This window comes from Rhipicephalus microplus, chromosome X (genome assembly GCF_043290135.1).
Source record: "Rhipicephalus microplus isolate Deutch F79 chromosome X, USDA_Rmic, whole genome shotgun sequence".
Classification (NCBI taxonomy): Eukaryota; Metazoa; Arthropoda; class Arachnida; order Ixodida; family Ixodidae; genus Rhipicephalus; species Rhipicephalus microplus.
The window spans coordinates 72118352-72190440 of NC_134710.1; the positions used below are offsets into that span (position 1 = coordinate 72118352).

The following is a 72089-nucleotide window of genomic DNA, read 5'->3' on the forward strand; positions in this document are numbered from 1 at the left end:
GCAAGTTTAACACTAAGAAGAAAACAATTTTTTGTTAGAAGTTAATTACCCTTAAAAAATTTCAAAACTGCCACAGTAACCGAGAAAACACGCTCGGGAAAAAAGGGATCGCGCAAAGGAATTTGTGGATGGTGACGCAAACCTATCTTCTTGCTCCAAATGCTCTATTTCTGAAAAAAAATTAAGAACTGAAAAACACATCAAGCTCCTCCGGAATATGAACCCGGGACCCCTCGCACCCAAGCAAGTATCATACCCTTAGTCCAACAACCAACACATGCAAATAAACACTAATGAGGAAAACAATGTTTTTTCAAGAAGTAAAATACCCATTAAATATTTCAAAACCGACATTTTCACCGGGAAAGACGCTCGGAAAAAGAAGAATCGCGCAAAAAGAAAATGCGAATGGCGACACCAACCTTACTTCATGCTCCAAACCCACTACTTTTTTAAAAAAATAAATAAACTGAAAAAGATATCGGGCTCGACTGGGATTAGAACCCGAGACCTCTTACACCCTAAGCTATAACCGTACCCCTAGACCAACGAGCCAACACATGCAAAAAACATTATTGAGGAGAACAATATTTTAGCTAGAAGTGAATTACCCCTACTAAATTTCAAAACTGCCAACATCACCTGTAAAAGACGCCTGGAAAACGAGGAATCGCTCAAAAAGAAAATGCGGATCGCGACGCCAACCTATCTTCAACCTCCAAACGCCAAACTTTGAAAAAAAATTACAAAACTGAAAAAAATGCACTCGTCTGGGAGTTGAGCTCGGGACCTTTCGCACCCTAAGCGAGAATCATTCCCCTATACCAACGAGCCAACAACACATGCAAACTCACACTAATGAGCAAAACAATGTTTTTGTTAGAAGTTTATTACCCCTAAAAAATTTCCAAACTGCCACAGTCACCAACAAAAGACGCTCGGGAAAAAAGGAATCGCGCAAAAGGAAAATGTGGATGGTGACGCCAACCTATCTTCTTGCTCCAAGCGCTCTACTTTTGAAAAAAAAAACATTAAGAACTGAAAAAAAACATCAAGCTACTCCGGGATATGAACCCGGGACCTCTCGCACCCTAAGCGATTATCATACCTTTAGACCAACAGCCAACACATGCAAATTAACACTAATGAGAAAAACAATGTTTTTCCAAGAAGTAAATTACTCATAAAATGTTACAAAACCGACATATCCACCGGGAAAAGACGCTCGGAAAAAAATTACGCCATATCCACGAAGTGAATGATGCTGAGTGGGCGAAGCTCCGGTGGTAATCCTGGTAAACCATGAATCCTCTGTACATTTTGCCCACTCGATTTTATTACATCGCTCCCCCTAGCGTACGTCGCCGCACTAAATCGAACGATTGCCTTCAACCAATGACACGCGCCATATGTGACATCATTCCTATTTTATAAGATCTCGCGTCTTTCATCAACTACAACTACCGCTTTCTAGTTTATAACATCTTGCATCTTTCATCATCAGCTACAAGTACCACCATCTAGTAAACACTACAAGAACTAAACGAGAGGTGGCTACATACAGGAGACGGTACCGCCATCTAGTGAACACTGCAAGAACTAAACTAGAGGTGGCTAACTACAGGGGACGGTACCGCCATCTAGTGAACACTGCAAGAACTAAACTAGAGGTGGCTACATACAGGCTACAGGGGACGCACAGCCCACGCCCTAAGGAGCTTCGCCCCTAAAAGAAGAAATGCGCAAAAGGAAAATGCGAATGGCGACGCCAACCTAACTTCATGCTCCAAACCCACTACTTTTTAAAAAAAATTAAAGAAATTGAAAAAGACATCAGGCTCGTCCGCGATTCGAATCCGAGACCTCTCACACCCTAAGCCATATTCGTCCCCTAGACCAACGAGCAAACACATGAAAAAACACAAATGAGGAAAACAATAATTTAGGTAGAAGTAAATTACCCATACAAAATTTCAAAACCACTCTCCTCACCGGTGAAAGACGATCGTGAAACAAGGAATTGCGCGAAAGGAAAATGTGGATGGCGACGCCAAGCTACCTTCATGCTCCAAACGCCCTACTTCCTTGAAAAAATATGTAAAACTAAAGAAGAAAGCGGGCTCGTCCGGGATTTGAACCCGGGACTTCTCGCACCCAAAGCGAGAATCATACCCCTAGACCAATGAGCCGACACATGCAAATGAACATTAATGAGGAGAACAATATTTTAGCTGGAACTGAATTACCCCTAATAAATTTCAAATCTACCACCATCACCAGTAAAAGACGCTTGGGAAACGAGGAATCACGCAAAAAGTAAATGCGGATCGCGACGCCAACATGGCTCCATGCAACAAACGCCCTACTTTTTTGAAAAAAAAAATTATAAAACTAAAACAAAATTGCGATCGTCTGGGATTTGAGCTCGGGACCTTTCGCACCCTAAGCGAGAATCATTCCCCTAGACGAACGAGCTAACACATGCAAAGTAACACTAATGAGAAAAACAATGTTTTGTTAGAAGTTAATTACCCCTAAAAATATCAAAACTGGCACAGTAACCTAAAAAAGACGCTCGGGAAAAAAAGGATCGCGCAAAAAGAAAATGTGGATGGTGACGCCAACCTATCTTCTTGCTCCAAACGCTCTTCTTTTGAAAAAAAAACATTAAATACTGAAAAACACATCGGGCTCCTCCGGGATATGAAAGTGGGACCTCTCGCACCCTAAGCGACTATCATACCGTTACACCAACAGCCAACACCTGCAAATTAACACTAATGAAGAGAACAATGTATTTGCAAGAAGTAAATTACTCATAAGATATTTCAAAACCGACATCTCCACCGGGAAAAGACACTCGGAAAAAGAAGAATCGCGCAAAAGGAAATTGCGAATGGCGACGCCAACCTAACTTCATGCTCCAAACCCACTACTTTAAAAAAAGTAAATAAACTGAAAAAGACATCGGGCTCGTCCTGGATTCGAACCCGAGACCTCCCACACCCTAGGCCATATTCGAGCAAACACATGAAAAAACACTAATGAGGGAAACAATATTTTAGCTAGAAGTAAATTACTCATACAAAATTTCAAAACCGCCACCCTCACCGGTGAAAGACGCTCGGGAAACAAGGAATTGCGCAAAAAGAAAATGTGGATGGCGACGCCAAGCTACCGTCATGCTCCAAACGACCTACTTCCTAAAAAAATATATAAAACTAAAAAAGAAATTTGGCTAGTCCGGGATTTGAACCCGGGACCTCTCGCACCCAAAGCGAGAATCATAACCCTAGACCAACGAGCCAACACATGCAAATTTAACACTAAGAAGAAAACAATTTTTTGTTAGAAGTTAATTACCCTTAAAAAATTTCAAAACTGCCACAGTAACCGGGAAAAGATGCTCGGGAAAAAAGGGATCGCGCAAAAGGAATTTGTGGATGGTGACGCAAACCTATCTTCTTGCTCCAAATGCTCTACTTTTGAAAAGAAATTAAGAACTGAAAAACACATCAAGCTCCTCCGGGATATGAACCCGGGACCTCTCGCACCCTAAGCAAGTATCATACCCTTAGTCCAACAACCAACACATGCAAATAAACACTAATGAGAAAAACAATGTTTTTTCAAGAAGTAAAATACCCATAAAATATTTCAAAACCGACATTTGCACCGGGAAAGACGCTCGGAAAAAGAAGAATCACGCAAAAAGAAAATGCGAATGGCGACGCCAACCTTACTTCATGCTCAAAACCCACTACTTTTTTAAAAAAATAAATAAACTGAAAAAGATATCGGGCTCGTCTGGGATTAGAACCCGAGACCTCTCACACCCTAAGCTATAACCGTACCCCTACACCAACGAGCCAACACATGCGAAAAACATTATTGAGGAGAACAATATTTTAGCTAGAAGTGAATTACCCCTACTAAATTTCAAAACTGCCATCATCACCAGTAAAAGACGCTTGGAAAACGAGGAATCGCTCAAAAAGAAAATGCGGATCGCGAAGCCAACCTATCTTCAACCTCCAAACGCCAAACTTCTTTGAAAAAAAATTACAAAACTGAAAAAAATGCGCTCGTCTGGGAGTTGAGCTCGGGACCTTTCGCACGCAAAGCGAGAATCATTCCCCTATACCAATGAGCCAACAACACATGCAAACTCACACTAATGAGCAAAACAATATTTTTGTTAGAAGTTTATTACCCCTGAAAAATTTCCAAACTGCCACAGTCACCAACAAAAGACGCTCGGAAAAAAAGGAATCGCGCAAAAGGAAAATGTGGATGGTGACGCCAACCTATCTTCTTGCTCCAAAACGCTCTACTTTTGAAAAAAAAACATTCAAAACTGAAAAACACATCCGCCTCCTTCGAAATATGAATCCAGGATCTCTCGCACTCTAAGCGATTATCATACCCTTAGACCAACAGCAAACACATGCAAATTAACACTAATGAGGGAAACAATGTTTTTCCGAGAAGTAAATTACTCATAAAATATTTCAAAACCGACATCTCCACCGGGAAAAGACGCTCGGAAAAAGAAGAATCGCTTAAAAGAAAAATGCTAAAGCGACGCCAACCTAACTTCATGCTCTAAACCCACTTTTTTTAAAAAAATAAATAAACTGAAAAAGACCTCGGGCTCGTCCTGGATTCGAACCCGAGACCTCTCACACTCTGAGCCATATTCGTACCCTTAGACCAACGAGCAAACACATGAAAAAACACTGATGAGGAAAACAATTATTTAGCTAGAAGTAAATTACCCATACAAAATTTCAAAACCGCCACCCTCACCGGTGAAAGACGCTCGTGAAACAGGAAATTACGCCAAAGAAAAATGTGGATGGCGACGCCAAGCTACATTCATGCTCAAAATTCCCTACTTTCTAGAAAAATTATATAACACTAAAAAATAAATCGGGCTCGTCCGCGATATGAACCCAGGACCTCTCGCACCCAAAGCGAGAATCATACCCCTAGACCAACAAGCCAAGACATGCAAATAAACATTGATAAGGAGAACAATATTTTAGTTAGAAGTGAATTACCCCTACTAAATTTCAAAACTGCCACCGTCACCTGTAAAAGACGCTCGGGAAACGAGGAATCGCGCAAAAAGAAAATGCTGGTCGCGACGCCAACCTAGCTTCATGCTCCAAACGCCCTACTTTTTTGAAAAAAAAATTATAAAACTGAAAAAATTGCGCTTGTCCGGGATTTGAGCCCGGGACCTTCCGCACCCTAAGCGAAAATCATTTTCCTAGACCAACAAGCCAACACATGCAAAGAAACACTAATGAGAAAAACAATGTTTTTGTTAGAAGTTAATTACCCCAAAAAATTTCAAAACTACTACAGTAACCGAGAAAAGACGCTCGGGAAAAAAGGGATCGCGCAAAAGGAATTTGTGGATGGTGACGCCAACCTATCTTCTTGCTCCAAACGCTCTATTTTTGAAAAAAAAATTAAGAACTGAAAAACACATCAACCTCCTCCGGGATATGAACCCGGGACTTCTCGCACCCTAAGCAAGTATCATACTCTTAGTCCAACAACCAACACATGCAAATAAACACTAATGAGGAAAACAATGTTTTTCAACAAGTAAAATAGCCATAAACTATTTCGAAACCGACATCTCCACCGGGAAAGACGCTCGGAAAAAGAAGAATCGCGCAAAAGGAAAATGCGAATGGCGACGCCAACCTAACTTCATGCTCCAAACCCACTACTTTTAAAAACAATTACGGCATATTCACGGGGTGAATGATGATGAATGGGCGAAGCTCCGGAGGGATTCATCGGTAAACTGTGAATCTTCCGTGTAATTCGCCCAGTCGATCATCATGTAAAGACGTGAGAAACGCTGTGTGTGTATATACACAAATCAACTTTTATTTGTTCTTAGACGATGGATGGCTTGCGATGTCTCTTGCCTCGCGCGCTCGCACATCGGGATTCTGTCTGCGAGCGCGTGCTGCTGCCGCCTTGCGCTCTCTCCGCTGTGCAGCCTTATCCATACGGCGACTCCAAGCGCGCGCCAACAGCGAACGGATTTTATTACAACGCTCCCCCTAGCGTACGTCGCCGCACTAAATCGAACGATTGCCTTCAACTAATGACACGCGCCATATGTGACATCATTCCTATTTTATAAGATCTCGCGTCTTTCATCAATTACAAGTACCGCTTTCTAGTTTATAACATCTTGCATCTTTTCATCATCAGCTACAAGTACCACAATCTAGTAAACACTACAAGAACTAAACGAGAGGTGGCTACATACAGGAGACGGTACCGCCATCTAGTGAACACTGCAAGAACTAAACTAGAGGTGGCTACATACAGGGGACGGTACCGCCATCTAGTGAACACTGCAAGAACTAAACTAGAGGTGGCTACATACAGGCTACAGGGGACGCACAGCCCACGCCCTAAGGAGCTTCGCCCCTAAAAAAATAAATAAACTGAAGAAGACTTCGAGCTCGTGCGGGATCAGAACCCGAGACCTCTCACACCCTAAGCCATAATCGCACCCCTAGACCAACGAGCCAACACATGTAAAAAACATTAATGAGGAGAACAATATTTTAGCTAGAAGTGAATTACCCCTACTAAATTTCAAAACTGCGACGGTCACCAGTAAAAGACGCTTGGGAAACGAGGTATCGCGCAAAAAGAAAATGCGGATCGCGAGGCCAACCTAGCTTCATGCTCCAAACGCCCTAATTTTAGAAAAAAAAAATTATAAAACTAAAAAAAATTGCGCTCGTCTAAGATTTGAGCCCGGGACCTTTCGCACCCTAAGTGAGAATCATTCCCCTAGACCAACGAGCCAAAACCAGCAAAGTAACACTAATGAGGAAAACAATGTTTTTGTTAGAAGGAAATTACCCCTAAAAATTTCAGAACTGCCACATTCACCGACAAAAGACGCTCAGAAAAAAATGAATCGCGCAAAAGTAAAATGTGGATGGTGACGCCAACCTATCTTGTTGCTCCAACCGCTCTACTTTTGAAAAAAAAACATTAAAAACTGAAAAACGCATCGGGCTCCTCCGGGATATGAACCCGGGACCTCTCGCAACCTAAGCGAATATCATGCCTTTAGACCAACAGCCAACACATGCAAATTAACACTCATGAGGAAAACAATGTTTTCCAAGAAGTAAATTACTCATAAAATATTTCAAAACCGACATCTCCACCGGGTAAAGACGCTCGGAAAAACAAGAATTGCGCAAAAGGATAATGCTAATGGCGACGCCAACCCAACTTCACACTCTAAACCCACTACTTTTAAAAAAATAAATAAACTGAAAAAGACTTCGAGCTCGTCCTGGATCAGAACCCGAGACTTCTCACACCCTAAGCCATAATCGTACTCCTAGACCAACGAGCAAACACGTGAAAAAACACTAATGAGGAAAGTAATATTTAGCTCGAAGTAAATTACCCATACAAAATTTCAAAACCGCCACCCTCACCGGTGAAAGACGCTCGGGAAACAAGGAATTGCGCCAAAGGATAGTGTGGATGGCGACGCTAAGCTACATTCATGCTCCAAACGCCCTACTTCCTAGAAAAAATATATAAAACTAAAAAAATAAATTGGGCTCGTCCAGGATATGAACCCGGGACCTCTCGCACCCATAGCGATAATCCTACCCCTAGACAGACCAACGAGCCAACACATGCAAATAAACAATAATGAGGAGAACAATATTTTAGTTAGAAGTGATATACCCCTACTAAATTTCAAAAATGCCACCGTCACAAGGAAAAGACGCTCGGGAAACGAGGAATCGCGACAAAAGAAAATGCGGATCGTGACGCCAACCTAGCTTCATGCTCCAAACGCCCTGCTTTTTTGAAAAAAAAATTATAAAACTGAAAAAAAATTGCGTTCGTCCGGGATTTCAGCCCGGGACCTTCCGCACCCTAAGCGAAAATTATTCCCCTAGACCAACGAGCAACACATGCAAAGTAACACTAATGAGGAAAACAATGTTTTTGTTAGAAGTTAATTACCCCTAAAGAATTTCAAAACTGCCACAGTCACCGAAAAAAGATGCTCGGGAAAAAAGGAATCGCGCAAAAGGAAAATGTGGATGGCGACGCCAACTTATCTTCTTGCTTCAAAGGCTCGACTTTTGAAAAAAAAAAAACATAAAAAACTGAAAAACGTATCGGGCTCCTCCGGGATATGAACCCAGGATCTCTCGCACCCTAAGCGATTATCATACCCTTAGACCAACAGCCAACGCATGCAAATTACACCAATGAGGAAAACAGTGTTTTTTCAAGAAGTAAAATAGCCATAAACTATTTCTTAACCGACATGTCCACCGGGAAAGACGCTGGGAAAAAGAAGAATCGCGCAAAAGGAAAATGCGAATGGCAACGCCAACCTAACTTCATGCTCCAAACCCACTACTTTAAAAAAAATAAATAAACTGAAAAAGACTTAGAGCTCGTCCGGGATCAGAACCCGAGACTTCTCACACCCTAAGCCATAATCGTATCCCTAGACCAACGAGCCAACACATGCAAATGAACATTAATGAGGAGAACAATATTTTAGTTAGAAGTGATATACCCCTACAAAATTTCAAAAGTGCCACCGTCACCAGGAAAAGACGCTCGGGAAACGAGGAATCGCGCAAAAAAATGCGGATCGCGACGCCAACGTAGCTTCATGCTCCAAACGCCCTGCTTTTTTGAAAAAAAAATTATAAAACTGAAAAAAATTGCGTGCGTCCGGGATTTAAGCCCGGGACCTTCCGCACCCTAAGCAAAAATTATTCCCCTAGACCAACGAGCAACACATGCAAAGTAACACTAATGAGGAAAACAATGTTTTTGTTAGAAGTTATTTACCCCTAAAAAATTTCAAAACTGCCACAGTCACCGAAAAAAGATGCTCGGGAAAAAGGAAATGGCGCAAAAGGAAAAAGTGGATGGCGACGCCAACTTATCTTTTTGCTTCAAAGGCTCGACTTTAAAAAAAAACATTAATACCTGAAAAACGTATCGGGCTTTTCTGGGATATGAACCAAAGATCTCTCGCACCCTAAGCGATTATCATACCCTTAGACCAACAGCCAACACATGCAAATTAACACTAATGAGCAAAACAATCTTTTTCCAAGAAGTAAATTACTCATAAAATATTTTAAAACCGACATCTCCACCGGGAAAAGACGCTCGGAAAAAGAAGAATCGCGCAAAAGGAAAATTCGAATGGCGACGCCAACCTAACTTCATGCTCCACACCCACTACTTTAAAAAAAAATAATTAAACTGAAAAAGACGTCGGGCTCGTCGTGGATTCGAACGCGAGACCTCTCACACCCTAAGCCATATTTGAGCAAACACATGAAAAAACACTAACAAGGGAAACAATATTTTAGCTAAAATAAATTACCCATACAAAATTTCAAAACCGCCACCCTCACCGGTGAAAGACGCTCGGGAAACAAGAAATTGCGCGAAAGGAAAGTGTGGATGGCGACGCCAAGGTACTTTCATGCTCCAAACGCCTTGCTTCCTTGAAAAAATATATAAAACTAAAAAAAGAAAGCGGGCTCGTCCTGGATTTCAACCCGGGACTTCTCGCACCCAAAGCGAGAATCATACCCCTAGACCAACGAGCCGACACACGCAAAGGAACGTTAATGAGGAGAACAATATTTTAGATGGAACTGAATTACCCCTATTAAAGTTCAAAACTACCACCATACCAAGTAAAAGACGCTTGGGAAACGAGGAGTCGCGCAAAAAGAAAATGCGGATCACGACGCCAACCTAGCTTCATGCTACAAACGCCCTACTTTTTTGAAAAAAAGTTATAGACCTTAAAAAAAATTGGGCTCGTCCGGGATTTGAACCCGGGACCTTTCGCACCCAAAGCGAGAATCATACCCCTAGACCAACGAGCCAACACATGCAAATAAACATTAATGAGGAGAACAATATTTTAGTTAGAAGTGATATACCCCTACTAAATTTCGAAAGCGCCACCGTCACCAGGAAAAGACGCTCGGGAAACGAGCAATCGCGCAAAAAGAAAATGCGGTTTGCGACGCCAACCTAGCTTCATGCTCCAAACGCCCTGCTTTTTTGAAAAAAAATTATAAAACTGAAAAAAATTGCGTTCGTCCGGGATTTCAGCCCGGGACCTTCCGCACCATAAGCGAAAATTATTCCCCTAGACCAACGAGCAACACATGCAAAGTAACACTAATGAGGAAAACAATGTTTTTGTTAAAAGTTAATTACCCCTAAAATTTTCCAAACTGCCACAGTCACCGACAAAAGATGCTCGGGAAAAAAGGAATGGCGCAAAAGGAAAAAGTGGATGGCGACGCCAACTTAACTTCTTGCTTCAAAGGCTCGACTTTTGAAAAAAAAAACATTAAAAACTGAAAAACGTATCGGGCTCCTCTGGGATATGAACCCAGGATCTCTCGCACCCTAAGCGATTATCATACCCTTAGACCAACAGCCAACACATGCAAATTAACACTAATGAGAAAAACAATGTTTTTCCAAGAAGTAAATTACTCATAAAATAATTTAAAACCGACATCTCCACCGGGAAAAGACGTTCGGAAAAAGAAGAATCGCGCAAAAAAGAAATGCGAATGGCGACGCCAACCTAACTTCATGCTCGAAACCCACTACTTTAAAAAAATAAACTGAAAAGACACCGGGCTTGTCCTGGATTGTAACCCGGGACCTCTCACACCCTAAGCCATATTCGTACCCCTAGACCAATGAGCAAACACATGAAAAAACACTAATGAGGAAAACAATATATTAGCTAGAAGTAAATTACCCGTACAAAATTTCAAAACCGCCACCCTCACCGGTGAAAGACGCTCGGGAAACAAGGAATGGCGCGAAAGGAAAATGTGGATGGCGACGCCAAGGTACTTTCATGCTCCAAACGCCTTGCTTCCTTGAAAAAATATATAAAACTAAAAAAAGAAAGCGGGCTCGTCCTGGATTTCAACCCGGGACTTCTCGCACCCAAAGCGAGAATCATACCCCTAGACCAACGAGCCGACACACGCAAAGGAACGTTAATGAGGAGAACAATATTTTAGATGGAACTGAATTACCCCTATTAAAGTTCAAAACTACCACCATACCAAGTAAAAGACGCTTGGGAAACGAGGATTCGCGCAAAAAGAAAATGCGGATCACGACGCCAACCTAGCTTCATGCTACAAACGCCCTACTTTTTTGAAAAAAAGTTATAGACCTTAAAAAAAATTGGGCTCGTCCGGGATTTGAACCCGGGACCTTTCGCACCCAAAGCGAGAATCATACCCCTAGACCAACGAGCCAACACATGCAAATAAACATTAATGAGGAGAACAATATTTTAGTTAGAAGTGATATACCCCTACTAAATTTCGAAAGTGCCACCGTCACCAGGAAAAGACGCTCGGGAAACGAGCAATCGCGCAAAAAGAAAATGCGGTTTGCGACGCCAACCTAGCTTCATGCTCCAAACGCCCTGCTTTTTTGAAAAAAAATTATAAAACTGAAAAAAATTGCGTTCGTCCGGGATTTCAGCCCGGGACCTTCCGCACCATAAGCGAAAATTATTCCCCTAGACCAACGAGCAACACATGCAAAGTAACACTAATGAGGAAAACAATGTTTTTGTTAAAAGTTAATTACCCCTAAAATTTTCCAAACTGCCACAGTCACCGACAAAAGATGCTCGGGAAAAAAGGAATGGCGCAAAAGGAAAAAGTGGATGGCGACGCCAACTTAACTTCTTGCTTCAAAGGCTCGACTTTTGAAAAAAAAAAACATTAAAAACTGAAAAACGTATCGGGCTCCTCTGGGATATGAACCCAGGATCTCTCGCACCCTAAGCGATTATCATACCCTTAGACCAACAGCCAACACATGCAAATTAACACTAATGAGAAAAACAATGTTTTTCCAAGAAGTAAATTACTCATAAAATAATTTAAAACCGACATCTCCACCGGGAAAAGACGTTCGGAAAAAGAAGAATCGCGCAAAAAAGAAATGCGAATGGCGACGCCAACCTAACTTCATGCTCGAAACCCACTACTTTAAAAAAATAAACTGAAAAGACACCGGGCTTGTCCTGGATTGTAACCCGGGACCTCTCACACCCTAAGCCATATTCGTACCCCTAGACCAATGAGCAAACACATGAAAAAACACTAATGAGGAAAACAATATATTAGCTAGAAGTAAATTACCCGTACAAAATTTCAAAACCGCCACCCTCACCGGTGAAAGACGCTCGGGAAACAAGGAATGGCGCGAAAGGAAAATGTGGATGGCGACGCCAAGGTACTTTCATGCTCCAAACGCCTTGCTTCCTTGAAAAAATATATAAAACTAAAAAAAGAAAGCGGGCTCGTCCTGGATTTCAACCCGGGACTTCTCGCACCCAAAGCGAGAATCATACCCCTAGACCAACGAGCCGACACACGCAAAGGAACGTTAATGAGGAGAACAATATTTTAGATGGAACTGAATTACCCCTATTAAAGTTCAAAACTACCACCATACCAAGTAAAAGACGCTTGGGAAACGAGGATTCGCGCAAAAAGAAAATGCGGATCACGACGCCAACCTAGCTTCATGCTACAAACGCCCTACTTTTTTGAAAAAAAGTTATAGACCTTAAAAAAAATTGGGCTCGTTCGGGATTTGAACCCGGGACCTTTCGCATCATACCCGAAAATCATAACCTTAGACCAACGAGCCAACACACGCAAAGAAACACTAAGAAGAAAACAATGTTTTTGTTAGAAGCTAATTACCCCTAAAAATTTCAAAGCTGCCACAGTAACCGAGAAAAGACGCTCAGGAAAAAAGGTATCGCGCAAAAGGAAAATGTGGATGGTGACGCCAACCTATCTTCTTGCTCCAAACGCTCTACTTTTCAAAAATAAACATTAAAACCTGAAAAACACATCGGGCTCCTCCAGGATATGAACCCGGGAACTCTCGCACCCTAAGCGATTATCACACCCTTAGACCAACAGCGAACACCTGCAAATTAACACTAATGAAGAAAAAATGTTTTTCTAAGAAGTAAATTACTCATAAAATATTTCAAAACCGACACCTTCACCGGGAAAAGACGCTCGGAAAAAGAAGAATCGCGCAAAAGGAAAATGCTAATGGCGACGCGAACCTAACTTGATGCTCCACACCCACTACTTTAAAAAAAATAAACTGATAAAGACATCGGGCTCGTCATGGATTCGAACGCGAGACCTCTCACACCCTAAGCCATATTCGAGCAAACACGTGAGAAAACACTAACGAGAGAAACAATATTTTAGGTAAAAGTAAATTACCGATAGAAAATTTCAAAACCGCCACCCTCACCGGTGAAAGACGCTCGGGAAACAAGGAATTGCGCGAAAGGAAAATGTGGATGGTGACGCCAAGCTACCTTCATTCTCCAAACGCCCTACTTCCTTGAAAAATTTTATAAAACTAAAAAAGAAAGCAGGTTCGTCCGGGATTTGAACCCGGGACCTCTCTCTCCCAAAGCGAGAATCATACCCCGAGACCAACGAGCTGACACACGCAAATGAACATTAATGAGGAGAAGAATATTTTAGCTGGAACTGAATTACCCCTATTAAATTTCAAAACTACCACCGTCACCAGTAAAAGACGCCTGGGAAACGAGGAATCGCGCAAAAAGAATATGCGGATCGCGACACCAACCTAGCTTCATGCTACAAACGCCCTACTTTTTTGAAAAAAAAATTATAAGCCTTAAAAAAAATTGGGCTCGTCCGGGATTTGAACCCGGGACCTCTCGCACCCTAAGCGAGAAAAATACCCCTAGACCAACGAGCGAACACATGCAAAGAAGCACCAAGAAAACAATGTTTTTGTTAGAATTTAGTCACCACTAAAAAATTTCAAAACTGCCACAGTAACCAAGAAAAGACGCTCGGGAAAAAAGGGATCGCGCAAAAGGAAAATGTGGATGGTGACGCCAACCTATCTTTCCTCTCCAAACGTTCTACTTTTGAAAAAAAAAACATTAAAAACTGAAAAACACATCGGGCTCCTCCGGGATAAAAACCCGGGTCCTCTCGCACCCTAAGCGATTATCATACCCTTAGGCCAACAGCCAACACATGCAAATTAACACTAATGAAGAAAACATTGTTTTTTCAAGAAGTAAATTACCCATAAAATATTTCAAACCGACATCTCCACAGGGAAAGATGCTCGGAAAAAGAAGAATCGCGCAAAAGGAAAATGCGAATGGCGACGTCAACCTAACTTCATGCTCCAAACCCACTACTTTAAAAAAAATAAACTGAAAAAGACTTCGGGCTCGTCCGGGATCAGAACCCGGGACCTCTCGCACCCAAAGCGATAATCATACCCCTGGACCAACGAGCCTACACATGCAAATGAACATTATTGAGGAGAACAATATTTTAGCTGGAACTGATTTACACCAATAAATTTCAAAACCATAGTGCTTCATAAAGAAAGCAACAGAATACCAATCAAGAAGGGTGTAAGGCAGGGGGACACAATTTCCCCAATGCAATTTACCGCGTGCTTACAGGAGGTTTTCAGAAGCCTAGAATGGGAACAGTTAGGGATAAGAGTCAATGGAGAATACCTTAGTAACCTGCGCTTCGCCGATGACATTGCATTGCTGAGTAACTCAAGGGACGAATTGCAACTCATGATTACGGAGTTAGACAAGGAGAGCAGAAAGGTGGGTCTTAAAATTAATCTGCAGAAAACGAAAGTAATGTATAACAACTCGGCAAGGAGCAGCGCTTCGAGATAGGTAATAGTGCACTTGAAGTTGTAAAAGACTATGTCTACTTAGGGCAGGTAATAACCGCAGAGCCGAACCATGAGATTGAAGTAACTAGAAGAATAAGGATGGGGTGGAGCACATTCGGCAAGCACTCTCAAATTATGACAGGTAGATTGCCACTATCCCTCAAGAGGAAGGTATATAACAGCTGTATCTTGCCGGTACTTAGCTACGGAGCAGAAACTGGAGACTTACAAAGAGGGTTCAGCTTAAATTGAGGACGACGCAGCGAGCAATGGAAAGAAAAATGGTAGGTGTAACCTTAAGAGACAAGAAGAGAGCAGAATGGATTAGGGAACAAACGGGGGTTAAGGATATCATAGCTTAAATCAAGAAGAAGAAAAGGACATGGGCAGGGCATGTAGCGCGTAGACAGGATAACCGCTGGTCATTAAGGGTAACTGACTGGATTCCCAGAGAAGGGAAGCGGGTTAGGGGGAGACAGAAGATTAGGTGGGCAGATGAGATTAAGAAGTTTGCGGGTATAAATTGGCAGCAGCAAGCACAGGACCGGGTTAACTGGCGGAACATGGGAGAGGCCTCTTTGTCCTGCAGAGGACGCAGTCAGGCTCATGATGATGATGAAATTTCAAAACTACCACCGTCACCATTAAAAGACGCTTGGGAAACGAGGAATCGCGCAAAAAGAAAATGCAGATCGCGACATCAACCAAGCTTCATGCTACAAACGCCCTAATTTTTTGAAAAAAAGTTATAAACCTTTTAAAAAAAATTGGGCTCGTCCGGGATTTGAACCCGGGACCTCTCGCACCCTAAGCGAGAATCATACCCCTAGACCAACGAGCCAACACATGCAAAGAAACACTAAGAAGATAACAATGTTTTTGTTAGAAGTTAATTACCCCTAAAAATTTCAAAACTGCCACAGCAACGGAGAAAAGACGCTCGGGAAAAAAGGGATCGAGCAAAAGGAAAATTTGGATGGTGACGCCAACCTATCTTCTTGCTCCAAAACGCTCTACTTTTGAAAAAAATACATTAAAAACTGAAAAACACATCGGGCTCCTCCGGGATATGAACCCGGGACCTCTCGCACCCTATGTGATTATCATACCCTTAGACCAACAGTCAACACCTGCAAATTAACAATAATGATGAAAACAGTGTTTTTCCAAGAAGTAAATTACTCATAAGATATTTCAAAACCATTATCTCCACCGGGAAAAGACGCTCGGAAAAAGAAGAATCGCGCAAAAGGAAAATGCTAATGGCGATGCCAACCTAACTTCATGCTCTAAACCCACAACCTAAAAAAACAAACAAACTTAAAAAGACATCGGGCTCGTCCTGGATTCGAACCCGAGACCTCTCACACTCTAAGCCATATTCGTACCCCTAGACCAACGAGCAAACACATGAAAAAACACTAATGAGGAAAACAATATTTTAGCTAGAAGTAAATTACCCATACAGAATTTTAAAACCGCCAACGTCACTGGTGAAAGACGCTCGGGAAAGAAGAAATTGCGCCAAAGGAAAATGTGGATGGCGACGCCAAGCTAGTCATGTTCCAAACGACCTACTTCCTAGAAAAAATATATAAAACTAAAAAATAAATCAGGCTCGTCCGGGATATATACCCGGGACCTCTCGCACCCAAAGCGAGAATCATATCCTTAGACCAACAAGCCAACACATTCAAATAAACATTAATGAGGAGAACAATATTTTAGTTAGAAGTGAATTACCCCTACTAAATTTCAGAACTGACACCGTCACCAGTAAAAGACGCGCGGGAAACGAGGAATCGCGAAAAAGAAAATGCGGATCGCGACGCCAACCTAGCTTCATGTTCGAAACGCCCTACTTTTTTGAAAAAAATTTATAAAACTGAAAAAAATTGCGCTTGTTCGGGATTTGAGCCCTGGACCTTCCGCACCCTAAGCGAAATTTATTCCTCTAGACCAACGAGCCAACACATGCAAAGTAACACTAAAGAGAAAAACAATGTTTTTGTTAGAAGTTAATTACCCCTAAAAAATTTCAAAATTGCCACTGTAACCGAGAAAAGATGCTCGGGAAAAAAGAAATCGCGCAAAAGGAAAATGTGGATTGTGACGCCAACCTATCTTCTTGCTCCAAAACGCTCTACTTTTGAAAAAAAACATTAGAAACTTAAAAACACATCGGGCTCCTCCGGGATATGAACCCAGGATCTCTCGCACCCTAAGCGATTATCATACCCTTAGACCAACAGCCAACACATGCAAATTAACACTAATGAGGAAAACAATGTTTTTACAAGAAGTAAATTACTGATAAGATATGTCAAAACCGACATCTCCACCGGGACAACACGCTCGGAAAAAGAAGAATCGCGAAAAAGGAAAATTCGAATGGCAACGCCAACCTAACTTCATGCTCCACACACACTACTTTTCAAAAAAATAAATAAACTGAAAAAGACATCGTGCTCGTCATGGATTCGATCGAGACCTCTCACACCCTAAGCCATATTCGAGCAAACACATGAAAAAACACTAACGAGGGAAACAATATTTTAGCTAAAAGTAAATTACCCATACAAAATTTCAAAACCGCCACCCTCACCGGTGAAAGAGGCTCGGGAAACAAGAAATTGCGCGAAAGGAAAATGTGGATGGTGACGCCAAGCTACCTTCATGCTCCAAACGCCCTACTTCCTTGAAAAATTATATAAAACTAAAAAAGAAAGTGGACTCGTCCGGGATATCAACCCGGGTCCTCTCGTACCAAAAGCGAGAATCACACCCCTACACCAACGAGCTGACACACGCAAATGAACATTAAAGAGGAGAAGAATATTTTAGTTAGAAGTGAATTACCCCCACTAAATTTCAGAACTGACACCGTCACCAGTAAAAGACGCGCGGGAAACTAGGAATCGCGAAAAAGAAAATGCGGATCGCGACGCCAACCTACCTTCATGCTACAAACGCCCTACTTTTTTGAAAAAAAGTTATAAGCCTTAAAAAAATTGGGCTCGTTCGGGATTTGAATCCGGGACCTCTCGCACCCTAAGCGAGAATCATACCCCTAGACCAACGAGCCAACACATGCAAAGAAACACCAAGAAAACAATGGTTTTGTTAGAAGTTAGTTACCACTAATAAATTTCAAAACTGCCACAGTAACCAAGAAAAGACGCTCGGGAAAAAAAAGATCGCGCAAAAGAAAAATGTGGATGGTGACGCCAACCTATCTTCTTGCTCCAAACGCTTTACTTTTGAAAAAAAAAAACATTAGATACTGAAAAACACATTGGGCTCCTCCGGGATATGAACCCGGGACCTCTCGCTCCATAAGCAATTATTCTACCTTTAGATTAACAGCCAACACCTGCAAATTAACAATAATAAAGAAAACAATGTTTTTCCAAGAAGTAAATTACTCATCAGATATTTCAAAACCGATATCTCCAGAGTGAAAAGACCCTTGGGAAACGAGGAATCGCGCAAAAAGAAAATGCAGATCGCGACATCAACCTAGCTTCATGCTACAAACGCCCTAATTTTTTGAAAAAAAGTTATAAACCTTTTAAAAAAAATTGGGCTCGTCCGGGATTTGATCCCGGGACCTCTCGCACCCTAAGCGAGAATCATACCCCTAGACCAACGAGCCAACACATGCAAAGAAACACTAAGAAGATAACAATGTTTTTGTTAGAGGTTAATTACCCCTAAAAATTTCAAAACTGCCACAGCAACGGAGAAAAGACGCTCAGGAAAAAGGGATCGAGCAAAAGGAAAATTTGGATGGTGACGCCAACCTATCTTCTTGCTCCAAAACGCTCTACTTTTGAAAAAAAAAAAACATTAAAAACTGAAAAACGCATCGGGCTCCTCCGGGATATGAACCCGGGACCTCTCGCAACCTAAGCGAATATCATGCCTTTAGACCAACAGCCAACACATGCAAATTAACACTCATGAGGAAAACAATGTTTTCCAAGAAGTAAATTACTCATAAAATATTTCAAAACCGACATCTCCACCGGGTAAAGACGCTCGGAAAAACAAGAATTGCGCAAAAGGATAATGCTAATGGCGACGCCAACCCAACTTCACACTCTAAACCCACTACTTTTAAAAAAATAAATAAACTGAAAAAGACTTCGAGCTCGTCCTGGATCAGAACCCGAGACTTCTCACACCCTAAGCCATAATCGTACTCCTAGACCAACGAGCAAACACGTGAAAAAACACTAATGAGGAAAGTAATATTTAGCTCGAAGTAAATTACCCATACAAAATTTCAAAACCGCCACCCTCACCGGTGAAAGACGCTCGGGAAACAAGGAATTGCGCCAAAGGATAGTGTGGATGGCGACGCTAAGCTACATTCATGCTCCAAACGCCCTACTTCCTAGAAAAATATATAAAACTAAAAAAATAAATTGGGCTCGTCCAGGATATGAACCCTTGACCTCTCGCACCCATAGCGATAATCATACCCCAAGACAGACCAACGAGCCAACACATGCAAATAAACAATAATGAGGAGAACAATATTTTAGTTAGAAGTGATATACCCCTACTAAATTTCAAAAGTGCCACCGTCACAAGGAAAAGACGCTCGGGAAACGAGGAATCGCGACAAAAGAAAATGCGGATCGTGACGCCAACCTAGCTTCATGCTCCAAACGCCCTGCTTTTTTGAAAAAAAAAAATTATAAAACTGAAAAAAAATTGCGTTCGTCCGGGATTTCAGCCCGGGACCTTCCGCACCCTAAGCGAAAATTATTCCCCTAGACCAACGAGCAACACATGCAAAGTAACACTAATGAGGAAAACAATGTTTTTGTTAGAAGTTAATTACCCCTAAAGAATTTCAAAACTGCCACAGTCACCGAAAAAAGATGCTCGGGAAAAAAGGAATCGCGCAAAAGGAAAATGTGGATGGCGACGCCAACTTATCTTCTTGCTTCAAAGGCTCGACTTTTGAAAAAAAAACATAAAAAACTGAAAAACGTATCGGGCTCCTCCGGGATATGAACCCAGGATCTCTCGCACCCTAAGCGATTATCATACCCTTAGACCAACAGCCAACGCATGCAAATTACACCAATGAGGAAAACAGTGTTTTTTCAAGAAGTAAAATAGCCATAAACTATTTCTTAACCGACATGTCCACCGGGAAAGACGCTGGGAAAAAGAAGAATCGCGCAAAAGGAAAATGCGAATGGCAACGCCAACCTAACTTCATGCTCCAAACCCACTACTTTAAAAAAAAATAAATAAACTGAAAAAGACTTAGAGCTCGTCCGGGATCAGAACCCGAGACTTCTCACACCCTAAGCCATAATCGTATCCCTAGACCAACGAGCCAACACATGCAAATGAACATTAATGAGGAGAACAATATTTTAGTTAGAAGTGATATACCCCTACAAAATTTCAAAAGTGCCACCGTCACCAGGAAAAGACGCTCGGGAAACGAGGAATCGCGCAAAAAAATGCGGATCGCGACGCCAACGTAGCTTCATGCTCCAAACGCCCTGCTTTTTTGAAAAAAAAATTATAAAACTGAAAAAAATTGCGTGCGTCCGGGATTTAAGCCCGGGACCTTCCGCACCCTAAGCAAAAATTATTCCCCTAGACCAACGAGCAACACATGCAAAGTAACACTAATGAGGAAAACAATGTTTTTGTTAGAAGTTATTTACCCCTAAAAAATTTCAAAACTGCCACAGTCACCGAAAAAAGATGCTCGGGAAAAAGGAAATGGCGCAAAAGGAAAAAGTGGATGGCGACGCCAACTTATCTTTTTGCTTCAAAGGCTCGACTTTAAAAAACAACATTAATAACTGAAAAACGTATCGGGCTTTTCTGGGATATGAACCAAAGATCTCTCGCACCCTAAGCGATTATCATACCCTTAGACCAACAGCCAACACATGCAAATTAACACTAATGAGCAAAACAATCTTTTTCCAAGAAGTAAATTACTCATAAAATATTTTAAAACCGACATCTCCACCGGGAAAAGACGCTCGGAAAAAGAAGAATCGCGCAAAAGGAAAATTCGAATGGCGACGCCAACCTAACTTCATGCTCCACACCCACTACTTTAAAAAAATAATTAAACTGAAAAAGACGTCGGGCTCGTCGTGGATTCGAACGCGAGACCTCTCACACCCTAAGCCATATTTGAGCAAACACATGAAAAAACACTAACAAGGGAAACAATATTTTAGCTAAAATAAATTACCCATACAAAATTTCAAAACCGCCACCCTCACCGGTGAAAGACGCTCGGGAAACAAGAAATTGCGCGAAAGGAAAGTGTGGATGGCGACGCCAAGGTACTTTCATGCTCCAAACGCCTTGCTTCCTTGAAAAAATATATAAAACTAAAAAAGAAAGCGGGCTCGTCCTGGATTTCAACCCGGGACTTCTCGCACCCAAAGCGAGAATCATACCCCTAGACCAACGAGCCGACACACGCAAAGGAACGTTAATGAGGAGAACAATATTTTAGATGGAACTGAATTACCCCTATTAAAGTTCAAAACTACCACCATACCAAGTAAAAGACGCTTGGGAAACGAGGAGTCGCGCAAAAAGAAAATGCGGATCACGACGCCAACCTAGCTTCATGCTACAAACGCCCTACTTTTTTGAAAAAAAGTTATAGACCTTAAAAAAAATTGGGCTCGTCCGGGATTTGAACCCGGGACCTTTCGCACCCAAAGCGAGAATCATACCCCTAGACCAACGAGCCAACACATGCAAATAAACATTAATGAGGAGAACAATATTTTAGTTAGAAGTGATATACCCCTACTAAATTTCGAAAGCGCCACCGTCACCAGGAAAAGACGCTCGGGAAACGAGCAATCGCGCAAAAAGAAAATGCGGTTTGCGACGCCAACCTAGCTTCATGCTCCAAACGCCCTGCTTTTTTGAAAAAAAATTATAAAACTGAAAAAAATTGCGTTCGTCCGGGATTTCAGCCCGGGACCTTCCGCACCATAAGCGAAAATTATTCCCCTAGACCAACGAGCAACACATGCAAAGTAACACTAATGAGGAAAACAATGTTTTTGTTAAAAGTTAATTACCCCTAAAATTTTCCAAACTGCCACAGTCACCGACAAAAGATGCTCGGGAAAAAAGGAATGGCGCAAAAGGAAAAAGTGGATGGCGACGCCAACCTAACTTCTTGCTTCAAAGGCTCGACTTTTGAAAAAAAAAAACATTAAAAACTGAAAAACGTATCGGGCTCCTCTGGGATATGAACCCAGGATCTCTCGCACCCTAAGCGATTATCATACCCTTAGACCAACAGCCAACACATGCAAATTAACACTAATGAGAAAAACAATGTTTTTCCAAGAAGTAAATTACTCATAAAATAATTTAAAACCGACATCTCCACCGGGAAAAGACGTTCGGAAAAAGAAGAATCGCGCAAAAAAGAAATGCGAATGGCGACGCCAACCTAACTTCATGCTCGAAACCCACTACTTTAAAAAAATAAACTGAAAAGACACCGGGCTCGTCCTGGATTGTAACCCGGGACCTCTCACACCCTAAGCCATATTCGTACCCCTAGACCAATGAGCAAACACATGAAAAAACACTAATGAGGAAAACAATATATTAGCTAGAAGTAAATTACCCGTACAAAATTTCAAAACCGCCACCCTCACCGGTGAAAGACGCTCGGGAAACAAGGAATGGCGCGAAAGGAAAATGTGGATGGCGACGCCAAGGTACTTTCATGCTCCAAACGCCTTGCTTCCTTGAAAAAATATATAAAACTAAAAAAAGAAAGCGGGCTCGTCCTGGATTTCAACCCGGGACTTCTCGCACCCAAAGCGAGAATCATACCCCTAGACCAACGAGCCGACACACGCAAAGGAACGTTAATGAGGAGAACAATATTTTAGATGGAACTGAATTACCCCTATTAAAGTTCAAAACTACCACCATACCAAGTAAAAGACGCTTGGGAAACGAGGATTCGCGCAAAAAGAAAATGCGGATCACGACGCCAACCTAGCTTCATGCTACAAACGCCCTACTTTTTTGAAAAAAAGTTATAGACCTTAAAAAAAATTGGGCTCGTTCGGGATTTGAACCCGGGACCTTTCGCATCATACCCGAAAATCATAACCTTAGACCAACGAGCCAACACACGCAAAGAAACACTAAGAAGAAAACAATGTTTTTGTTAGAAGCTAATTACCCCTAAAAATTTCAAAGCTGCCACAGTAACCGAGAAAAGACGCTCAGGAAAAAAGGTATCGCGCAAAAGGAAAATGTGGATGGTGACGCCAACCTATCTTCTTGCTCCAAACGCTCTACTTTTCAAAAATAAACATTAAAACCTGAAAAACACATCGGGCTCCTCCAGGATATGAACCCGGGAACTCTCGCACCCTAAGCGATTATCACACCCTTAGACCAACAGCGAACACCTGCAAATTAACACTAATGAAGAAAAAATGTTTTTCTAAGAAGTAAATTACTCATAAAATATTTCAAAACCGACACCTTCACCGGGAAAAGACGCTCGGAAAAAGAAGAATCGCGCAAAAGGAAAATGCTAATGGCGACGCGAACCTAACTTGATGCTCCACACCCACTACTTTAAAAAAAATAAACTGATAAAGACATCGGGCTCGTCATGGATTCGAACGCGAGACCTCTCACACCCTAAGCCATATTCGAGCAAACACGTGAGAAAACACTAACGAGAGAAACAATATTTTAGGTAAAAGTAAATTACCGATAGAAAATTTCAAAACCGCCACCCTCACCGGTGAAAGACGCTCGGGAAACAAGGAATTGCGCGAAAGGAAAATGTGGATGGTGACGCCAAGCTACCTTCATTCTCCAAACGCCCTACTTCCTTGAAAAATTTTATAAAACTAAAAAAGAAAGCAGGTTCGTCCGGGATTTGAACCCGGGACCTCTCTCTCCCAAAGCGAGAATCATACCCCGAGACCAACGAGCTGACACACGCAAATGAACATTAATGAGGAGAAGAATATTTTAGCTGGAACTGAATTACCCCTATTAAATTTCAAAACTACCACCGTCACCAGTAAAAGACGCCTGGGAAACGAGGAATCGCGCAAAAAGAATATGCGGATCGCGACACCAACCTAGCTTCATGCTACAAACGCCCTACTTTTTTGAAAAAAAAATTATAAGCCTTAAAAAAAATTGGGCTCGTCCGGGATTTGAACCCGGGACCTCTCGCACCCTAAGCGAGAAAAATACCCCTAGACCAACGAGCGAACACATGCAAAGAAGCACCAAGAAAACAATGTTTTTGTTAGAAGTTAGTCACCACTAAAAAATTTCAAAACTGCCACAGTAACCAAGAAAAGACGCTCGGGAAAAAAGGGATCGCGCAAAAGGAAAATGTGGATGGTGACGCCAACCTATCTTTCCTCTCCAAACGTTCTACTTTTGAAAAAAAAAACATTAAAAACTGAAAAACACATCGGGCTCCTCCGGGATAAAAACCCGGGTCCTCTCGCACCCTAAGCGATTATCATACCCTTAGGCCAACAGCCAACACATGCAAATTAACACTAATGAAGAAAACATTGTTTTTTCAAGAAGTAAATTACCCATAAAATATTTCAAAACCGACATCTCCACCGGGAAAGATGCTCGGAAAAAGAAGAATCGCGCAAAAGGAAAATGCGAATGGCGACGTCAACCTAACTTCATGCTCCAAACCCACTACTTTAAAAAAAATAAACTGAAAAAGACTTCGGGCTCGTGCGGGATCAGAACCCGGGACCTCTCGCACCCAAAGCGATAATCATACCCCTGGACCAACGAGCCTACACATGCAAATGAACATTATTGAGGAGAACAATATTTTAGCTGGAACTGATTTACACCAATAAATTTCAAAACCATAGTGCTTCATAAAGAAAGCAACAGAATACCAATCAAGAAGGGTGTAAGGCAGGGGGACACAATTTCCCCAATGCAATTTACCGCGTGCTTACAGGAGGTTTTCAGAAGCCTAGAATGGGAACAGTTAGGGATAAGAGTCAATGGAGAATACCTTAGTAACCTGCGCTTCGCCGATGACATTGCATTGCTGAGTAACTCAAGGGACGAATTGCAACTCATGATTACGGAGTTAGACAAGGAGAGCAGAAAGGTGGGTCTTAAAATTAATCTGCAGAAAACGAAAGTAATGTATAACAACTCGGCAAGGAGCAGCGCTTCGAGATAGGTAATAGTGCACTTGAAGTTGTAAAAGACTATGTCTACTTAGGGCAGGTAATAACCGCAGAGCCGAACCATGAGATTGAAGTAACTAGAAGAATAAGGATGGGGTGGAGCACATTCGGCAAGCACTCTCAAATTATGACAGGTAGATTGCCACTATCCCTCAAGAGGAAGGTATATAACAGCTGTATCTTGCCGGTACTTAGCTACGGAGCAGAAACTGGAGACTTACAAAGAGGGTTCAGCTTAAATTGAGGACGACGCAGCGAGCAATGGAAAGAAAAATGGTAGGTGTAACCTTAAGAGACAAGAAGAGAGCAGAATGGATTAGGGAACAAACGGGGGTTAAGGATATCATAGCTTAAATCAAGAAGAAGAAAAGGACATGGGCAGGGCATGTAGCGCGTAGACAGGATAACCGCTGGTCATTAAGGGTAACTGACTGGATTCCCAGAGAAGGGAAGCGGGTTAGGGGGAGACAGAAGATTAGGTGGGCAGATGAGATTAAGAAGTTTGCGGGTATAAATTGGCAGCAGCAAGCACAGGACCGGGTTAACTGGCGGAACATGGGAGAGGCCTCTTTGTCCTGCAGAGGACGCAGTCAGGCTGATGATGATGATGAAATTTCAAAACTACCACCGTCACCATTAAAAGACGCTTGGGAAACGAGGAATCGCGCAAAAAGAAAATGCAGATCGCGACATCAACCAAGCTTCATGCTACAAACGCCCTAATTTTTTGAAAAAAAGTTATAAACCTTTTAAAAAAAAATTGGGCTCGTCCGGGATTTGAACCCGGGACCTCTCGCACCCTAAGCGAGAATCATACCCCTAGACCAACGAGCCAACACATGCAAAGAAACACTAAGAAGATAACAATGTTTTTGTTAGAAGTTAATTACCCCTAAAAATTTCAAAACTGCCACAGCAACGGAGAAAAGACGCTCGGGAAAAAAGGGATCGAGCAAAAGGAAAATTTGGATGGTGACGCCAACCTATCTTCTTGCTCCAAAACGCTCTACTTTTGAAAAAAATACATTAAAAACTGAAAAACACATCGGGCTCCTCCGGGATATGAACCCGGGACCTCTCGCACCCTATGTGATTATCATACCCTTAGACCAACAGTCAACACCTGCAAATTAACAATAATGATGAAAACAGTGTTTTTCCAAGAAGTAAATTACTCATAAGATATTTCGAAACCATTATCTCCACCGGGAAAAGACGCTCGGAAAAAGAAGAATCGCGCAAAAGGAAAATGCTAATGGCGATGCCAACCTAACTTCATGCTCTAAACCCACAACCTAAAAAAACAAATAACCTTAAAATGACATCGGGCTCGTCCTGGATTCGAACCCGAGACCTCTCACACTCTAAGCCATATTCGTACCCCTAGACCAACGAGCAAACACATGAAAAAACACTAATGAGGAAAACAATATTTTAGCTAGAAGTAAATTACCCATACAGAATTTTAAAACCGCCAACGTCACCGGTGAAAGACGCTCGGAAAAGAAGAAATTGCGCCAAAGGAAAATGTGGATGGCGACGCCAAGCTAGTCATGTTCCAAACGACCTACTTCCTAGAAAAAATATATAAAACTAAAAAATAAATCAGGCTCGTCCGGGATATGTACCCGGGACCTCTCGCACCCAAAACGAGAATCATATCCTTAGACCAACAAGCCAACACATTCAAATAAACATTAATGAGGAGAACAATATTTTAGTTAGAAGTGAATTACCCCTACTAAATTTCAGAACTGACACCGTCACCAGTAAAAGACGCGCGGGAAACGAGGAATCGCGAAAAAGAAAATGCGGATCGCGACGCCAACCTAGCTTCATGTTCGAAACGCCCTACTTTTTTGAAAAAAAATTATAAAACTGAAAAAAATTGCGCTTGTTCGGGATTTAGCCCTGGACCTTCCGCACCCTAAGCGAAATTTATTCCTCTAGACCAACGAGCCAACACATGCAAAGTAACACTAAAGAGAAAAACAATGTTTTTGTTAGAAGTTAATTACCCCTAAAAAATTTCAAAATTGCCACTGTAACCGAGAAAAGATGCTCGGGAAAAAAGAAATCGCGCAAAAGGAAAATGTGGATTGTGACGCCAACCTATCTTCTTGCTCCAAAACGCTCTACTTTTGAAAAAAAACATTAGAAACTTAAAAACACATCGGGCTCCTCCGGGATATGAACCCAGGATCTCTCGCACCCTAAGCGATTATCATACCCTTAGACCAACAGCCAACACATGCAAATTAACACTAATGAGGAAAACAATGTTTTTACAAGAAGTAAATTACTGATAAGATATGTCAAAACCGACATCTCCACCGGGACAACACGCTCGGAAAAAGAAGAATCGCGAAAAAGGAAAATTCGAATGGCAACGCCAACCTAACTTCATGCTCCACACCCACTACTTTTCAAAAAAATAAATAAACTGAAAAAGACATCGTGCTCGTCATGGATTCGATCGAGACCTCTCACACCCTAAGCCATATTCGAGCAAACACATGAAAAAACACTAACGAGGGAAACAATATTTTAGCTAAAAGTAAATTACCCATACAAAATTTCAAAACCGCCACCCTCACCGGTGAAAGAGGCTCGGGAAACAAGAAATTGCGCGAAAGGAAAATGTGGATGGTGACGCCAAGCTACCTTCATGCTCCAAACGCCCTACTTCCTTGAAAAATTATATAAAACTAAAAAAGAAAGTGGACTCGTCCGGGATATCAACCCGGGTCCTCTCGTACCAAAAGCGAGAATCACACCCCTACACCAACGAGCTGACACACGCAAATGAACATTAAAGAGGAGAAGAATATTTTAGTTAGAAGTGAATTACCCCCACTAAATTTCAGAACTGACACCGTCACCAGTAAAAGACGCGCGGGAAACGAGGAATCGCGAAAAAGAAAATGCGGATCGTGACGCCAACCTACCTTCATGCTACAAACGCCCTACTTTTTTGAAAAAAAGTTATAAGCCTTAAAAAAATTGGGCTCGTCCGGGATTTGAATCCGGGACCTCTCGCACCCTAAGCGAGAATCATACCCCTAGACCAACGAGCCAACACATGCAAAGAAACACCAAGAAAACAATGTTTTTGTTAGAAGTTAGTTACCACTAAAAAATTTCAAAACTGCCACAGTAACCAAGAAAAGACGCTCGGGAAAAAAAAGATCGCGCAAAAGGAAAATGTGGATGGTGACGCCAACCTATCTTCTTGCTCCAAACGCTTTACTTTTGAAAAAAAAACATTAGATACTGAAAAACACATCGGGCTCCTCCGGGATATGAACCCGGGACCTCTCGCTCCATAAGCAATTATCCTACCTTTAGACCAACAGCCAACACCTGCAAATTAACAATAATAAAGAAAACAATGTTTTTCCAAGAAGTAAATTACTCATCAGATATTTCAAAACCGATATCTCCACCGTGAAAAGACCCTTGGGAAACGAGGAATCGCGCAAAAAGAAAATGCAGATCGCGACATCAACCTAGCTTCATGCTACAATCGCCCTAATTTTTTGAAAAAAAGTTATAAACCTTTTAAAAAGAAATTGAGCTCGTCCGGGATTTGAACCCGGGACCTCTCGCACCCTTAGCGATAATCATACCCCTAGACCAACGAGCCAACACATGCAAAGAAACACTAAGAAGATAACAATGTTTTTGTTAGAAGTTAATTACCCCTAAAAATTTCAAAACTGCCACAGCAACGGAGAAAAGACGCTCGGGAAAAAAGGGATCGAGCAAAAGGAAAATTTGGATGGTGACGCCAACCTATCTTCTTGCTCCAAAACGCTCTACTTTTGAAAAAAATACATTAAAAACTGAAAAACACATCGGGCTCCTCCGGGATATGAACCCGGGACCTCTCGCACCCTATGTGATTATGATACCCTTAGACCAACAGTCAACACCTGCAAATTAACAATAATGAAGAAAACAGTGTTTTTCCAAGAAGTAAATTACTCATAAGATATTTCAAAACCATTATCTCCACCGGGAAAAGACGCTCGGAAAAAGAAGAATCGCGCAAAAGGAAAATGCTAATGGCGATGCCAACCAAACTTCATGCTCTAAACCCACAACCTAAAAAAACAAATAAACTGAAAAAGACATCGGGCTCGTCCTGGATTCGAACCCGAGACCTCTCACACTCTAAGCCATATTCGTACCCCTAGACCAACGAGCAAACACATGAAAAAACACTATTGAGGAAAACAATATTTTAGCTAGAAGTAAATTACCCATACAGAATTTTAAAACCGCCAACGTCACTGGTGAAAGACGCTCGGGAAAGAAGAAATTGCGCCAAAGGAAAATGTGGATGGCGACGCCAAGCTAGTTATGTTCCAAACGACCTACTTCCTAGAAAAAATATATAAAACTAAAAAATAAATCAGGCTCGTCCGGGATATGTACCCGGGACCTCTCGCACCCAAAGCGAGAATCATATCCTTAGACCAACAAGCCAACACATTCAAATAAACATTAATGAGGAGAACAATATTTTAGTTAGAAGTGAATTACCCCTACTAAATTTCAGAACTGACACCGTCACCAGTAAAAGACGCGCGGGAAACGAGGAATCGCGAAAAAGAAAATGCGGATCGCGACGCCAACCTAGCTTCATGTTCGAAACGCCCTACTTTTTTGAAAAAAAATTATAAAACTGAAAAAAATTGCGCTTGTTCGGGATTTGAGCCCTGGACCTTCCGCACCCTAAGCGAAATTTATTCCTCTAGACCAACGAGCCAACACATGCAAAGTAACACTAAAGAGAAAAACAATGTTTTTGTTAGAAGTTAATTACCCCTAAAAAATTTCAAAATTGCCACTGTAACCGAGAAAAGATGCTCGGGAAAAAAGAAATCGCGCAAAAGGAAAATGTGGATTGTGACGCCAACCTATCTTCTTGCTCCAAAACACTCTACTTTTGAAAAAAAACATTAGAAACTTAAAAACACATCGGGCTCCTCCGGGATATGAACCCAGGATCTCTCGCACCCTAAGCGATTATCATACCCTTAGACCAACAGCCAACACATGCAAATTAACACTAATGAGGAAAACAATGTTTTTACAAGAAGTAAATTACTGATAAGATATGTCAAAACCGACATCTCCACCGGGACAACACGCTCGGAAAAAGAAGAATCGCGAAAAAGGAAAATTCGAATGGCAACGCCAACCTAACTTCATGCTCCACACCCACTACTTTTTAAAAAAAAATAAATAAACTGAAAAGACTTCGGGCTCGTCCGGGATCAGAACCCGAGACCTCTCAAACCCTAAGCCATAATCGTACCCTTAGACCAACGAGCAAACACATGCAAAAAACATCAATGAGGAGAACAATATTTTAGCATGAAGTGAATTACCTCTACTAAATTTCAAAACTGCCACTGCCACCAGTAAAAGACGCTTGGGAAACGAGGAATCGCGCAAAAAGAAAACGCGGATCACGACGCCAACCTAGCTTCATGCTCCAAACGCCCTACATTTTGAAATAAATTATAAAACTGAAAAAAACTTGGCTAGTCCGGGATTTGAACCCGGAACCTCTCGCACCCTAAGGGAGAATCATAACCCTGTACCAACGAGCCAACAAATGCAAAGTAACACTAAGGAGGAAAACAATGTTTTTGTCAGAAGTTATTTACCCCTAAAGAATTTCAAAACTGCCACTGTAACCGAGAAAAGATGCTCGAGAAAAAAGAAATCGCGAAAAAGGAAAATGTGGATGGCGACGCCAACCTATCTTCTTGCTCCAAACGCTTTACTTTTGAAAAAAAAAAACATTAGATACTGAAAAACACATCGGGCTCCTCCGGGATATGAACCCGGGACCTCTCGCACCCTATGTGATTCTCATACCCTTAGACCAACAGTCAACACCTGCAAATTAACAATAATGAAGAAAACAGTGTTTTTCCAAGAAGTAAGTTACTCATAAGATATTTCAAAACCATTATCTCCACCGGGAAAAGACGCTCGGAAAAAGAAGAATCGCGCAAAAGGAAAATGCGAATGGCGACGCCAACCTAACTTCATGCTCCAAACCCACTACTTTTAAAAAAATATAAATAAACTGAAAACGACATCGGGCTCGTTCTGGATTCGAACCCGAGAACTCTCACATCCTAAGCGATATTCGAGGAAGCACTTGAAAAAACACTAATGAGGAAAACAATAATTTAGCTAGAAGAAAATTACCCATACGAAATTTCAAAACCGCCACCCTCACCGGTGAAATACGCTCGGAAAACAAGGAATTGCGCGAAAGGAAAATGTGGATGGCGACGCCAAGCTACTTTCATGCTCAACAACCTACTACCTTGAAAAATTATATAAAATAAAAAAAGAAATCGGGCTCGTCCGGGATTCGAACCTGGGACCTCTCGCACCCAAAGTGAGAATCATACCCCTAGACCAACAAGCCAACACATGCAATTAAACATTAATGAGGAGAACAATATTTTAGCTAAAAGTGAATTACCCCTACTAAATTTCAAAACTTCCACCGTCATCAGTAAAAGACACTAGGGAAACGAGGAATCGCGCAAAAAGAAAATGCGGATTGCGACGCCAACCCAGCTTCATGCTCCAAACGCCCTACTTTTTAAAAAAATGTTATAAAACTGAAAAAAATTGTGTTCGTCCGGGATTTGAATCCGGGACCTCTCGCCCTCTAAACGAGAATCATACTCCTAGACCAACGAGCCAACACATGCAAAGTGACACTAAGAAGAAAACAATGCTTTTGTTAGAAGGTAATTACCCCTAAAAAATTTTCAAAACTGCCACAGTCACCGAGAAAAGACGCTCGGCAAAAAAGGATTCGCGCAAAATAAATGTGGATGGCGACGCCAACTTATCTTGTTGCTCCAAAAGCTGTACATTTGAAAAAAACATTAAAAACTGAAAAACACATCGGACTCCTCCGAGATATGAACCCGGGACCTCTCGCACCCTCAGCGATTATCATACCCTTAGACCAACAGCAAACGCATGCAAATAACACTAATGAGAAAAACAATGTTTTTCCAATAAATAAATTACTCATAAAATATTTCAAAACCGACATCTTCACTGGGAAAAGACGCTCGGAAAAAGAAGAATCGCGGAAAAGGAAAATTCGAATGGTGACGCCAACCTAACTTCATGCTCCAAACCCACAACTTTATAAAAAATAAATAAACTGAAAACACATCGGGCACGTCCTGGATTTGAACCCGGGACCTCTCACACCCTAAGCCATATTCGAGCAAACACATGAAAAAACACTAATGAGGAAAACAATTTTTTAGCTAGAAGTAAATTACCCATACAAAATTTCAAAACCGCCACTCTCACCGGTGAAAGACGCTCGGGAAACAAGGAATTGCGCGAAAGGAAAATGTGGATGGTGACGCCAAGCTACCTTCATGCTCCAAACGCCCTACTTCCTTGAAAAAATATATAAAACTAACAAAGAAAGCGGGATCGTCCGGGATTTGAACCCGGGACCTCTCGCACCCTAAGTGAGAATCATTCTTTTAGACCAACGAACCAACACGTGCAAAGTGACACTAATGAGGAAAACAAGGTTTTTGTTAAAAGGTAATTACCCCTGAAAAATTTTCAAAACTGCCACAGTCACCGAGAAAAGACGCTCGGGAAAAAAAGAATCGCGCAAAAGGAAAATATGGGTGGCAACGCCAACATATCTTCTTGCTCCAAAAGCTCTATATCTGAAAAAAAAACAATAAAAACTGAAAAACACATCGGGCTCCTCCGGGATATGAACCCGGGACCTCTCGCACCCTCAGCGATTATCATACCCTTAGACCAACAGCCAACACATGCAAATTAACACTAATGAAGAAAACAATGTTTCTCCAAGAAGTAAATTACTCATAAGATATTTCAAAACCGACATCTCCACCGGGAAAAGACGCTAGGAAAAAGAAGAATCGTGCAAAAGGAAAATGCGGATGGCGACGCCAACCTAACTTCATGCTCCAAACCCACAACTTTATAAAAAAATAAATAAACTGAAAACACATCGGGCTCGTCCTGGATTGGAACCCGGGACCTCTCACACCCTAAGCCATATTCGAGCAAACACATGAAAAACACTAATGAGGGAAACAATTTTTTAGCTAGAAGTAATTTACCCATACAATATTTCAAAACCGCCACTCTCACCGGTGAAAGACGCTCGGGAAACAAGGAATTGCGCGAAAGGAAAATGTGGATGGTGACGCCAAGCTACCTTCATGCTCCAAACGCCCTACTTCCTTGAAAAAATATATAAAACTAACAAAGAAAGCGGGATCGTCCGGGATTTGAACCCGGGACCTCTCGCACCCTAAGTGAGAATCATTCTTCTAGACCAACGAACCAACACGTGCAAAGTGACACTAATGAGGAAAACAAGGTTTTTGTTAGAAGGTAATTACCCCTGAAAAATTTTCAAAACTGCCACAGTCACCGAGAAAAGACGCTCGGGAAAAAAAGAATCGCGCAAAAGGAAAATATGGGTGGCAACGCCAACCTATCTTCTTGCTCCAAAAGCTCTATATCTGAAAAAAAAACATTAAAAACTGAAAAACACATCGGGCTCCTCCGGGATATGAACCCGGGACCTCTCGCACCCTCAGCGATTATCATACCCTTAGACCAACAGCCAACACATGCAAATTAACACTAATGATGAAAACAATGGTTCTCCAAGGAGTAAATTACTCATAAAATATTTCAAAACCGACATCTCAACCGGGAAAAGAAGCTCGGAAAAAGAAGAATCGCGCAAAAGGAAAATTTGAATGGCGACGCCAACCTAACTTCACGCTCCACACCCACTAGTTTTAAAAAAAATTAAATAAACTGAAAAAGACGTCGGGCTCGTCCTGGATTCGAACCCGAGACCTCTCATACCCTAAGCCATATTAGAGCAAACACATGAAAAACACTAATGAGGGAAACAATTTTTTAGCTAGAAGTAATTTACCGATACAAAATTTCAAAACCGCCACTCTCACCGGTGAAAGACGCTCTGGAAACAAGGAATTGCGCGAAAGGAAAATGTGGATGGTGACGCCAAGCTACCTTCATGCTCCAAACGCCCTACTTCCTTGAAAAAATATATAAAACTAACAAAGAAAGCGGGATCGTCCGGGATTTGAACCCGGGACCTCTCGCACCCTAAGTGAGAATCATTCTTCTAGACCAACGAACCAACACGTGCAAAGTGACACTAATGAGGAAAACAAGGTTTTTGTTAGAAGGTAATTACCCCTGAAAAATTTTCAAAACTGCCACAGTCACCGAGAAAAGACGCTCGGGAAAAAAAGAATCGCACAAAAGGAAAATATAGGTGGCAACGCCAACCTATCTTCTTGCTCCAAAAGCTCTATATCTGAAAAAAAACATTAAAAACTGAAAAACACATCGGGCTCCTCCGGGATATGAACCCGGGACCTCTCGCACCCTCAGCGATTATCATACCCTTAGACCAACAGCCAACACATGCAAATTAACACTAATGAAGAAAACAATGTTTCTCCATGAAGTAAATTACTCATAAGATATTTCAAAACCGACATCTCCACCGGGAAAAGACGCTAGGAAAAAGAAGAATCGTGCAAAAGGAAAATGCGGATGGCGACGCCAACCTAACTTCATGCTCCAAACCCACAACTTTATAAAAAAATAAATAAACTGAAAACACATCGGGCTCGCCCTGGATTCGAACCCGGGACCTCTCACACCCTAAGCCATATTCGAGCAAACACATGAAAAACACTAATGAGGGAAACAATTTTTTAGCTAGAAGTAATTTACCCATACAAAATTTCAAAACCGCCACTCTCACCGGTGAAAGACGCTCGGGAAACAAGGAATTGCGCGAAAGGATAATGTGGATGGTGACGCCAAGCTACCTTCATGCTCCAAACGCCCTACTTCCTTGAAAAATTATATAAAACTAACAAAGAAAGCGGGATCGTCCGGGATTTGAACCCGGGACCTCTCGCACCCTAAGTGAGAATCATTCTTCTAGACCAACGAACCAACACGTGCAAAGTGACACTAATGAGGAAAACAAGGTTTTTGTTAGAAGGTAATTACCCCTGAAAAATTTTCAAAACTGCCACAGTCACCGAGAAAAGACGCTCGGGAAAAAAAGAATCGCGCAAAAGGAAAATATGGGTGGCAACGCCAACCTATCTTCTTGCTCCAAAAGCTCTATATCTGAAAAAAAAACATTAAAAACTGAAAAACACATCGGGCTCCTCTGGGATATGAACCCGGGACCTCTCGCACCCTCAGCGATTATCATACTCTTAGACCAACAGCCAACACATGCAAATTAACACTAATGAAGAAAACAATGTTTCTCCAAGAAGTAAATCACTCATAAGATATTTCAAAACCGACATCTCCACCGGGAAAAGACGCTAGGAAAAAGAAGAATCGTGCAAAAGGAAAATGCGGATGGCGACGCCAACCTAACTTCATGCTCCAAACCCACAACTTTATAAAAAAATAAATAAACTGAAAACACATCGGGCTCGTCCTGGATTCGAACCCGGGACCTCTCACACCCTAAGCCATATTCGAGCAAACACATGAAAAAACACTAATGAGGGAAACAATTTTTTAGCTAGAAGTAAATTACCCATACAAAATTTCAAAACCGCCACTCTCACCGGTGAAAGACGCTCGGAAAACAAGGAATTGCGCGAAAGGAAAATGTGGATGGCGACGCCAAGCTACCTTCATGCTCCAAACGCCCTACTTCCTTGAAAAAGTATATAAAACTAAAAAAGAAAGCGGGATCGTCCGGGATTTTAACCCGGGACCTCTCGCACTCAAAGCGAGAATCGTACCCCTAGACCAACGAGCCGACACATGCAAATGAACATTAATGAGGAGAACAATATTTTAGCTGGAACTGAATTACCCCTATTAAATTTTAAAACTACAACCGTCACCAGTAAAAGACGCTTGGGAAATGAGAAATCGCGCAAAAAGAAAATGCGGATCGCGACGCCAACCTATCTTCATGCTACAAACGCCCTACTTTTTTGAAAAAAATTTATAAAACTAAAAAAATTGCGCTCGTCTGGGATTTGAGCCCTTGACCTTTCGCACCCTAAGTGAGAATCATTCTTCTAGACCAACGAGCCAACACGTGCAAAGTAACACTAATGAGGAAAACAATGTTTTTGTTAGAAGGTAAGTACCCCTGAAAAATTTTCAAAACTGCCACAGTCACCGAGAAAACACGCTCGGGAAAAAAAGAATCGCGCAAAAGGAAAATGTGGATGGGGACGCCAACCTATGTTCTTGCTCCAAACGCTCTACTTTTGAAAAAAACTTTAAAAACTGAAAAACACATCGGGTTCCTCCGGGATATGAACCCGGGGCCTCTCGCACCCTAAGCGATTATCATACCCTTAGAGCAACAGGCAACACATGCAAATTAACACTCATGAAAAAAACAAGGTTTTTCCAAGAAATAAATTACTCATAAAATATTTCAAAACCGACACCTCCACCGGGAAAACACGCTCGGAAAAAGAAGAAACCGATGGAGGCGGGAATGTTGTAGGCCCTAGTACTCAGATTTGGGTGCACGTTAAAGAACCCCAGGTGGTCAAAATTTCCGGAGCCCTCCACTACGGTGTCTCTCATAATCAAATGGTGGTTTTGGGACGTTAAACCCCACAAATCAATCAATCAAAAGAAGAATCGCGCAAAAGGAAAATCCGAATGGCAACGCCAACCTAACTTCACGCTCCACACCCACTACTTTTAAAAAAAATATAAATAAACTGAAAAAGACATCGGGCTCGTCCTGGATTCAAATCCGAGACCTCTCACACCCTAAGCCTTATTCGAGCAAACACATGAAAAAACACTAATGAGGAAAACAATATTTTAGCTAGAAGTAAATTACCCACACAAAATTTTAAAACCGCCACTCTCACCGGTGAAAGACACTCGGGAAAAAAGGAATTGCGCGAAAGGAGAATGTGGATGTCGACGTCAAGCTACCTTCATGCTCCAAACGCCCTACTTCCTTGAAAAATTGTATAAAACTAAAAAAGAAAGCGGGCTCGTTCAGGATTTGAACCCGGGACCTCTCTCACCCAAAGCGAGAGTCATACCCCTAGACCAACGAGCCGACACATGCAAATGAACATTAACGAGGAGAACAATATTTTAGCTGGAACTGAATTACCCCTATTAAATTTCAAAACTACAACCGTCACCAGTAAATGACGCTTGGGAAGCGAGAAATCGCGCAAAAAGAAAATGCGGATCGCGACGCCAACCTAGCTTCATGCTAAAACACCCAACTTTTTGAAACAAATTTATAAAACTTAAAAAAATTGCTTTCGTCTGGGATTTGAGCCTGGGAACTTTCGCACCCAAAGTGAGAATCATGCCCCTAGACCAACGAGCCAACACATGCCAATAAACATAAATGAGGAGAACAATAGTTTACCTAAAAGTGAATTACCCCTACTAAAATTCAAAACTGCCACCGTCATCAGTAAAAGACGCTTGCGAAATGAGGAATCGCGCAAAAAGAAAATGCGGATCGCGACGCCAACCCAGCTTCATGCTCCAAACGCCGTACTTCCTTGAAAAAATATATATGAAACTGAAAAAAAAATCGGCCTCGTCCGGGATTTGAACCCGGGACCTCTCGCACCCAAAGCGAGAATCATACCCCTAGACCAACGAACCAATACATGCAATGTAACACTAAGAAGAAAACAATGTTTTTGTTAGAAGTTAATTACCCCTAAAAAATTTCAAAACTGCAACAGTAACTGAGAAAAGACGCTCGGAAATAAAGAGATCGCGCAAAAGGAAAATGTGGATGTTGACGCCAACCTATCTTCTTGCTCCAAACGCTCTACTTTTGAAAAAAATTAAGAACTGAAAAACACATCAAGCTCCTCCAAGATATGAACCCGGGACCTCTCGCACCCTAAGCAAGTATCATACCCTTAGTCCAACAACCAACATATGCAAATAAGCACTAATGAGGAAAACAATGTTTTTTCAAGAAGTAAATTACCGATAAAATATTTCAAAAGCGACATCTCCACCTGGAAAGACGCTCGGAAAAAGAAGAATCGCGCAAAAGGAAAATGCGAATGGCGACGCCAACCTAAGTTCATGCTCCAAACCGACTACTTTAAAAAAAAAATAAACTGAAAAAGACTTCGGGCTCGGCCGGGATCCCTACTGAAACGTTCCGTAAGATGCGGAGACCTCACATACGGAATTATTGGAATATGGAAGACGTATGATGCGGACTCCGCATAAGACGTATGATGCGGGCTCCGCATAAGACGTATGATGCGGACTCCGCATCTTATGGAAAGACGTATCATGCGGAAATTACTGAATTGTGTGCATGTTACGTCTGAATCTAGTGCAAAGCAATATAATGTGTAAATTGAATAGACGTCCACATCTTGAGTACATGCAATACTGTGTACAAATCACAATATTTCTTAAATGTGCATGATGAGGGATTGAATCATCGGCATCTAGCTTACTAATTGTTGTGATGCAGAAGCAAAATTACCTTTTAAATAAAACACATTACGAAACTACTAAATTAACATGCTAGCGATCATAAATGGTGGTTACATTGCAACACATTAATGCAGTGTTCTATGCAAGACTTAAAGAACTTATAAAGTTATTATTATCAATAGAGAAGCATTAATATACACATCAGCCCTGCTACAATCAATATGTTTTTTTATTTGTCTGTATGCTCCAGCTGTGAATAGTGACATTGCAGTTTGATCGTACACAAATGAGGTGACTGCACCGCAATTTCACGAGCTCCACCTAAGCCACAGGATGGTGGCACAATGTAACAGCAATTTTAGAACGAAATGTTTAAACATAAATAATAATCATAGCACTGTGAAAGTGTGGTGCTGTGTTTATCTCATGAATGCCTTGTGGAGATCGGCGAAATGCTGCTTGAGGCTCCGGCACCACTGTAAATTTCGAAGGTCACTGCGATAGAACTTATGTGTCCTTCATAGGCACCTGGAAATGAAAATAATTGGCACAAATAATGTCAGAGACACATGTTAGCACAATAGTTTACATGCACAAGAAATATAACACACAGAATGAAACTGAAAATTTAAGGCACACAATCCTTCATGTTATGCATATGTGAATAATAGAAGGAATGAGTGTATAAATTAGTTCTGCCACATCAAAAAAAAAAACAGCATGCTTATCACAGTGAAAATAACTAGATTGTCACGATTAGATAATCGATTATTATGTCCTTATGAAATTATGATTTAAACGCTTCCTGCACAGTAAAACTTTAGGAACTGCAAGTGAAAGCTCTCAGTGTTTATTTAATAGTGTGTGCATGTACATCTGCTGCCTTTATACTATACAGTTTGTGCACAAAATTGGCATCTTGAACAATTTTGAGAGTTAAACCTAAGCAACTTATGAAGGTTAAAATCACCATGAAAGCAAGCAGGACCAGGCAGGTGCCATTAAAAATCTGTGCAAGCCAGATAACTATAACCGAACTGCACACATATAGGGGAGCAAGAGTAACAGTAATTCGGCTGCTGACCCGCATGTCGCGGTATCAAACCCCGGCTCCATTTCCGATGGAGGCAGAAATGCTGTAGGCACGTGTGCTCAGATTTGGGTGTACGTTAAAGAACCCCAAGTGGTCGAAGTTTCCAGTGCCCTCTACTACGGTGTCTCTCATAATCATATAGTGGTTTTCAGACGTGAAACCCCACATATAAATCAAGAATAATAGAAATAAACTGCCAACAGAAAAGTTGGTTGCATGTGCTATCTGTAAGTGCTTACACCTTACTACATACAGCATGCTCATTCCATTTTAAATACCGATATTGAAAATAACTGCTCTATTAGGAATGTAAAAGGTAAGGTAGAACTGAACGACTCTACAAAAAGTGACCCTATTATGACATCACGTTTTCTTATAACAAAATTGACTAAGATTCTCAAATATCATTATGCAAGGAAAAAATCTTCAAAAGAACAATCAAGTTTGAAGTCATAATTATTTATATGTCTCCTATGACTATAACCAAGAAATCGACCTCAACATGGCTAATGTTAGTTTTTAAGGCCTATGTTCACTAGACAATGAAGAATACCACAAAAAGCACAGCGCTCAGGCAAAGCACCACACAAAAAAAGAAAGCAGTCCTTTTTGTTATTAGCTACAATGCCTTTAAAATGGTATTTTACCTCTACTTTCCGCTTTTTATCTAAGTAACTGGTGTGAAACAAGTTAGCTGAAAATGCACTGTGCCTCCAAAACCTGTTGGTTGAATCTGAATTTTAAAAAAATGGTGACGCTTGCACTAAATTAGGCTCCACAAGCCTTGGAACAGTGAGACTACATGACTCTTAGGACTACTTTAGTTACTTGTGTTTTGTTTCTGGGCCTTAGCATAAAGACAAGGGCTTAACTGAATTGCTGCTAACAAACAAATGCTTTCGAAATTGCCCGAGCGTCAAAGGATGCTCAGCCATTTGTTGTTTTTTGCACTGGGCTATTCTACACCAAACATACAAACCATACTGCCTGGCGACCATCACAGATGTATAGTTTAAAAAATTATGGTAATTTACTCTTCTGAAAATAGTTATTTGCAGAAATGTTTTGAAGAGAAAAGAGTAGTGGTCACGTGGGTACCTTCAGAATTTCGCAGAATGTCGTGCGGGTGTTATTTGTGAGAAAAATTTCAAAGTACCGCTTTTTCTTGCCACATCAAATTTGATCTAAATATTAAGTAAAGATGCTTCTTAAAGTATTTGAAGTCAAGTAACATTAGTGCAATTTTTCTGTTACATAGGCTTTGAATAATTCCGCCAAACTGTTTATCGTTTGCATTTCTTGTATGGCAATACTGCATTTTGTATGAATATTTGAGCCACAAATACTCACTGCACAGAAGTTATATTTTACGAAAAAAAATAATGTTAGGTCCAGATTACAAATATCACTATATAATCGTTTTTGTCCACATTGAGATGCAATTTGAGCTGTGTGTTTGTCTAATTGAAAATCACTTTTATATGTAAGTTGAAAGCAAATAAACAGTTCTTGTTACATGGCAAGTGTTATCACTACAAATTTTGTTTAAATGAGGAAAATGATTTTTGAAGTCTCCTATTGAGGGCCATGGGGAACTTCGGAACGGAAGCTGTCGTACATCAAATGCAGAAAACAGCCATCATAAGAAAACTTCAAAAATTCATTTCTACTTTAAGACAAAGTGTAATCATATAACTTGCCATATAAAGAGAACTACTTCCTTGCTTTTGATGTGGCGAAAAAATTGCACTAATATTACTGAGCTTCATGCATTACACACAAGCACCTTTACTTAATACCAAGACCGAATTTGGTGTAGAAGAGGCAGTATTTTTGAAACACTTTACTTTTTACAAACAACACCCAGACGACATCCTTTGAAGTCCAGAAGGCACCAACGTGGCCTAATATTTTGTTCTCTGCGATATACTTTAGCATTTTGCTGTTTTCAGAAAAATACAAAAACGAGCACAATATTTTAAAACAATTTTTAAAACACATTTAGGACGGTTGGCAAAATGGCTGGCATGTTTGATGCGTAATTGCCTCACTGCCAGCATGTATTCTTCCGAAGCTCAAGCTATCACCTCTCTGTTACTGCCTCCCTCACATACAATGCCTGCATAGGAAAGAAAAAGAAAGGCAGGTCCGACAAAGTTCACAAGGCAAGATATTTTCATGTTGGATAAATTCATTACCATAAACAGCAGCAAAATAACATTCATTTTGAGTAGTCCAAGACACAAGCTATATACCAGCATACTAAGAGCCAAGCACAAACTTTTCAATTGAACATGTGTGGTGATAGACAGGAAGCACTTATTGCAAGACTGATCAGTCTGTAATTAACTAAATGAAGAACAATGCCCTGTTCAATCCAACACCACATAGGCATCTTTGCTATAGCAAAGCCATGTGTCATTGATTCATGCACTAGATGGGACAATGCAAATGTAACAAAAAAGGTGAAAAAATAAAACAAGGGAAAAAAAAGATGAAAAGGGGGGATGCAAAGTAGGAGCAGTGTAGCACTACTTTTACTTTGCATTCCCCTTTTCTTTCTTCTTTTTTCTTCTTTTCTATCATTTATCTTTTTTTTGCTTCCCTTACCCCCAACCTCCAACAGGAGAACACTTTGTATCAGCGCAACCTAACTTGAAAAGAAGCAAGGGCTGCACTCTTCTGCGTTATAGGTTTTTTTTTTCAGACAAACATTTCCAACCGGCACACACGCCTATACCAATAGATGATGTCATTACTGACCCCATTTAAACTAACACGCCAAGGATGACAAGGTGACTTCTAAAAATAGGTCCTCCTATCGCAACATCGGCCAGCCTGTCTGAAGCACTTCTACTGTTCACCCTGATTACCCCACTAGATGTTTCCATCTGTCGACTCACATCTTCATTTTGGATAACACTAAGACGAGCTTACATTGATGAATACGCACGAAAGTTTAGTGATGTATCATGTATCAGATTAAGCAACTCTGTTAAAAAATTATTGATAGCTTGCTTCCAGGCTTTTTATACTGTAGCCTGAAACTTCGTAATGTCTTCTATGCACATGAACCAGATTGACAACGTAATGCACAACATGCTTAAGAATACAGCGAGGAACAAGATAACGACAAAACGACCAGCCACCCAAAATTTTCGCTGTACATGTTTATAAAATGTTCATGTACCCCAAACGAGGTGCTTATGATACAAGCCGAAAAAACCTACAAATAGGGCCTTGGAGTCTTCTGGAAGTAGACGTGTTGCATTTTTTCTATAGAGGGCTTTACACCCATAAGTGAGGAACAAAACTCCTGTATAATGAAGAATGTTGGCAGCTATCAGTTATAGAAAAACCTAATGCAGCTAATCTTCCCCGACACATCTGTACATTTAAAGAGGTGACGTAGCTTCTGTGATTCTGGCAGTAACTCCAACAGGACCAGTGCGAAAATTGGCACTACTTGGCTAGACAAATGTCCAAACATGCCTGCTCGACTCCCTCTAGCCATCCTGGCTGAATCTGACACATGACTTCTTGACTGCTGGCTGGACAAAAACAAAACCACTGAAGCACTCACAATACACTGCGTGAAGTTCCTCTGGAGTGGTCAACTTCGTCTTCTGCGATGAAAGAGCAGCACAGTGTACTGATAAGGCACTCCTTGCAATGGTTTTCAATGCCACACAGTGACCTTGCTGTTCCTGTCGAAGAGAGCTTCGGGAGCTTGGAGGGTGCTTGCTCTTTTCTGGGGGCTGCTGCCGCTCCTCGTTTTCTGCTCAAGGTCAACCTGCATAAAGTTGTAGACGAGGCTTTAAGAGTTGTATATAATGATATACAAATTTTTGCTGAACACACATTTCCTCGTGGCACACTGAGGAATTTCTTATAAAACTTAAGGCCTCGCAAATGCAAACATTTACAATCGATCCGAAGATGCACTCGACTCTAAAGAAGCAAGTTTGTTATGTAGTGTATATAAAGAAAGGTCATTCATCACAACCACAACTACAGTTGAACACGAAAATGACATTTTACACGATCCTGTTTATTTACATGGTCCATTTTATTTTATTTACACGGTCCATTTTACACGGTCCTGTTTTACACGATCTGGTCTGCATGAACTCTTGAACCAGGCACCATATAGATTGAAAGACACACACAGACTTTGAGACAAACCTAGTTTCCCGTGGAGCATCCTCTTGCACTATAACAACACATCTCAATCTAGTTAGTTGGCCAGAACGAGGTGAAAACAGCTCGCACTTGAAAAGCACGGGCAGAAGGAATGACGCCTGCACCCTGTGCTTTCTGTACATTCTCGTTGAGGGTGCAGTTTTCACCTTATCCTTATGCAATTTCGCATTTATAACATTGTTCACTGTATAATCTTTGTGGCGTTAAAGTGTGTGATAACGCCATGTATATCCCATGTAATTTATAAAAATAGAATACAAGATAGCTTGATTAAAAAATAACAAAGTGCATCCAGCGCCATGTCCTGTAGCCATTCTTTAGGCAAGTGGCAGAATGATTTATTCTTCAAAACATATCTTACTTGTAACCACTACAAGAGCTAACTCGTACACTGGCACATTCTGTTTGCCTCTTCAGATTATAAGGTACCTTTTTTACACCAGAAAATCTTCAAGAAGAATAGAAGTGTTGTAATTGTGAAGAAAGAAAAGTAGAAGGAAAAAAAGATATTGATTGATTTGTGGGGTTTAACATCCCAAAACCACCATATGATTATGAGAGACGCCGTAGTGGAGGGCTCCGGAAATTTTGACCACCTGGGGTTCTTTAACGTGCACCCAAATCTGAATTCACGGGCCTACAACATTTCCGCCTCCATCGGAAATGCAGCCGCCACAGCCGGGATTCGAACCCACGACCTGCGGGTAAGCAGCCGAGTACCTTAGCCACTAGACCACCGTGGCGGGACAGGAAAAAAAAAAGATAACCTGCCCTGTACAGGGACCGAGCCTGCGAACTTCGAATAACATGTCCGATGCTCTATCAACTGAGCTACCATGGCGGCTATCCCTCTTCCATTTTGTACGGTATATATGTGCATTTATACATGGAAGAGTCAGTCAGCGCTGCCTGTTACCATTATGGCGAGTGTGGGACACCTTTTTTTTGCCTACTGGCAATTACATTACGATTGCAATTACGTTACGATTACTTCCAATATCCCTATACTTCTTTGTCAGCATTATGCATCTGTCCGTTCTCAGAAAATCTGCTAGTCACAGGAGGAGGCAATAGTTCGCCTTCCCACCAAAATGCATGTACTTGAATACATGCACAACTGATCAAAAAAAAACAAGTCACACACCGCTAAGATTACCGAGATTCACTGTTTCAGATTCATGAGTTAAGGAAAGAACTATAAATTTAAGGGTTTGTTGTCTTTGTTGAACACATTATAATGAGAACTAGCAGACAATGATGCCAAACAAACGATAGGTGATGTTATCAAAAATAACTTTCACAAAATTGTGAAAAGAAAAGTTAACGAAAACGTAACTTGGCGGCAAGTTACTAATGGGTTGACATTTTTTGACAATTGAATTGACATTACTTTTAATAACATCCCTATATTTTCCTGAGTAATGTTGTCGGGTAATTCTCATTATTAGAGTGGTGAGTAGGCTGACAAAGAAAGTATATGACATTGATACTTCTTTTGAACACCTAAAAGTTTGAGAAACTTAAAAGAGTGGAAGCTACTTTGAGTAGACCCGTATATTTAGTTGGAGCGAAAAAAAAACGTACACACATTTTTACCAGGCTTTTTAACCTATTTTGAGACATAAAAGTGTATGCTGCCAGTAATGTTAAGTACCAGTACTTTAGTCACACTATGCACTGTAGCAGGTGTAGTTAGAGTGGTGATAGTGAAGGATTAATCAAGCACGCCACCAACTGCGTTCACATCAATGGTCGCGTATTTTAAAAATAAACTTGCTGTATAGTAAAAAAAATTTTAGAGCATTTATGATTTTATCCAGATCAAGTTAAACCGACTGGGTAAGCAAACCATTTGCATAAAATCAAAAGGCATAAAGTGATTCATGTATTATAACTATGTGAACAATTTCAGCAATGCAGGGCAAAGTGACAACAGTTCTATTAAAAACCCCTCTCATTATAACATGCATGAAAAGCACCACACCAGAATATTTTATAGTGCATGTAATATCGAGACTACTAGACTGTCTATTGACCTTTTAGAAGAAGGGTATCTCTTTCACATTCAAGGGGCAACCACTTAGCCTTTTCCTGAGCTTTTCTGTGAATATTTCCTGAATTTCAGATATCATTAGGATTGATTTAGAGTAAACAGATTTTGCTTACGCATTGAAACCTAGTTCTGTATGTAACTGCAATTATGGGTGCCAAACCATCTCCAATTAATTTTTAACATTTCACTTATTTTTTAACTGCAGCAGCACAAATAGCTATGGGTGCCCAAAAAGTAGCAAGAAACAATACCTTTACCTCTTTGAGCCTTTTGGAAGTGTTCAGCTTCTCAGTGCTCACCTTACAACATTTTTTTTTAAATACGTGTTTGTATGCCCACTGCTCTTGCTCCTTGTACACCGAGGAGGAGCACATGGCAAGAAGAGACAAGAAAGAAGCATAGCGAAAAAAAGCGAAATAAGCGAGGACCTCTTTTATATCGTACAATGTGTGTAACATTACTATTGCGACCACATATAGACAAATTATCACGGCTATGTATCCATTGTAGAGTCATACACAGCTGCAACACCACGACTAAATTTCAACCTTGTGTTGGTTTAGGATCCCTTTATAGTGGCAAGCTAATGATATCTGCATTTGTTTGGCACATACTAAGATGCAGTGAAATGTGATATGGTAATCTCATTTAGAATGCACGTCATGTGGCTTCATTGTATATGTGGCCACAAGTAACTCTGGTTGCAAAGCAATATGGCAGAGCCTAAACAGACGTCACCGACCACTCCAATCTGAACTTGCCTTTGCTACTTGCCCTTTATCATCCCAGCAAAAAATGAATAATTGAATCTGCTACAGATAAGTGCTAGCTTATGCTAAGGACCAAGTATGAAGGGTGTTTTGTCATTATTGAGATCAGTTATTTGTTCAAGAACACTTGCTGTCAAACACAAATACATTGCTGTCGAAGCATCAAGACTCAAATATAAAGCAAAAAGAAGTGTCTCTTTAAAAATTACAGGCCACAAGGCAAGATAAATATTTGATATACTTGGGATGTAATGCACGCACAAGAGGTGCTGCCATATTATACTTTTCCTTGTGTTGAAACCTGCTTGCTTTACTCACCCAACACATCTGTAAAGATGCCGTGAAAACACCAAGGAGCTGATGCAGCAAGGTTGAACACATGTCCAGGGATTCCACCATTCCTAAGCAGCCCTACAGCCTCCACAGTCCTGCAACTATTTGTAAGATAAATATAGTTCTACCCAAAGTTCTTGGTTTACAGACACACATGCAAGACGCATAACCACTCTATTGGAAGTTTGCATGATAATGCGCTGGGTAGCAAAACGGATGCCAATATCAAGTATCCCGGCCTGCTGCTTCTTTCTTTCCGTTCTTAATTAATCAATCCATGGTTATTAAATGTTCCCCCAATGTGAAGTGTGCTGGCAGTCCGGTGAAGAATTGCAATGTATTTAGAACACAGTCCAATTCATGGCAAGTAAGCATGCAATAGCGTTTTGTCAGCTCTTCGAGAAAAGAGCATGAAGTTTAGCTAAAACCCATGTTTTTTATAAACACCATTCAATTTGATATAAAAGTTGTGAGCATTATGGAAAGGAACACGGATTCATGTTTAATCAATGATTTATTATAATGTACTGATATGAATGCAACTAACTGAATATGAAACGATCAATTTTGCTCGAGAATTTAGAGTTATGAACACTATCGCACTTGCCTGCTGCATCTATTCCAAAACAGCGGCAAGATAGGCTAGTTTGTGTAGGTGAGTAGTAATGAGCAGTGCAAAGTAACAACAAGAAACACCAGTAACAACAGTATGGGGCAAGCACAGACTGCCAACTGTATAATTTATTACACAAAAGTTCGCCTGAATATCAGTCAGACAACTTGTGCAAATGAAGGTCCACTTGGGCATGAACAAGTTACGAAATCAACAATGCCTGCTTTCACTAACAGGACCCTCATTCACATAAAGTATGCCGCGATAGGCCCCTACCGAGGTACGTCACAGCATGATGTCACTGGCACATGTAAAAGGTGTGGCTGGAAAAACACTCCCGCTGGTGGCTCAGCCCGGTACAGTCGTGCGGTGTTTGGGGCAAGTTTTAATTTTTCAAAGCTTACACTTCACGTTACAATGTCGACATTAGCTGTAGTATGTGTCAGCAAACATCCAGCTGTGTGGTAAACTGTGTGGTAAAATATTTGCCACGCTGTCTGTTTATCTTGAAGAAGTGAACACACGTGGTGGCCTGTGCGAGCAACAGCGGCATAGTCTTCAAAAATGTGCACTGTTGATTGCGGCATGTAGTGTGCATTGAAAGGTATTGAGAATATCGGTTCAACTGAGAATACTGAGTGTGGTGTGTGCAGTGTCAATAACAATGTGTCTTGTTTACGAAGACTAGCAGTCATGGCAGGGACCGGTCGATGAAAAAACTTGATTCGACATTTTAGTCAAGGTAAATATGCACTTGACGTGACCATCTGCGAGTGGGTACATCTCGGTGTTTGCGCTGTGTGCAGAAAAAAATTGCTAGGTCACCGGGCTGGAAGATACTATTTGCTGAAGCTGCATGTATGAATCGCCCCGACGAGTACGCAAGCTCAATAAAGGTATAACTCGTTTTATCGAAGGCCTCATATTTCTTCATGTAATAAGCAGAGATTCTTGTTTCACATATACTCAGTACCTTTACCGCTCGATATTCATGAAGTGACAATGCAAACAACAAGTTTGTGTGTTAGGTCCTAAGGGAGCAATGTAAATATGCAAATAAGTTGTAGGTGTCAGATGCAGCGATGTAACTGCACAAAAGATTACGTATATATTAGGCTACAGGTTTAGAATCGCATACATCTCGGTGGTCTATCAGGAACGTCACAAACAACTTCCTTGCCAACCAGCCCTTGCACAGAGGGAGGGAATGGCTGGCACGGTGCTCGAAGTGACGTCACACTATTTGCAAACATAGAGAGGTTTCTTACTTAGGCAACATTTTGCACAATATATTTTTTAGATGCAAGACTGTACTCATCCACATTGATCATACTGATGTCTTTTGTTGTTACTTTGTGCTGTGAGTTACTAGGCATTTAGTCACCATGATCTTTAAAAGCTAAATTCAGTGTTCTCTCTCATATTGCTGACAACTTTGTTGTTGCATAAATTGGGCAAAAAAGCAACACAGAAAGGCTGTCACAATAAATACACCAACATGGGTATTCTCCTGCAAACAAAAGTCGGCACTGGTCCTGTCATTACCCGTCTTCCTTCTCTCTTTGCCTTGTTTGTGCTGAAACAGCCAAACACCTGATGAGTTAGATGAGAAATATTAAAGCATCAAAACTATAAGTGCTTGCATCAGCAACTACACAACAGCGTGATAACCGCACCCCTGCCACACAGCAGTGAAACATATTTTGAACATGCTGGCAGTGTATTATTTTATAAAAAGCAACTCTGGCAGATTACAAAATCTCACATTGTGCATGCAAGGTTTCTTCAAAGTCAGGCGTACAATGTAGGTGCTGGCCGGTACATTATTAGTTACAAGCAAAGGTGTCTTGCAGGTACACATCCAGATTGCACGAACACCTCTCTCTCTCTCTCTACACTAGGCACACACATTATATCTTTCAACAAGCACACGCCACTGTTTAGGGGCATAATAACGCTCTACCGTGAACGTATGCTAATCAACCCACTTAGGCGGTTGGCTAGGTGAATCGAGCCAAGTTACAAATTATATCGCCCGCTAACGTAAACAAAATGCTGCTTTGCATGAAATGGCACTTCAGGCTTCGTTTAATCAACAACGTAGCAAGCGCCGTGTGCGTCTTCCTCACTACATTGCACATATGAAAAAATCGATCACCATACACATGCACGTTGCCGCAGTTGTCTCGAATTAGCTCCAGTAAGGCCGCGCCGATGCGCCATGGCTCTGCTGGCGTTAGCGTTGTCAAAGCGAATCGGCAACCGCACTCGCAAAGGTGCGTAAGGTTGCCGTTTCGCGACGCCTGGTTCGAGTGCAGCAACACACACTTGCACTGAGTGGCATACTTGGTCTACATAAAAAAGTGTCCCCCTTACCTTTAGTTTCTTTCACACTGTCCTGAGGGAAGCGACCACAGGCGTCAGTCGTCACCTCGGAGTCCTTCGAGCGCCCGCCCAACCCACCGATTCCTTGGACGACTCGCACTTGATCCGCACTCGGACAACCGCGGGAATAGGGCGCAATCTTAGCACATCACACGAACGAGTAACGGCGCTTCCTTGCGTAAATTTAACATTTCGTGCTGTCGTGTGTAGCAGCGCGAACACATGAAACGCACCGAAACGGCATGCTCACAGAAACAAAGAAGACAAACAACATGTGGCTTTAGCTGTGAATGGATTTGACTTGGATAGCTGTGTGAGAAAAATAAAAAAAAACATCTGTCGCTGCTATAAACTGAAAAAAATGTATGTTATCTGGCAAAATAACTTTAAAAGTGATAAACGGTTATTCAAAAAACAAGTTACAACTTATGAATATTTTCGCAGGTCTGTTTTGTTTTTGTTCTAGCAGACGACAGCCTCCTACTGCTTCTACGACAGACATAGTGCGGTTTCACGTTCGGTGCGTGTCGCCGACGCAAAGCTCTACAGTAGTGATATCAGAGTTATCAATTCTCAATGAATCATAGGATGGCTAAAAAGCAGTAACATTTTGACATAGTGCAGTACGCAATCTTTCAAGGTATGACATTTCTTTGCTCTGAAGCAAATCGAAGCAAGCCGGCCGGCGCAATCAGCTGATGTCGCCGCTACGCGAGGCATGGTCGTGCGCAATAGCGTCGCGCCCCGCGCTCGATTTGTCATCAAGCGATAGAGCTACTAAGTGGAATACAGCTAGATGCAGGGATTAATGGCGTATCACTCTAATTCCCTGTGGTGGCCGACTCAATCGCAAGAGAGCCCCGGGAAACAACCTTCAACTGCTCAAGCTTGTGTGTGGGTGTAAAAATACTTGTTTTCATCCGCGGCGGTGCAGCAATCTGTAGTTGAAAGACATGCGAAAAGCATGTGACGTATATACAATCCCAAAACATATGCACACAACAATAGATACGATCGCATATAGTACATAAATATACCAACACATAGCGTGTAAAAAGCAAATTTATATACATAACTTAAACACCAAGCTAGCTTTAGCGCGAATAGCTTAGCAAGCTAACGCACTCAGTTCACGTACGCGAGCACAAGTAAGTGGCGAAGGTTCGAGTCCCGCGAAGTTTATTTTTTTTTTCAACGTTTTATTATACTGCTATCTTTTCTAATGCCTTAGGTTCTAAAACAAAATAAAAGCAATATTGCGTTCAAGTACGTATGTGGGACTGTGTTTTTTGCGCAACAGTTATTATGATTTTTATTTTCATTATTAATTTTTTTATTTATTTCATTATATAACAAAATTAAGGACTAAGGGGAACAATGGGTCTGATTGATTGTGAAGGGACTCGAGAAGTGAGAAAACTCAAACCAAAAAATTTATTTGAGAAAAAACTGAGCATTTCACAGCCGGACCAGTTTCTTCAAGGGTAGGCCCTATAGGTATGCGCAAGACTTGCTATATGACTCATCTCAAGCTGTGGCAGTTGAGGGAAGGCAATATCACCGAGAAGCAGTTCCAAAATATATTTTGGTTGATGTTTTTTGATTCCTCCAAAATAAGGGCTGCACAATTGTGATCGAGCCAAACCAAGAATTGCGGGCACGAAGTCATCAGACAGAAAATGAATAATGTTGATTGTTTGAAAAATTGCCCTTAATAAAAGGAAGAGTTATGGAGTGCTAGGTAGCTTAACTCGCAGTAGGAATTTTATGTATACATATAGATAGTTTAAAATGGACAATGTTGCACACACAGACATTGGTTAAATTTCTTTGCAGCACAGTTGAAGCATCTATGTAGAACTGAAGCATCAAGAGAAGCTCATGCGTCCTCACTTTATTGCGCTTTACATAGCTTGTATGCGTCCATGCAGCCATGATATGATATATATTAAAGCATTTGTTTAACCTATAATCTTCTTATTCATTAAAGCTGGCCCATAAGTTGTGTCTTATGTAGCACTACAATTGAAGCGTAATCTGCATGGTGGTCTGAAACAATGCTTTTGACAATCTCAAAACGACCCAGCTCTATACACGACCATCCGTGCATCAGTGATAAGCACCATTATGTGTTTCTACATATCAGTTGTGCTCTCATACTTAATTATTTTTCTGACCACTTCCTCTGCCCCTACCTCGTTTCTGTCGTGAAGCTGTGGCAAGTTGTGTATAGCTGTATTTATATTGTAGGAGCATATACTATCAATAAAAAATTATTTTTAGGCTACATGCAATTAGTTTTCATATATTTTCATTTCTTTTGTCGGTGCTCAGGAGAGCTAAGCTCATGGCCGATATTTTAAAATGACATTTCTCTTTGCCAATGTTAATGAGAACAGTTTCATTATTATTGACAAGTTCATTCACATTGAATTTAGTTCTCATTATTATTGTTTCTACCAAAAAACTAGCCCTTGAAGTTATGCTTTTTTTGCTTGATTTGTTTTCGTGTGACAGCATGCAAGTAAAATGACAGTTATTGTCATTCCTTGTGAATCACACATTTTCCGTGTGACAGACTTTAGCACCTGGTCATCTACAGAAGTGTTATTCATTCTGGAAAAGGGCGAACAGCGGTGACTGACAACACAGACTAGGCTGCGTTATTCTTTTGTACTATATATGTCACTGTGCATTCATTTATAACTTTATAGAGCTCGGATTTCCTGCTTAAAATGTGACAACAACTGTAGAGTTTCCACATTTTTGCAACAATCCACATGCCTTTCATACACTATTGCACATTTTCGTAAGCACCTTACAAAATCTGTATATTTCCGTAAGACCTTACATTCTGCATTTTCCTTATGAAAGCTTCTGTACACTCCATACACTTTCCTTATCCTTCCATCATGAACTCTCCGTATGCTCCATAAGTTTCCTTATCTTTCCTTATCCTTCCATATACTCCATAAAAAGCTTTCCATATATGCCATACATTTTCCTTATCTTTCCGTATACTCCATAAAAAGCTTTCCGTATACGCCATACAATTTCCTTATCCTTCCTTATACTCCATAAGAAGCTTTCCGTAAATGCCATACAACTTCCGTATATTTCCATAAAACTTAATATTTTTTCCGTATGTAGCATAAGGAAATGTTACGGAGTCCATATATTTTCCGTAAGATTTCATACGGAACGTTTCAGTAGGGATCAGAACCCGAGACCTCTCACACCCAAAGCGAGAATCATACCCCTGAACCAACGAGCCAACACATGCAAAGTAACACAAATGAGGAAAACAATGTTTTTGTTAGAAGTAATTTACCCCTTAAAATTTCAAAACTGCCACTGTAACCGAGAAAAGATGCTCGGGAAAAAAGGAATCGCGCAAAATGAAAATGTGGATGGTGACGCGAACCTATCTTCTTGCTCCAAACGCTCTACTTTTGAAAAAAAAACTTTAAAAACTGAAAAACACATCGGGCTCCTCCGGGATATGAACCCGGGACCTCTCGCACCTTAAGCGATTATCATACCCTTAGACAACAGCCAACACATGCAAAACAATACTCATGAGGAAAACAATGTTTTTCCAAGAAGTAAACTACTCATAAAATATTTCAAAACCGACATATCCACCGGGAAAAGTCGCTATGAAAAAAAAATCGCGCAAAAGGAAAACGCGAATGGCGACGCCAACCTAACTTTATGCTCCAAACCCACTACTTTAAAAAAAACAAATAAACTGCAAAAGACATCAGGCTCGTCCTGGATTCGAACCCGGGACCTTTCACACCCTAAGCCATATTCGAGTAAACACATGAAATACAGTAATGAGGGAAACAATATTTTAGCTAGAAAAAAATTACCCATACAAAATTTCAAAACCGCCACCCTCACCGGTGAAAGACGCTCGGGAAACAAGGAATAGCGCGAAAGGAAAATGTGGATGGCGACGCCAAGCTACCTTCATGCTTCAAACGCCCTACTTCCTTGAAAAAATATATAAAACTAAAAAAGTGAGCGGGATCGTCAGGGATTTGAACCCGGGACCTCTCGCACCCTAAGCGAAAATCATACCCCTAGACCAATGAGCCAGCACATGCAAAGAAATACTAATAAGGAAAACAATGTTTTTGTTAGAAGTTAATTGTCCCTAAAAATTTCAGAACTGCCACAGTCACCGACAAAGGACGCTCGGGAAAAAAGGAATCGCGCAAAAGGAAAATGTGAATGGTGACGCGAACCTATCTTCTTGCTCCAAACGCTCTACTTTTGAAAAAAAATTAAGAAGTGAAAAACACATCGGGCTCCTGCGGAATATGAATCCGGGACCTCTCGCACCCTAAGCGATTATCATACCCTTAGACCAACAGCCAACACATGCACATTAACACTCATGAGGAAAACAATGTTTTTCTAAGAAGTAAATTGCTCATAAAATATTTCAAAACCGACATCTCCACCGGGAAAAGACGCTAGGAAAAAGAAGAATCGTGCAAAAGGAAAATGCGGATGGCGACGCCAACCTAACTTCATGCTCCAAACCCACAACTTTATAAAAAAATAAATAAACTGAAAACACATCGGGCTCGCTCTGGATTCGAACCCGGGACCTCTCACACCCTAAGCCATATTCGAGCAAACACATGAAAAACACTAATGAGGGAAACAATTTTTTAGCTAGAAGTAATTTACCCATACAAAATTTCAAAACCGCCACTCTCACCGGTGAAAGACGCTCGGGAAACAAGGAATTGCGCGAAAGGAAAATGTGGATGGTGACGCCAAGCTACCTTCATGCTCCAAACGCCCTACTTCCTTGAAAAAATATATAAAACTAAAAAAGTAAGCGTGATCGTCAGGGATTTGAACCCGGGACCTCGCGCATCTAAGCGAGAATCATACCCCTAGACCAACGAGCCAGCACATGCAAAGTAATACTAATAAGGAAAACAATGTTTTTGTTAGAAGTTAATTACTCCTAAAAATTTCAGAACTGCCACAGTCACCGACAAAGGACGCTCGGGAAAAAAGGAATCGCGCAAAAGGAAAATGTGGATGGTGACGCGAACCTATCTTCTTGCTCCAAACGCTCTACTTTTGAAAAAAACATTAAAAACTGAAAAACACATCGGGCTCCTCCGAGATATCAACCCCAGATCTCTCGCACCCTAAACAATTATCATACCCTTAGACCAACAGCCAACACAGGCAAATTAACACTAATGAGGAAAACAATGTTTTTCCAAGAAGTAAATTACTCATAAAATATTTCAAAACAGACATCTCCACTGAGAAAGGATGCTCGGAAAAAGAAGAATCGCGCAAAAGGAAATTGCTAATGGCGACGCCAAGCTAACTTCATGCTCCAAAGCGACTACATTAAAAAAAATAAACTGAAAAAGACTTCGGGCTCCGCCGGGATCAGAACCCGAGACCTCTCACACCCAAAGCGAGAATCATACCCCTCGACCAACGAGCCAACGCATGCAAGTAACACTAATGTGGAAAACAATGTTTTTGTTAGAAGTTATTTACTCTTAAAAATTTCAAAACTGCCACTGTAACCGAGAAAAGATGCTCGGGAAAAAAGGAATCGCGCAAAATGAAATTGTGGATGGTGACGCGAACCTATCTTCTTGCTCCAAACGCTCTACTTTTGAAAAAAAAACTTTAAAAACTGAAAAACACATCGGGCTCCTCCGGGATATGAACCCGGGACCTCTCGCACCTTAAGTGATTATCATACCCTTAGACCAACAGCCAACACATGCAAAACAATACTCATGAGGAAAACAATGTTTTTCCAAGAAGTAAACTACTCATAAAATATTTCAAAACCGACATATCCACCGGGAAAAGTCGCTATGAAAAAAAAATCGCGCAAAAGGAAAACGCGAATGGCGACGCCAACCTAACTTTATGCTCCAAACCCACTACTTTAAAAAAAACAAATAAACTGCAAAAGACATCAGGCTCGTCCTGGATTCGAACCCGGGACCTTTCACACCCTAAGCCATATTCGAGTAAACACATGAAATACAGTAATGAGGGAAACAATATTTTAGCTAGAAAAAAATTACCCATACAAAATTTCAAAACCGCCACCCTCACCGGTGAAAGACGCTCGGGAAACAAGGAATTGCGCGAAAGGAAAATGTGGATGGCGACGCCAAGCTACCTTCATGCTTCAAACGCCCTACTTCCTTGAAAAAATATATAAAACTAAAAAAGTGAGCGGGATCGTCAGGGATTTGAACCCGGGACCTCTCGCACCCTAAGCGAAAATCATACCCCTAGACCAATGAGCCAGCACATGCAAAGAAATACTAATAAGGAAAACAATGTTTTTGTTAGAAGTTAATTGTCCCTAAAAATTTCAGAACTGCCACAGTCACCGACAAAGGACGCTCGGGAAAAAAGGAATCGCGCAAAAGGAAAATGTGAATGGTGACGCGAACCTATCTTCTTGCTCCAAACGCTCTACTTTTGAAAAAAAATTAAGAAGTGAAAAACACATCGGGCTCCTGCGGAATATGAATCCGGGACCTCTCGCACCCTAAGCGATTATCATACCCTTAGACCAACAGCCAACACATGCACATTAACACTCATGAGGAAAACAATGTTTTTCTAAGAAGTAAATTGCTCATAAAATATTTCAAAACCGACATATGCACCGGGAAAAGTCGCTCGGAAAAAGAAAAATCGCGCAAAAGGAAAATGCGAATGGCGACACCAATCTAACTTCATGCTCCAAACCCTCTACTTTCTTGAAAAAATTTATAAAACTAAAAACGTAAGCGGGCTCGTCCGGGATTTGAACCCGGGACCTCTCGCACCCAAAGCGAGAATCATACCCCTAAACCAACAAGCCAACTAATGCAAAAGAACATTATTCAGGAGAACAATATTTCAGTTAGAAGTGAATTACCCCTACTAAATTTCAAAACTGCCATCATCACCAGTAAAAGACGCTCGGGAAATGAGGAATGGCGCAAAAAGAAATTGCGGATCGCGACGCCAACCTAGCTTCATGCTCCAAATGCCCTACTTTTTGAAAAAAATTATAAAACTGAAAAAAATTGTGCTCGTCTGGGATTTGAGCCCGGGACCTTTCGCACCCTAAGTGAGAATCGTTCCCCTAGACCAACGAGCCAACACATGGGAAGTAACACTAATGAGGAAAACAATGTTTTTGTTACAAGTTATTTACCCCTAAAATTTCAAAACTGCCACTGTAACCGAGAAAAGATGCTCGGGAAAAAAGGAATCGCGAGAAAGGAAAATGTTGATGGTGACGCCAACCTATCTTCTTGCTCCAAAACGCTCTACTTTTGAAAAAAATTAAGAAATGAAAAACACATCGGGCTCCTGCGGAATATAAACCCGGGACCTCTCGCACCCTAAGCGATTATCATACCCTTAGACCAACAGCCAACACATGCAAATTAACACTCATGAGGAAAACAATGTTTTTCCAAGAAGTAAAGTACTCATAAAATATTTCAAAACCGACATCTCCACCGAGAAAAGATGCTCGGAAAAAGAAGAATCGCGCAAAAGGAAAATGCTAATGGCGACGCCAACCTAACTTCATGCTCCAAACCAACTACTTTCTTGAAAAGTTATATAAAACTAAAAACGTAAGTGGGCTCGTCCGGGATTTGAACCCGGGACCTGTCGCACCCAAAGCAAGAATCATACCCCTAGACCAACAAGCCAACACAAGCAAGTAAACATTATTTAGGAGAACAATATTTCAGTTAGAAGTTATTTACCCCTACTAAATTTCAAAACTGCCACCATCACCAGTAAAAGACGCTCGGGAAACGAGGAATCGCGCAAAAAGAAATTGCGGATCGCGACGCCAACCTAGCTTCATGTTCCAAATGCCCTACTTTTTTGAAAAAAAATTATAAAACTGAAAAAAATTGTGCTCGTCTGGGATTTGAGCCCGGGAACTTTCGCACCCTAAGTGAGAATCGTTCCCCTAGACCAACGAGCCAACACATGCAAAGTAACACTAATGAGGAAAACAATGTTTTTGTTAGAAGTTAATTACCCCTAAAATTTCAAAACTGCCACTGTAACCGAGAAAAGATGCTCGGGAAAAAAGGAATCGCGAGAAAGGAAAATGTGGATGATGACGCCAACCTATCTTCTTGCTCCAAAACGCTCTACTTTTGAAAAAAACATTAAAAACTGAAAAACACATCGGGCTCCTCCGGGATATGAACCCCAGATCTCTCGCACCCTAAGCAATTATCATACCCCTAGACCAAAAGCCAACACAGGCAAAGTAACACTAATGAGGAAAACAATGTTTTTCCAAGAAGTAAATTACTCATAAAATATTTCAAAACCGACATCTCCACTGAGAAAAGATGCTCGGAAAAAGAAGAATCGCGCAAATAGAAATTGCTAATGGCGACGCCAAGCTAACTTCATGCTCCAAACCGACTACTTTAAAAAAAATAAACTGAAAAAAGACTTCGGGCTCGGCCGGGATCAGAACCCGAGACCTCTCATACCCAAAGGGAGAATCATACCCCTCAACCAACGAGCCAACGCATGCAAAGTAACACTAATGTGGAAAACAATGTTTTTGTTAGAAGTTATTTACCCCTTAAAAATTTTAAAACTGCCACTGTAATCGACAAAAGACACTCTGGAAAAAAGGAACCGCGCAAAAGGAAAAGGTGGATGGTGACGCCAACCTATCTTCTTGCTCCAAACGCTCTACATTTGAAAAAAAAACTTAAAAACTGAAAAACACATCGGGCTCCTCCGGGATATGAACCCGGGACCTCTTGCACCCTAAGCGATTATCTTACCCTTAGACCAACGACCAACATATGCAAATTAACAGTAATGAAGGAAACAATGTTTTTCCAAGAAGTAAATTACTCATAAAATATTTCAAAACCGACATATCCACCGGGAAAAGTCGCTCGGAAAAAGAAAAATCGCGCAAAAGGAAAATGCGAATGGCGACGCCAACCTAACTTCATGCTCCAAACCCACTACTTTCTTGAAAAATTATATAAAACTAGAAAAGTAAGTTGGCTTGTCTGGGATTTGAACGCGGGTCCTCTCGCACCCAAAGCGAGAATCATACTCCTAGACCAACGAGCCGACACGTGCAAATGAACATTAATGAGGAGAACAATTTTTTAGCTGGAACTGAACTACCCCTATTAAACTTGAAAACTACCACCATCACCAGTAAAAGACGCTTGGGAAACGACGAATCGCGCAAAAAGAAAATGCGGATCGCGACGCCAACCTAGCTTCGTGCTACAAACGCCCTACTTTTTTGAAAAAAAGTTATAAACCTTAAAAAAACTTGGGCTCGTCCGGGATTTGAACAAAGGACCTCTCGAACCCTAAGCGAGAATTATACCCCTTGACCAACGAGCCAACACATTCAAAGAAACACTAAGAAGAAAACAATATTTTTGTTTGAAGGTAATTATAACTAAAAAATTTCAAAACGGCCACAGTAACCGAAAAAAGACGCTCGGGAAAAAGGGATCACGCAACAGCAAAATGTGGATGGTGACGCCAACCTATCTTCTTGCTCCAAAACGCTCTACCTTTGAAAAAAAAACATTAAAAACTGAAAAACACATCGGGCTCCTCCGGAGTATGAACCCGGGATTTCTCGCACCCTAAGCGATTATTATACCCTTAGACCAACAGCCAACACATGCAAATTAACACTAATGAGGAAAACAATGTTTTCCAAGAAGTAAAGTACTCATAAAATATTTTAAAACCGACATCTCCACCGGGAAAAGATGCTCGGAAAAAGGAGAATCGCGCAAAAGAAAAATGCTATTGGCGACGCCAACCTAACTTCATGATCTAAACCCACTACATTTAAAAAACAGAAATAAACTGAAAAAGACATCGGGCTCGTCCTGGATTCGAACCCGGGACCTCTCACACCCTAAGCCATATTCGAGTAAACACATGAAATACAGTAATGAGGGAAACAATATTTTAGCTAGAAAAAAATTACCCATACAAAATTTCAAAACCGCCACCCTCACCGGTGAAAGACGCTCGGGAAACAAGGAATTGCGCGAAAGGAAAATGTGGATGGCGACGCCAAGCTACCTTCATGCTCCAAACGCCCTACTTCCTTGAAAAAATATATAAAACTAAAAAAGTAAGCGTGATCGTCAGGGATTTGAACCCGGGACCTCGCGCATCTAAGCGAGAATCATACCCCTAGACCAACGAGCCAGCACATGCAAAGTAATACTAATAAGGAAAACAATGTTTTTGTTAGAAGTTAATTACTCTTTAAAATTTCAGAACTGCCACAGTCACCGACAAAGGACGCTCGGGAAAAAAGGAATCGCGCAAAAGGAAATTGTGGATGGTGACGCGAACCTATCTTCTTGCTCCAAACGCTCTACTTTTGAAAAAAACATTAAAAACTGAAAAACACATCGGGCTCCTCCGGGATATCAACCCCAGATCTCTCGCACCCTAAGCAATTATCATACCCTTAGACCAACAGCCAACACAGGCAAATTAACACTAATGAGGAAAACAATGTTTTTCCAAGAAGTAAATTACTCATAAAATATTTCAAAACCGACATCTCCACTGAGAAAGGATGCTCGGAAAAAGAAGAATCGCGCAAAAGGAAATTGCTAATGGCGACGCCAAGCTAACTTCATGCTCCAAAGCGACTACATTAAAAAAAATAAACTGAAAAAGACTTCGGGCTCCGCCGGGATCAGAACCCGAGACCTCTCACACCCAAAGCGAGAATCGTACCCCTCGACCAACGAGCCAACGCAAGCAAGTAACACTAATGTGGAAAACAATGTTTTTGTTAGAAGTTATTTACTCTTAAAAATTTCAAAACTGCCACTGTAACCGAGAAAAGATGCTCGGGAAAAAAGGAATCGCGCAAAAGGAAAATGTGGATGGTGACGCCAACCTATCTTCTTGCTCCAAAGTCTCAATTTTTGAAAAAAAAAACATTAAAACCTGGAAAACACATCGGGCTCCTCCGGGATATGAACCCGGGACCTCTTGCACCCTAAGCGATTATGTTACCCTTTGACCACCAGCCAACACATGCAGATTAACAGTAATGAAGGAAACAATGTTTTTCCAAGAAGTAAATTACTCATAAGATATTTCAAAACCGACATCTCCACCGGGAAAAGACGCTTGGAAAAAGAAGAATCGTGCAAAAGGAAAATGCGGATGGCGACGCCAACCTAACTTCATGCTCCAAACCCACAACTTTATAAAAAAATAAATAAACTGAAAACACATCGGGCTCGCTCTGGATTCGAACCCGGGACCTCTCACACCCTAAGCCATATTCGAGCAAACACATGAAAAACACTAATGAGGGAAACAATTTTTTAGCTAGAAGTAATTTACCCATACAAAATTTCAAAACCGCCACTCTCACCGGTGAAAGACGCTCGGGAAACAAGGAATTGCGCGAAAGGAAAATGTGGATGGTGACGCCAAGCTACCTTCATGCTCCAAACGCCCTACTTCCTTGAAAAAATATATAAAACTAAAAAAGTAAGCGTGATCGTCAGGGATTTGAACCCGGGACCTCGCGCATCTAAGCGAGAATCATACCCCTAGACCAACGAGCCAGCACATGCAAAGTGATACTAATAAGGAAAACAATGTTTTTGTTAGAAGTTAATTACTCCTAAAAATTTCAGAACTGCCACAGTCACCGACAAAGGACGCTCGGGAAAAAAGGAATCGCGCAAAAGGAAAATGTGGATGGTGACGCGAACCTATCTTCTTGCTCCAAACGCTCTACTTTTGAAAAAAACATTAAAAACTGAAAAACACATCGGGCTCCTCCGGGATATCAACCCCAGATCTCTCGCACCCTAAACAATTATCATACCCTTAGACCAACAGCCAACACAGGCAAATTAACACTAATGAGGAAAACAATGTTTTTCCAAGAAGTAAATTACTCATAAAATATTTCAAAACAGACATCTCCACTGAGAAAGGATGCTCGGAAAAAGAAGAATCGCGCAAAAGGAAATTGCTAATGGCGACGCCAAGCTAACTTCATGCTCCAAAGCGACTACATTAAAAAAAATAAACTGAAAAAGACTTCGGGCTCCGCCGGGATCAGAACCCGAGACCTCTCACACCCAAAGCGAGAATCATACCCCTCGACCAACGAGCCAACGCATGCAAGTAACACTAATGTGGAAAACAATGTTTTTGTTAGAAGTTATTTACTCTTAAAAATTTCAAAACTGCCACTGTAACCGAGAAAAGATGCTCGGGAAAAAAGGAATCGCGCAAAAGGAAAATGTGGATGGTGACGCGAACCTATCGTTTTGCTCCAAACGCTCTACTTTTGAAAAAAAAACTTTAAAAACTGGAAAACACATCGGGCTCCTCCTGGATATGAACTCGGGACCTCTTGCACCCTAAGCGATTATCATACCCTTAGACCAACAGCCAACACATGCAAATTAACACTAATGAGGAAAACAATGTTTTTCCAAGAAGTAAATTACTCATAAAATATTTCAAAACCGACATATCCACCGGAAAAAGTCGCTCAGAAAAAGAAAAATCGCGCAAAAGGAAAATGCGAATGGCGACGCCAACCTAACTTCATGCTCCGAACCGACTACTTTTAAAAAAATAAATAAACTGAAAAAGACTTCGGGCTCAGCCGGGATCAGAACCCGAGACCTCTCACACCCAAAGCGAGAATCATACCCCTGAACCAACGAGCCTACACAAGCAAAGTAACACTAATGAGGAAAACAATGTTTTTGTTAGAAGTTATTTACCCCTTAAAAATTTCAGAACTGCCACAGTCACCGACAAAAGACGCTCGGGAAAAAAAGAAATCGCGCAAAAGGAAAATGTGGATGGTGACGCGAACATATCTTCTTGCTCCAAACGCTCGACTTTTGAAAAAAAACTTTAAGAACTGAAAAACACATCAGGCTCCTCCGGGATATGAACCCGGGACCTCTCGCACCTTAAGCGATTATCATACCCTTAAGGCTGGTGCACACCGGCGACTAGCAGCGGTCGCGCGACCAATCGCGACTGGCGACCAAAAAGCGACTGATGTTCACACCGACAGAGGCTGCATGGGAGCGACCGGAAGTCGCAAAACCGGAGAGTCACGTCCGGATCTCGTTATGAGCGAGAACTCCTGAGACCGGCGCGATCAGCTGATCGCCGCCAGCTGAGTCCGTTCTCGCACAGCGTTCCCAACAGCGTCAAGTTCGATTCAAGCGAAGAACAAGACAAGTTCATGGTGCTGATGCACTGTGCCATGGTGTCAGCGCTGGCATCACTGATGCCTCCAAAGAAAAAAAAAAAGCCGGTAGTGGATGTGACCATCCTTTCGATCGCGGGAATTGACCGGCCATGCAAGCCGCCTGCCTTCAGAGCTGCGCTGACACGACGAGGAGTATTTCCGAGAGTCGTACGTATTCAGAAACCATCCTTAAATTTCCCTTGACTTGCCACAGCCTACAATGCAGCACAAATGCGTCTCGAACGTGGAGTCTTAAGTCGTTGCCAAGGCACGAAGTACAAACGCCTTCCAAACAAGCTGCGTTGAATGCGCTGACAAGTCAAGTTCAAGACAAAAAAAAGTTTCCGAATACGGGGAAAAGACAGTGCACAATTTATTTTCTCTTTACTTTGACGGTGTTTAGCTTCTTGCGAATGCCACCACGTAAATTCGACAATTTGCTCGAGTTGCTGCGGCCCGCCATCTCCAAGCCAAGTATTCCGTGGTGGCCATGGTGCCACAGACCTAGAGGAACGCACTCGTTTGTATCTGGCGGCAGTAAGCCAGCGCAATGAAAAAAAAATTGAGCATCGCTGATTGGTTAAGCTGCTTTGCGACTGCAGTCGCGCGACTAAAAAATCGGTCAAGAAGCGACTGGCCAACGCAGTCGCTTTGCGACCGTTTGAGACCGTTCGCGACTGGTTGCGACCAGTCGCAAATGGTCGCGCGACCGCTGGTAGTCGCCGGTGTGCACCAGCCTTTAGACCAGCAGTCAACACATGCAAATTAACACTCATGAGGAAAACAATGTTTTTCCAAGAAGTAAATTACTCATAAAATATTTCAAAACCGACATATCCACCGGGAAAGACGCTAGGAAAAACAAGAATCGCGCAAAAGGAAAATGCGAATGGCGACGCCAACCTAACTTCACGCTCCAAACCCACAACTTTAAAAAAATAAATAAACTAAAAAAGACATCAGGCTCGTCCTGGATTCGAACCCGGGACCTCTCACACCTTAAGCCATATTCGAGTAAACACATAAAAAACACTAATTAGGGAAACAATATTTTAGCTAGAAGAAAATTACCCATACAAAATTTCAAAACTACCACCGTCACCAGTAAAAGACGCTTGGGAAACGAGGAATCGCGCAAAAAGAAAATGCGGATCACGACGCCAACCTAGCTTCATGCTACAAACGCCCTACTTTTTTGAAAAAAAGTTATAAACATTAAAAAACTTGGGCTCGTCCGGGATTTGAACCCGGGACCTCTCGCACCCTAAGCGAGAATCATACCCCTAGACCAACGAGCCAGCACATGCAAATTAACACTAATGAGGAAAACAATGTTTTTGTTAGAAGTTAATTACCCCTAAAAGTTTCAGAACTGCCACAGTCACCGACAAAAGATGCTCGGGAAAAAAGGAATCGCGCAAAAGGAAAAGGTGGATGGTGACGCTAACCTATCTTCTTGCTCCAAACGCTCTACTTTTGAAAAAAAACTTTAAAAACTGAAAAACACATCGGGCTCATCTGGAATATGAACCCGGGACCTCTCGCACCCTAAGCGATTATCATACCCTTAGACCAACAGCCAACACATGCCAATTAACACTCATGAAGAAAACAGTGTTTTCCCAAGAAGTAAATTACTCATAAAATATTTCAAAAACGACATATCCACCGGGAAAAGTCGCTCCGAAAAAGAAAAATCGCGCAAAAGGAAAATGCGAATGGCGACGCCAACCTAACTTCATGCTCCAAACCAACTACTTTTTTGAAAAGTTATATAAAACTAAAAACGTAAGCGGGCTCGGCCGGGATCAGAACCCGAGACCTCTCACACCCAAAGCGAGAATCATACCCCTCGACCAACGAGCCAACGCATGCAAAGTAACACTAATGTGGAAAACAATGTTTTTGTTAGAAGTTATTTACCCCTTGAAAATTTCAAAACTGCCACTGTAACCGAGAAAAGATGCTCGGGAAAAAAGGAATCGCGCAAAAGAAAAATGTGGATGGTGACGCCAACCTATCTTCTTGCTCCAAAGGCTCAATTTTTGAAAAAAAACATTAAAACCTGAAAAACACATCGGGCTCCTCCGGGATATGAACCCGGCACCTCTTGCACCCTAAGCGATTATCTTACCCTTAGACCACCAGCCAACACATGAAAATTAACAGTAATGAAGAAAACAATGTTTTTCCAAGAAGTAAATTACTCATAAGATATTTCAAAACTGATATCTCCACCGGGAAAGACGCTAGGAAAAACAAGAATCGCGCAAAAGGAAAATGCGAATGGCGACGCCAACCTAACTTCATGCTCCAAACCTACTACTTTAAAAAAATTAATAAACTGAAAAAGACATCAGGCTCGTCCTGGATTCGAACCCGGGACCTCTCACACCTTAAGCCATATTCGAGTCAACACATTAAAAAACACTAATTAGGGAAACAATATTTTAGCTAGAAGAAAATTACCCATACAAAATTTCAAAACCGCCACCCTGAACGGTGAAAGACTCTCGGGAGACAAGGAATTTTGCGAAAGGAAAATGTGGATGGCGACGCCAAGCTACCTTCATGCTCCAAACGCCATACTTCCTTGAAAAAATATATAAAACTAAAAAAGTAAGCGGGCTCGTCAGGGATTTGAACCAGGGACCTCTCGCAGCCTAAGCGAGAATCATACCCCTCGACCAACGGGCCAGCACATGCAAAGTAACACTAATATGGAAAACAATGTTTTTGTTAGAAGTTAATTACCCCTAAAATTTCAGAACTGCCACAGTCACCGAAAAATGACGCTCGGGAAAAAAGGAATCGCGCAAAAGGAAAATGTGGATGGTGACGCGAACCTATCGTCTTGCTCCAAACGCTCTACTTTTGAAAAAAAAACTTTAAAAACTGGAAAACTCATCGGGCTCCTCCGGGATATGAACCCGGGACCTCTTGCACCCTAAGCAATTATCATATCCTTAGACCAACAGCCAACACATGCAAATTAACACTCATGAGGAAAACAATGTTTTTCCAAGAAGTAAATTACTCATAAAATATTTCAAAACCGACATATCCACTGGAAAAAGTCGCTCGGAAAAAGAAAAATCGCGCAAAAGGAAAATGCGAATGGCGACGCCAACCTAACTTCATGCTCCGAACCCACTACTTTTAAAAAACTTAAATAAACTGAAAAAGACATCAGGCTCGTTCTGGATTCGAACCCGAGACCTCTCGCACTCTAAGCCATACTCGTACCCCTAGACAAACTTGCAAACACAAGGAAAAACACTAATGAGGAAAATAATATTTTAGCTAGAAGTAAATTACCCATACAACATTTAAAAACCGCCACCCTCACCAGTGAAAGACGCTCGGGAAACAAGGAATTGCGCCAAAGGAAAATGTGGATGGCGACGCCAAGCTACATTCATGCTCCAAACGCCCTACTTCCTAGAATAAATATATAAAACTAAAAATAAATCGGGCTCGTCCGGGATATGAACCCGGGACCTATCACACCCAAAGCGAGAATCATACCCCTAAACCAACAAGCCAACACATGCAAATAAAAATTAATGAGGAGAACAATATTTTAGTTAGAAGTGAATTACCCCTACTAAATTTCAAAACTGCCACCGTCACCAGTAAAAGACGCTCGGGAAACGAGGAATCGCAAAAAAAGAAAATGCGGACCACGACGCCAACCTAGCGTTATGCTTCAAACGCCCTACTTTTTTGAAAAAAAAATTATAAAACTGAAAATATTGCGCTTGTCCGGGATTTGAGCCCGGGAACTTCCGCACCCTAAGCGAAAATCAATCCCCTAGACCAACGAGCGAACACATGCAAATTACCACTAATGAAATAATAATGTTTCTTTAGAAGTTAATTCCTTGTAAAAAAATTCAAAACTGCCACAGTAACCGAGAAAATACGCTCGGGAAAAAAGGGATCGCACAAAAGGAAAATGTGGATGGTGACGCCAACCTATCTTCTTGCTCCAAACGCTCTACTTTTGAAAAAAATTAAGAACTGAAAAACACATCAAGCTCCTCCGGGATATGAACCCGGAACCTCTCGCACCCTAAGCAAGTACCATACCCTTAGTCCAACAGCCAAAACATGCAAATTAACACTAATGAGGAAAACAATGTTTTTCCAAGAAATAACTTACCTTAAAATATTTCAAAACCGACATCATCACCGGGAAAAGACGCTCGGAAAAAGAAGAATCGCGCAAAAGGAAAATGCGAATGGCGACGCCAACATAACTTCATGCTCCAAATGTACTACATTTTCAAAAAAATAAATAAACTGAAAAAGACATCGGGCTCGTCCTGGATTCGAACCCGAGATCTCTCATACTCTAAGCCATACTCGTACCCCTAGACCAACGAGCAAACACATGAAAAACACTAATGAGAAAAACAATAATTTAGCTAGAAGTAAATTACCCATACAAAATTTCAAAACCGCCACCCTCACTGGTGAAAGACGCTCGGGAAACAAGGAATTGCGCGAAAGGAAAATGTGGATGGCGACGCCAAGCTACCTTCATGCTCCAAACAACCTACTTCCTTGTAAAACTAGAAAAGAAATCGGGCTCGTCCGGGATTTGAACTCGGGACCTCTCGCACCCAAAGCGAGAATCATACCCCTAGACCAACAAGCCAACACATGCAAATACACATTAATTAGGAGAACAATATTTCAGTTAAAAGTGAATTACCCCTACTAAATTTCAAAACTGCCACCGTCACCAGTAAAAGACGCTCGGGAAACGAGGAATCGCGCAAAAATAAATTGCGGATCGCGACGCCAACCTAGCTTCATGCTCCAAATGCCCTACTTTTTTGAAAAAAATTATAAAACTGAAAAAAATTGTGCTCGTCTGGGATTTGAGCCCGGGACCTTTCGCACCGCAAGTGAGAATCATTCCCCTAGACCAACAAGCCAACAGATTCATAGTAACACTAATGAGGAAAACAATGTTTTTGTTAAAAGTTAATTACCCCTAAAAATTTCAAAACAGCCACTGTAACCGAGAAAAGATGCTCGGGAAAAAAGGATTCGCAAGAAAGGAAAATGTTGATGGTGACGCCAACCTATCTTCTTGCTCCAAAACGCTCTACTTTTGAAAAAAAAAACATTAAAAACATAAAACACATCGGGCTCCTCCGGGATATGAACCCAAGATCTCTCGCACCATAAGCAAGTATCATACCTTTAGACCAACAGCCAACACATGCAAATTAACACTAATGAGGAAAACAATATTTTTCCAAGAAGTAAATTACTAATAAAATATTTCAGAACCGACATCTTCACCGCGAAAAGATGCTCGGAAAAGAAGAATCACGCAAAAGGAAATTCCTAATGGCGCCGCCAACCTAACTTAATGCTCCAAACCGACTACTTTTAAAAAAAAATAAATAAACTGAAAAAGGCTTCGGGCTCGGCCGGGATCAGAACCCGAGACCTCTCACACCCAAAGCGAGAATCATACCCCTGGACCAACGAGCCTACACAAGCAAAGTAACACTAATGAGGAAAACAATGTTTTTGTTAGAAGTTATTTACCCCTTAAAAATTTCAGAACTGCCACAGTCACCGACAAAAGACGCTCGGGAAAAAAGGAGTCGCGCAAAAGGAAAATGTGGATGGTGACGCGAACCTATCTTCTTGCTCCAAACGCTCGATTTTTGAAAAAAAACTTTAAGAACTGAAAAACACATCAGGCTCCTCCGAGATATGAACCCGGGACCTCTCGCGCCTTAAGCGATTATCATACCCTTAGACCAGCAGCCAACACATGCAAATTAACACTCATGAGGAAAACAATGTTTTTCCAAGAAGTAAATTACTCATAAAATATTTCAAAACCGACATATCCACCGGGAAAGGCGCTAGGAAAAACAAGAATCGCGCAAAAGGAAAATGCGAATGGCGACGCCAACCTAACTTCATGCTCCAAACCCACAGCTTTAAAAAATATATAAACTAAAAAAGACATCAGGCTCGTCCTGGATTCGAACCCGGGACCTCTCACACCTTAAGCCATATTCGAGTAAACACATGAAAAAACACTAATTAGGGAAACAATATTTTAGCTAGAAGAAAATTACCCATACAAAATTTCAAAACTACCACCGTCACCAGTAAAAGACGCTTGGGAAACGAGGAATCGCGCAAAAAGAAAATGCGGATCGCGACGCCAACCTAGCTTCGTGCTACAAACGCCCTACTTTTTTGAAAAAAAGTTATAAACCTTAAAAAAACTTGGGCTCGTCCGGGATCTGAACCCGGGACCTCTCGCACACTAAGCGAGAATCATACCCCTAGACCAACGAGCCAGCACATGCAAAGTATCACAAATGAGGAAAACAATGTTTTTGTTAGAAGTTAATTACCCCTAAAAATTTCACAACTGCCACAGCCACCGACAAAAGACACTCGGGAAAAAAAAAGAATCGCGCAAAAGGAAAATGTGGATGGTGACGCGAACCTATCTTCTTGCTCCAAACGCTCTACTTTTGAAAAAAACTTTAAAAACTGAAAAACACATCGGGCTCCTCCGGGATATGAACCCGGGACCTCTCGCACCTTAAGCAAGTACCATACCCTTAGTCCAACAACCAACACATGCAAATAAACAGTAATGAGGAAAACAATAATTTTTTCAAGAAGTAAATTACCCTTAAAATATTTCAAAACCGACATCTCCACAAGGAAAGACGCTCGGAAAAAGAATAATCGCGCGAAATGAAAATGCGAATGGCGACGCCAACCTAACTTCATGCTCCAAACCCACTACTTTAAAAAAATAAATAAACTGAAAAAGACTTCGGTCTCGTCCGGGATCAGAACCCGAGAACTCTCACACCCTAAGCCATAATCGTACCCCTAGACCAACGAGCCAACACATGCAAAAAACATTAATGAGGAGAACAATATTTTAGCTAGAAGTGAATTACCCCTACTAAATTTCAAAACTGCCGCTGTCACCTGTAAAAGACGCTTGGGAAACGAGGAATTGCGCAAAAAGAAAATGCGGATCGCGACGCCAACCTAGCTTCATGCTCCAAACGCCTTACTTTTTTGAAAAAAAAATTATAAAACTCAAAAAATTGCGCTTGTCTGGAATTTCAGCCCTGGACCTTTTGCACCCTAAGTGAGAATCATTCCCTAGACCAACGAGCCAACACATGCAAAGTAACAATAATGAGGAAAACAATGTTTTTGTTAGAAGTTAATTACCCCTAAAAATTTTCAAAACTGCCACAGTCACCGAGAAAAGACGCTCAAGAAAAAAGGCATCGCGCAAAAGAAAAATATGGATGGCAACGCCAACCTATCTTCTTGCTCCAAACCCTCTACATTTGAAAAAAAAAACATTAAAAACTAAAAAAACACGTCGGGCTCCTCCGGGATATGAACCCGGGACCTCTCGCACCCTAAGCGATTATCATACCCTTAGACCAATGGCCCACACTTGAAAATTAACACTAATGAAAAAAACAATGCTTTTCAAGAAGTAAATTACTCATAAAATATTTCAAAACCGACATCTCCATCGGGAAAAGACGCTCGGACAAAGAAGAATTGCGCAAAAGGAAAATGCGAATGGCGACGCCAACCTAACTTCATGCTCCGAACCCACTTCCTTTAAGAAAAATTAAATAAACTGAAAAAGACATTGGGCTCGTCCTGGATTCAAACCCGAGGCCTCTCACATCCTAAGCCATATTCGTCCCCTAGACCAACGAGCTAACACATGAAAAAATACTAATGAGGACAACAATAATTTAGCTACAAGTAAATTACCCATACAAAATGTCAAAACCGCCACCCTCACCAGTGAAAGACGCTCGGGAAACAAGGAATTGCGCGGAAGGAAAACGTGGATGGTGACGCCAAGCTACCTTCATACTCCAAACGCCCTACGTCCTTGAAAAAACATATAAAACTCAAAAAGAAATCGGCCTCGTCTGGGATTTGAACTCGGGACCTCTGGCACTCAAAGCGAGAATCATACCCCTAGACCAACGAGCGAATATTTTTCTTCATGGTATTTATTGAAGTACTTGGGCAATAAAGACAATATCAAGCGAACAAAGTACAATCAAATCGCGAAAGTAAGCGTTCAAGCGTTACTCATAAACACTAAATGGCTAACACAGCGCGAGTTTCTCACATGGAAAGTTCTTCAAATCGTCTTATACAAACAAAAAATGGGTGAGCTCAAACAGTTCCCTAAGACGGAGTACCAGTCTGGTCTAAAGTCTAGCTCGTCGTAAATGTTTTTTAGGTGGATAGCCCTTTGAATGAAGTGTGCGCTTGAAGAGGTGGTGGGCTCTGCATTGCGGTTTTACAATCGTGTATTCCACAAGCTGTGCCAACCAATGAGGAAAAACATATCATATGGTACTTCATCAAGCGTTGCTGGTAAAAGATAACTTATTGTGTGAGTATTAATGACGAAACGTTTTTTCAGTGCTCACTGAAGGGCATTCCAAAATAGTATGGCATCTTTGCAGCTAACAAAGCAATGTTCAATCGTTTCCGGCACATCACATAAACGGCAGTTAACAGACGGAACGAAAATACCTTTTCTCTCTAACCATGTGTTTACCGCCAATGTTTCAGAGTGGAGTT

At 41.3% G+C, this 72089-nt stretch overlaps 13 non-coding genes across 13 annotated transcripts; all 13 read right to left on the reverse strand.

The window, feature by feature from the left end:
• Window positions 1–2117: 2117 nt before the first annotated feature.
• Window positions 2118–2189, reverse strand: TRNAP-UGG (transfer RNA proline (anticodon UGG)). Its single transcript has one exon. It is a non-coding gene; the product is annotated as a tRNA-Pro (tRNA).
• Window positions 2190–3235: 1046 nt separating this feature from the next.
• TRNAP-UGG (transfer RNA proline (anticodon UGG)) lies at window positions 3236–3307 on the reverse strand. The gene has a single exon. It is a non-coding gene; the product is annotated as a tRNA-Pro (tRNA).
• Window positions 3308–9884: 6577 nt separating this feature from the next.
• Window positions 9885–9956, reverse strand: TRNAP-UGG (transfer RNA proline (anticodon UGG)). Its single transcript has one exon. It is a non-coding gene; the product is annotated as a tRNA-Pro (tRNA).
• Window positions 9957–11297: 1341 nt separating this feature from the next.
• Window positions 11298–11369, reverse strand: TRNAP-UGG (transfer RNA proline (anticodon UGG)). The gene has a single exon. It is a non-coding gene; the product is annotated as a tRNA-Pro (tRNA).
• Window positions 11370–15625: 4256 nt separating this feature from the next.
• On the reverse strand, window positions 15626–15697 carry TRNAP-AGG (transfer RNA proline (anticodon AGG)). The gene has a single exon. It is a non-coding gene; the product is annotated as a tRNA-Pro (tRNA).
• Window positions 15698–18439: 2742 nt separating this feature from the next.
• On the reverse strand, window positions 18440–18511 carry TRNAP-AGG (transfer RNA proline (anticodon AGG)). The gene has a single exon. It is a non-coding gene; the product is annotated as a tRNA-Pro (tRNA).
• Window positions 18512–21541: 3030 nt separating this feature from the next.
• TRNAP-UGG (transfer RNA proline (anticodon UGG)) lies at window positions 21542–21613 on the reverse strand. The gene has a single exon. It is a non-coding gene; the product is annotated as a tRNA-Pro (tRNA).
• A 4258-nt stretch (window positions 21614–25871) lies between these two features.
• Window positions 25872–25943, reverse strand: TRNAP-AGG (transfer RNA proline (anticodon AGG)). Its single transcript has one exon. It is a non-coding gene; the product is annotated as a tRNA-Pro (tRNA).
• A 2171-nt stretch (window positions 25944–28114) lies between these two features.
• Window positions 28115–28186, reverse strand: TRNAP-AGG (transfer RNA proline (anticodon AGG)). The gene has a single exon. It is a non-coding gene; the product is annotated as a tRNA-Pro (tRNA).
• Window positions 28187–37798: 9612 nt separating this feature from the next.
• TRNAP-UGG (transfer RNA proline (anticodon UGG)) lies at window positions 37799–37871 on the reverse strand. Its single transcript has one exon. It is a non-coding gene; the product is annotated as a tRNA-Pro (tRNA).
• A 19068-nt stretch (window positions 37872–56939) lies between these two features.
• On the reverse strand, window positions 56940–57011 carry TRNAP-UGG (transfer RNA proline (anticodon UGG)). Its single transcript has one exon. It is a non-coding gene; the product is annotated as a tRNA-Pro (tRNA).
• A 7658-nt stretch (window positions 57012–64669) lies between these two features.
• On the reverse strand, window positions 64670–64741 carry TRNAP-AGG (transfer RNA proline (anticodon AGG)). Its single transcript has one exon. It is a non-coding gene; the product is annotated as a tRNA-Pro (tRNA).
• A 3293-nt stretch (window positions 64742–68034) lies between these two features.
• TRNAP-UGG (transfer RNA proline (anticodon UGG)) lies at window positions 68035–68106 on the reverse strand. Its single transcript has one exon. It is a non-coding gene; the product is annotated as a tRNA-Pro (tRNA).
• Window positions 68107–72089: the final 3983 nt, after the last annotated feature.